The 72,089-nt window shown below is 36.7% G+C and overlaps 1 protein-coding gene and 1 long non-coding RNA gene across 2 annotated transcripts; both read right to left on the bottom strand.

Moving 5' to 3' along the window:
- Positions 1-8,840: 8,840 nt before the first annotated feature.
- LOC132110284 (collagen alpha-6(VI) chain-like) lies at positions 8,841-43,003 on the bottom strand. The gene is made up of 42 exons (XM_059516856.1): positions 42,993-43,003; positions 42,817-42,827; positions 41,966-42,526; positions 41,186-41,755; positions 40,435-41,052; positions 39,763-40,326; positions 39,003-39,566; positions 37,955-38,521; positions 35,995-36,585; positions 34,054-34,397; positions 33,430-33,508; positions 30,329-30,465; positions 29,604-29,696; positions 29,261-29,314; positions 27,484-27,555; positions 26,545-26,571; positions 26,284-26,328; positions 24,838-24,891; positions 24,636-24,698; positions 24,475-24,540; positions 23,627-23,680; positions 22,730-22,765; positions 22,288-22,353; positions 22,090-22,152; positions 21,802-21,864; positions 20,983-21,045; positions 20,835-20,885; positions 20,618-20,653; positions 20,419-20,481; positions 20,165-20,227; positions 19,434-19,469; positions 19,291-19,327; positions 19,082-19,093; positions 18,481-18,977; positions 16,669-16,744; positions 15,141-15,782; positions 14,337-14,427; positions 13,767-14,038; positions 13,407-13,577; positions 10,441-10,479; positions 9,726-10,094; positions 8,841-9,074 (listed from the first exon to the last, which is right to left on the bottom strand). Exons 1-41 carry the CDS (start codon positions 43,001-43,003, stop codon positions 9,898-9,900), a joined length of 7,719 nt encoding a protein of 2,572 aa, XP_059372839.1. The 3' UTR covers positions 8,841-9,074; positions 9,726-9,897.
- Positions 43,004-43,025: 22 nt separating this feature from the next.
- Positions 43,026-55,786, bottom strand: LOC132110435 (uncharacterized). Its single transcript, XR_009424650.1, has 3 exons — positions 55,746-55,786; positions 43,149-43,241; positions 43,026-43,044 (listed from the first exon to the last, which is right to left on the bottom strand). It is a non-coding gene; the product is annotated as an uncharacterized LOC132110435 (long non-coding RNA).
- Between the last annotated feature and the right edge of the window lie 16,303 nt (positions 55,787-72,089).

Genomic DNA, 72,089 nt, shown 5'->3' on the forward strand with positions numbered 1-72,089 from the left:
ATTTCTATAACTCTTGTATAGAAAATGAAATAAGGGATTTTTTTCTGCTGTAGTATATCCTGCCACCTAGGGGAATCAGACAAAATAATCAGCAGGTGCCTAGAGCACACAGAACCTGAATAACAGACTTTCAAAAACAGGACTTTTGGAAAAATTATATCAAAAAGCGCCTATTTTTATGTTTATTATAATATTTTAAAGACATATAGTGTTATTTATGAAGTACCTCAATCTGATTTTGTTAGTTTGAGGGTTTTTTCTGTACATTGACACCAACATTTTACATTTCTTCCACTGTATAAGTGAAGTGTGAACATTTAAAAATTATTTATATATAAATATTACATAAATTAGTCGGGTCAAGTCACTGTTGACCTTCCAGAGTCAGGTCAAGTCACCGTTGACCTTCCAGAGTCAGGTCAAGTCACCACTGACCTTCCAGAGTCAGGGCTAGTCACCGTTGACACTCCAGAGTCAGGGCTAGTCACCTTTGACATTCCAGAGTCAGGGCTAGTCACCTTGGTGATCTTCATGGGCAAAGTCAAGTCACCGGTGTTCTTCATGGGCAAAGGCAAGTCACCATTGATCTTCATGAGCAGAGTCAAGTCACCATTGAACTTCATGAACAAATGCAAGTCACCATTGATCTTCATGAGCAGAGTCAAGTTACCAATGATCTTCATGAGCAGAGTCAAGTCACCATTGATCTTCATGAGCAGAGTCAAGTTACCAATGATCTTCATGAGCAGAGTCAAATCACCATTGATCTTCCTCTTCACGTCTCTGCGGAACTACCAGAGCCTCCCCACATCTCTGCTGAACTACTAGAGCCTTTCCACGTCTCGGCTGAACTACCAGAGCCTCTCCGAGGAACTTCCAGAGACTCGTCACGTCTCAGCTGAACTCTCTGAGCGCTCGACTGATCCTGTCGTGGCCACGGAGGCCACCCTTAACTTGTTCATGTTCTCTGTTTCAGACTTGCCTAACCAGACTTGCTCTCCTGTGTCATCGATCCCACTGTGGTGGTCTTCTGCACTGCCCTGGTGGGCTTCTGTCTCGACCGCACGGATGTGGTGGTCTTCTGCGCCGCCCTGATGGGCTTCTGTCAAAGTCAAAGTCACCTTTATTTATATAGCGCTTTAAACAAAATACATTGCGTCAAAGCAACTGAACAACATTCATTAGGAAAACAGTGTCAATAATGCAAAAATGATTGTTAAAGGCAGTTCATCATTGGATTCAGTTATGTCATCTCTGTTCAGTTAAATAGTGTCTGTGCATTTATTTGCAATCAAGTCAACGATATCGCTGTAGATGAAGTGTCCCCACCTAAGCAAGCCAGAGGCGACAGCGGCAAGGAACCGAAACTCCATCGGTGACAGAATGGAGAAAAAAACCTTGGGAGAAACCAGGCTCAGTTGGGGGGCCAGTTCTCCTCTGACCAGACAAAACCAGTAGTTCAATTCCAGGCTGCAGCAAAGTCAGATTGTGCAGAAGAATCATCTGTTTCCTGTGGTCTTGTCCTGGTGCTCCTCTGAGACAAGGTCTTTACAGGGGATCTGTATCTGGGGCTCTAGTTGTCCTGGTCTCCGCTGTCTTTTAGGGATGTAGAGGTCCTTTCTAGGTGCTGATCCAGCATCTGGTCTGGATACGTACTGGATCTGGGTGACTGCAGTGACCCTCTGATCTGGACACAGACTGGATCTGGTGGCCACGGTGACCTCGGAACAAGAGAGAAACAGACAAATATTAGCGTAGATGCCATTCTTCTAATGATGTAGCAAGTACATAGGGTGTTATGGGAAGTGTTTCCGGTTCCGGTTTACCTAATTAATGCAGCCTAAAAATCCTTTAACGGATTTGGATAATAAAAGCATATTAGTATGTTATGTGTATGCCAGGTTAAAGAGATGGGTCTTTAATCTAGATTTAAACTGCAAGAGTGTGTCAGGATGGGTGGTGGAGGGATGAACTCAAATGCAGACAGTAGTCACAGCAACACAGTTTATTATACAAAAAACAGGAAAACAAAACCCACGAGGGGGCAAAACAAGGGCTAGACAGGCGAAGGAAGACAAAACTAGACTAACACTGCACTTAACTAGACTATGACTAAAACACGATCAAACAATTACTTAGACAAGACTTGACAATCACAACTGGTAGCAACAGTAGACAATCTTAAACAACGTGACAATATTTAAACAATGAACCGACAAAGGGACAGAGAAACACACGAGGTTATAAAGGGAGGCTACTAATGAACACAACAGGTGGAACAGGTAAATCAATGAAGACAAAACTAGGGTAACAAGGGGGGCGGGGCAAGGGAACGAGACAACGCAAGCACATGGCCCAAACAAATGGCCATGTGCTTGCACATAAAACATGGGCCTGTCATGATCCTGCCACAAGACTAGAGAAAAATCAGAGACAAGAAGGCAGAATCATGACAGAGTGTGTCTGCCTCCCGAACAATGTTAGGTAGGTTATTCCAGAGTTTAGGCGCCAAATAGGAAAAGGATCTGCCGCCCGCAGTTGATTTTGATATTCTAGGTATTATCAAATTGCCTGAATTTTGAGAACGTAGCGGACATAGAGGATTACAATGTAAAAGGAGCCCATTCAAATACTGAGGTGCTAAAGCATTCAGGGCTTTTTAAGTAATAAGCAATATTTTAAAATCTATACGATGCTTGATAGGGAGCCAGTTCAGTGTTGACAGGACCGGGCTAATATGGTCATACTTCCTGGTTCTAGTAAGAACTCTTGCTGCTGCATTTTGGACTAGCTGTAGTTTGTTTACTAAGCATGCAGAACAACCACCCAATAAAGCATTACAATAATCTAACCTTGAGGTCATAAATGCATGGATTAACATTTCTGCATTTGACATTGAGAGCATAGGCCGTAATTTAGATATATTTTTGAGATGGAAAAATGCAGTTTTACAAATGCTAGAAACGTGGCTTTCTAAGGAAAGATTGCGATCAAATAGCACACCTAGGTTCCTAACTGATGACGAAGAATTGACAGAGCAACCATCAAGTCTTAGACAGTGTTCTAGGTTATTACAAGCGGAGTTTTTAGGTCCTATAATTAACACCTCTGTTTTTTCAGAATTTAGCAGTAAGAAATAACTCGTCATTTTCAAATTGGTGTGTTTCACCTGGCTGCGAAGAAATATAGAGCTGAGTATCATCAGCATAACAGTGAAAGTTAACACCATGTTTCCTGATGATATCTCCCAAGGGTAACATATAAAGCGTGAAGAATAGTGGCCCTAGTACTGAGCCTTGAGGTACTCCATACTGCACTTGTGATCGATAGGATACATCTTCATTCACTGCTACGAACTGATGGCGGTCATATAAGTACGATTTAAACCATGCTAATGCACTTCCACTGATGCCAACAAAGTGTTCAAGTCTATGCAAAAGAATGTTGTGGTCAATTGTGTCAAACGCAGCACTAAGATCCAATAAAACTAATAGAGAGATACACCCACGATCAGATGATAAGAGCAGATCATTTGTAACTCTAAGGAGAGCAGTCTCAGTACTATGATACGGTCTAAATCCTGACTGGAAATCCTCACATATACCATTTTTCTCTAAGAAGGAATATAATTGTGAGGATACCACCTTTTCTAGTATCTTGGACAGAAAAGGGAGATTCGAGATTGGTCTATAAATAACTAGTTCTTTGGGGTCAAGTTGTGGTTTTTTGATGAGAGGCTTAATAACAGCCAGTTTGAAGGTTTTGGGGACATGTCCTAATGACAATGAGGAATTAATAATAGTCAGAAGAGGATCTATGACTTCTGGAAGCACCTCTTTTATGAGCTTAGATGGTATAGGGTCTAACATACATGTTGTTGGTTTAGATGATTTAACAAGTTTATACAATTCTTCCTCTCCTATAGTAGAGAATGAGTGGAACTGTTCCTCAGGGGGTCTATAGTGCACTGTCTGATGCGATACTGTAGCTGACGGCTGAATGGTTGCAATTTTATCTCTAATAGTATCAATTTTAGAAGTAAAGTAGTTCATAAAGTCATTACTGCTGTGGGAAATGTCAACACTTGTTGAGGCTTTATTTTTCGTTAATTTAGCCACTGTATTGAATAAATACCTGGGGTTATGTTTGTTTTCTTCTAAAAGAGAAGAAAAGTAATCGGATCTAGCAGTTTTTAATGCTTTTCTGTAGGATATGTTACTTTCCCGCCAAGCAATACGAAATACCTCTAGTTTTGTTTTCCTCCAGCTGCGCTCCATTTTTCGGGCTGCTCTCTTTAGGGTGCGAGTATGCTCATTATACCATGGTGTCAAACTGTTTTCCTTAACCTTCCTTCCTTCTGTCTTAACAGCACGGATGTGCTGGTCTTCTGCGCCACCCGGGTGGGCTTCTGTCTCGACTGCATGGATGTGGTGGTCTTCTGCGCCGCCCTGGTGGGCTTCTGTCTCGATCGCACGGATGTGGTGGTCTTCTGCACCACCCTGGTGGGCTTCTGTGTCGACCGCACGGATGTGGTGGTTTTCTGCGCTGCCCTGGTGGGCTTCTGTCTCGACCGCACGGATGTGGAGGTCTTCTGCGCCGCCCTGGTGGGCTTCTGTTTCGACCGCATGGATGCGGTGGTCTTCTGCGCCGCCCTGGTGGGCTTCTGTCTCGACCGCCTGGCTCCAGTTCCACCTTGCTCCTCTCTGGATTCCTGCCCTGTCGGTTCAGCCCTGGGACGCTGAGCTTTGTGTCCGTCCTGGACTTGTGTTTTGTTTTTGTTTTTTTCTTGCTCTTCTTCTCTCTGTTTCCATCTATGGACCTGGCCCTCCGTCCCTCCCCCTGATCCTCCGCCGGTCCACCTCCCTCCTTGGCTCCTTGTTTTTCTTTTTCTCTCTGTTTACCTCTATGGACCTGGCCCTCCATCCCTCCCCCTGATCCTCCTCCGGTCCACCTCCCTCCTGGGCTCCTTGTTCTTGTTTTTCTCTCTGTTTCCCTCTATGGACCAGGCCCTCAATCTCTCCCCCTGGTCCTCCGCCGGTCCACCTCCCTCCTGGGCTCCTTGTTTTTGTTTTTTGCACTTCTTGTCTCTGTTTCCCCATTTTACCTGGCCCTTCCGTCCCTCCCCCTGGTCCTCCGCCGCTCCACCTCACTCCTGGTCTCTGTGTTCCTTGGTCTCTTCTTGGGTTCGGGTGGAGCATCTGGTAGCTGCTCCGTGGAGGAGGGGGTAATGTCACGCTGTCTGGTCTCTGTTTCCCTGAGTCTCCACTAGTGGTCTCACTTCCCCGTAGGCACCTCACCATAGGCACTACAATTCCCACAAAACATTGTCCCTTCATCACAGTAATTGCACTCCTGTTAATTGCACTCAGGTGTCTTCACTTGATAGTCATTACCCTGCCTATATTTACCGGTCCTCTCTGTTTGTCTTCATAGAGTCCTTTCATTCTGTCACCCAGTTTCCTCGCCTTCCGAGTGTCCTCGTCTTCCGAGTTCCTGTTCCTTCCCTGTTTGTTTATTTTTGGATGGATTTATGGTTTTGACCCCTGCTTGTTGGATGCTGATTTGGATTACCCATTAAAACCCACACTGCAATTGGATCTCTCTTCTCCTGTGTTTCCCTGGGTCTCCAATCGTAACACCCCCCCCCCCCTCTCTCACTCTGCACAATGAGTTTCTCTGCATTATGAAATAAGCACTTTCAATAATCTATATTAATTATGCAGCCATCAATTGTATGTCCCAATGATCACAGTCCTACTACTGATGATCTTATAAATCATAAAAGCACATTTTTCTAAGAGTATAGCCAGCATGTTTAGTTTTGCTTACAACTTAAACTTTACTTGAAGGTTTCCTGCTCTGACTCAAAAGCTGAACTGTCCACCCCCTCTTGTTCAACAGCAGGAGCACTAACAGCACTAGTGCTACTGTTGCTTCCTTCGTCACCTTCAAAATAAATAAATAAGCATTGTACACTAGACTACATATTGTAGGCTAGAAATAGAAAATCAATTTTTGGTCAATTTTGGCACTAAAAAAATACTGTATCTTCATACGTAAAACAGTGTGCTATATTGTCATTAAGATGCTCTTTTAAAACATCTACCATTATATACATTTGTAATATATATATCTATTTTTTTTTTTTTTACTTTTTTTAATAGATTTTATCTATTGTAAGTCGCTTTGAATGAAAGCGTCCATCTGCCAAATGATTATGTAAATATTAGGGTGGAACAGTTCAACTTTTCCACAGTTCGGTTTGTTTCACGGTTTTAGAGTCACGGTTTCGGTACCGTTGTATGTCCTATGTTTATGGAAAAACTATACTTTCAAAAAAAAAAAAAATATATATATATATATATATATATATATTATCATATTATTAAGAATATTCTAACTACAAGCAACAGCACAAATAAATACAATAGAGTAAAGATACAAATAAAATAAACTGACTTTCAGGTTTTTTTAGGTAGGTCTTGCATTAGTTTTTAGGTCCAGAAATTAAAGTAATCAAATGTAAAACAGCATTTCATTACAGCATTTTGGACTATAAAATTAAAGATTTTTCTTTATTAAAGTAAAAAAAGCTTTTTAATCAAGAGCAGTGAGTGATTTCTTTGTTGTTGCTGTTCGATTAATATAAAGACTGTCACTTTAAGAGAATGCACTGATACAGTGTTCGTATTATTGAACAAGAGTGAATGATTTGTAGAGGTATTTTTCATCGCTGTTGTTGTAATGTCTGGGAATCCAGAATGCGCATGCATCAACAGAAACATATATTAACTGAACCCTGTTTGTTTTACTTGTTAAACCATTACAGATGCTTTGTCAGATTTAAGTTGAACAGCGGTCACAGCGCGTGCAGAACCGTGTGTGGTGAACCGAACGGTTTGGTTTTTTCAGTAAACCTTCCCATCCCTATGAAATCGCATCATATGATGCGATTTCAAGTTTTCCTCTCTCTTTGGAGTGTTACAAGCTCTCGGTGCATAAAGAAGACCTGTAAAGCTGCAAAGACTAAAGTCTCAAACCCAAAGAGATATTCTTTATAAAAGTTAAGACTTGTCCATGTCCTCCTAAAACACCTAATTTAAACACGCCCCCACATGTCTATGTCATGATGTGGGAAGATTTGCATAATGCGGCCCAAATATTCACGCAAAGAAACAAGGCATAACCTTTGATTCTCGCTGTTGCCACCGGGGCCATGTCGTGTAGCACTGTTTAGTTTTGAAAGCCAAAATACTTTGTTTGGCCTTCCAAAAGAGGACACAGCTAGAAATCAGTGTTAAAGTTGTTTTTACAACACTGTTCCAGAACAGTTAAACCCAAATATTTAGATATTTAGATAGACTGTTTCCTGATCATGAGAAAGAACACTACAATGCCGGCTGTTCTAACTCACAGTCTGTAAGTACGTTTACATATGTAAAGGATTTGCCACTGATGATTCAAACGGGAGTTTTGAGCAGTGTAGAGCAGCGGTTCTCATTCCAGTCCTCGTGCCCCCAGCTCTGCACATTTTGTATGTTTCTCTTATGGCTTCAGACGTGAATGAATGTTCCGAAGAGAAGTAAATTTTAACAGATTTCCCCCAGGCAGTAGGGAGCAATGAACACTGTATAGGGACCATGTCAATGGGAACATAGTCATAAAATAATATACATAATATACAAAATAAATACATAAAATAATATTATTTTAATTTACACAGGAAATCAGCTAAACTTTTTAATTCAGAGTAAAATACAATAAAATCTGGTTTAGAAGCTGTAGCTTTAGACGTGTGAATATATTACACCCACCTACTGTATATATTACCAGAGAGAAACAGATAGAGCGAGTGCCTGTATAGTCTTCTTCTTTTTTTATTGGCTGTTGGCAGAATATCTTATTACTGCATTATCACCACCAACTGAACTGGAGTGTCGTAGAGTGTGTAGCTACCAAACTCTGCTGTAAATAGAGATAAAATATCTGGGGGTCTTTTTTAATCACTAACTCATACTGTGGTATAACTGCTGCTACTATACTCATTTTCATAGATTCTGGATCCTTTGATCTGTAAATATTTGTGTTATATCGCAATATTTCTGGTCAATATATTGATTAACTCTTATTTTTATTGGGTCACAAACCTGTTTCTTCACTTCTTCTATTAAATGAAGGTTTATAGGCACTACAAACATCAAAGGTGGAATTGCTGGCATTTGTATTGTATGACCATATATTAGACTTTTTCCATATTCCCAACATTTTAAATATATTGCCTTAGTTGGATGTTAATTATTGTGCCCCTTCAAGGATGCAGTGCCTTTTCTGTTTTTCATCTCGGCATATAATCGTCTCCATTACAGTGTTTTTGCATACTTAATGTTCCTTACTTTCCCTCACCAGCTTCTTCCATCCATTTCCAATTCCTGTTCACTTCCTGATCCATCATCACTTCCTACCATCTCAACCCAGTCACAGTTCAGTGATGCCAACCGCCTCGTGATCTGCCATATTGAAACACTCAAAACACCAGTTTGTGAACACTGGAGAGCAAGTTGCCTGTGCATCTGCAGTGCACCTGTAGTTATAGGTTTGTATGAATATCTATATCTGCAATAAACTTCAACAGATGATTTTGAGTTTATTTTTGATTTATGAGTTTATAAAACCTGTAATATTGAGTTAATACATATTAAAACACAAACCAACACATTTTTACCTATCAAAGATTATCCCATTTCTTTGTGAATTTAAATTTGGCAAATATTACAACCAGATGCTGTGCAATGTTGTGGCATCTTGGAAACTTTTTACAGTAAATGACGACACATAGACCATTTCAAGATGGCAAATGAAATATTATTTATTGAATAATAATTAATAAACAACAGCCATCATAAAAGTTGATAAGCAATTCAGTCAAAAGGCAGTGCTCTGATACAGCATTAAAGTTATATAAAAATGTAAAATTATGAAAGAGGATGTGTGTCTAGACTGTCTTAATGCAAGCTGAGGAGGATAGCTTGAGTGGCCAAGGACCACAGCTAAAGAGTTACAGAAAATAGCTGAGCCTTGGGGTCAGAAAGCATTAAAAAAAATCTAACAAACAGCACCTATAGCACCACATTGTTTGGGAGGGTTTCAATAATAAAAATCAAGAAACAAAAATGCTCTCATCCAAGTACAATCTCCAGCATATTCACTTGCCAGACATTTATGGATCTTCAAACATGACTGGGTTTTATGGTCAGTTTCAATTAAAAATAAGAATTTTAGCAGTTTAACACCAAAGATGGGTTTGGTACACACAGGGGTGAAAAAGCATACAACAGATTACCAACAGAAAAAAAAAATTCTAAACCTGACTGCCTCTGTTACAAATCTTATAATGGGTCATAGTTAAATCTTTCAATAGGACTAAGATTCAAAAACAAACATCAAAATCTAAACATAAATGGGTCACTGAGCACAAAACGAAGGTTCTGCCATGGCTATCCCAGTTCCCTGACCTGAACCCTATAATAAAGTTCAGTTCAGGGGTGAACTGAAAAGGAGAAGCACTGGAGAGAAGGGTCTTGAGTGATTCTGTATGAAGGAATGGTCTCTGATCTTTTGTCAGATGTTTTCCAAACTCATCCAGCATTATAGAAGAAGACTCAGAGCCAAAAATTAATCATAAAAGGGTATGATTAATTGTGGTTAATGTGTATTTGAGGAAAAACATTTATTTCATAATGAGATTTTCCCTCCATTTTAAATTCTTATTCTCCAATTAAAAGGTAGATCTTTCTAAAATGTTAAAATAAAATATCAAAAGGATTAATGCAGATTTATTTCCACGGGTTACTTTGTTCATATTTTCCAAGGGTGCCAACAATTTTCACCACAACTGTATCACTGTTTAGATGTTTTGAGATTTTTTTTGGCCCTGAGACAGCGAATCTCACAATCCTCCTGGGTGTTGAACCTGTTGCTGTTCCCGTCACAGCCTCCATACCAGAACTGGACACATTCACCACTGCTGACGTTGAAGTACCATTTCACTGAAAAGTTTGAGCAAGTTCCTGCATCAGGTATGAGCTGGCAAACATCTATAAGCAGAAAGAAGATAGAAATAAAGGTTTTAAGTTACACCCAGTGAAAATTAGGCTGATCAGTTTGAAGCCATTTAAAATAGTCACACTTTTGATTAATGCACATTTCACCATGCATATTGTCCTTAGCAATAATTTTATACTTGATTTACATGATTGTTTTAATGTATCAAGGATGCTTCTCATATGTATTTCCATTTTTTTTAAAAAAGCGATGAAATTGATTTAACTCAAAAAATGTGAAAGATTTTATGGTTTGGGTTAGGTTATAGAAACTATAATCAGTTTTAAATAAAAACAGTGGTAGTCTACTGCATATCCGTCAAGTAAATGTATCTTTTACCCTTGAAACTGGAATCATCCTTTTGAAGATTTTCAGATTCTGTGGGAGAAATTTGAATAATCTTAAAACTATGTACAGGTAAATGGCCTACAGTACATAAAGCATCCAATATATGCATTAAAAATTGTGCTTGCTTTGTGCGTTCAGATTAATTAAATTTCCATTTTGTCAAACGGGTATAAAATGGTTATGGAATTGTCTGCAGTAAACAAAGCAGATTTCATTACATCTATTTTGCTAGTCATTCAAGACTAATCCTCATGGCCCTGACAGAGACCTGGATCAAACCAGAGGACACTGTTACTCTTGCATCACTTTACAATAATTTCTCATTTTCCCACACTCCCCGTCTGACTGGAAGAAGTGGAGGTACTGGTCTGCCTATCTCTAATGACTGGAAATGTATTCCTTTACATTCTCTGGGTATTTACAGGTCCTTCACATTCAGTCACTATAACCCACCCTTTTAAAATCCCCCAGGACCACAAGGTAACTTCTTGGATGAATTAGATGTGCTGCTCTCAACTTTTCCTGAGGATGGTACTCCCCCAGTTATGCTTGGAGACTTCAACATCCACCTAGATAAACCTCAGGCAGCAGACTTCCACACTCTGCTTGCCTCTTTTGATCTCAAGAGAGTGTTAACTACGGCTACTCACACCTTATCTGAATGGATGTGTTGGAAGAGGAAACTTGAAATGCACTTTAACATCTATAAAGATAGCCTTCATGCTTTTAATGTGGAACTAGCCACAGCTTGACAGACTTCTCAAACCTTATAAACAGTAACTTAAACAACACTCGTAACTGTTTTTGCTACTGTTGAGAGACTGACAAACCCACCCAAGTCAGATGCCCAGTGAAATGCTCTCTGACAGAAAATGCAATGAGTTTGCTACCTTCTTTTCTGAGAAGAACATCAATATCAGGAAGGCAATTAACACATCCTCAAGTATTGCAGAGGTCAGACAGATTCGGACGCAATATCAAAAACATACTATGTCTATATTTGAAGCAATTGATAGCTAAATTTTGGAAGAAATAGTGCAGCACCTAAAATCGTTAACCTACCATGTTGACACATTTCCCACATTTTTTTTACGAATTTTTGCTGTCAGCAGAGGGATAGCAACAGAAAGATGAATGTAGAAATTTCCCCTATTTTGGATGAGTAACCCGGAAATTTCCCTTATTTTCAATGTTCAATGTTGACTTAAGCTATATAAATTAATATTCAGATGTTATGGTCTCCGTGATCACGCTTTCAAGCAGGAAAGTGGTGGAAAGTTAATCCATTCACATTTTATTTTGCCCATGGCGATTATGTGTTGCGCTATTACACCCCACAATACAGCAACGATTTACCATGGTTGAAATAGATTTTTAATTAATCAAATTAAGACACACGGCTGAGAGGGAGTACGTCTAAACACTGCGCAGTAGCCCGAGTAGCAGTAAAGGAGGCCATCAACATGGCGGCCACGCAAAGTAATGACGTCACAACGCCCAAGCCCTATACTTATTTTGCTGGATCTGTCCGATGCTTTTCACAATTTTAACCACCAGATCATCCTGTAAACACTATTGGCAAAGTTCATCACAGGAACGGGACTGTAGTGATTTGAGTCTTACCTCTCAGATAGGTCCTTCAAAGTATCTTGGAGAGGTGAGGTGTCCAAGTCACAACATCTAACTACTAGGGTGCCTCAGGGCTCAGTTCTTGGACCACTTATCTTCTCTGTCTACATGGCATCGCTAGATTTTGTCATTCAGAAACATAGATGACACTAACCTCTACCTCTCATTCCATCCTGATGATCTGACGACAGCTGCTTGCATCTCAGCTTGTCTAACAGACATTTCTTGCTGGATGAAGGACCATTACCTTCAACTCAACCTTGCCAAGAAAGAACTGCTTGCGGTTCCATCAAACCCATCGTTTCTTCACAATTTCACCATTCAGTTAGGCACATCAACAATAACTTCTTCAAAAACAGCCAGAAACCTTGGAGTTATGATTGATGATCAGCTGACTTTCTCAGACCACATTGCTAAAACTGCCTGGTCCTGCAGATTTGCTTTATTCAACATCAAGAAGATCAGGCCCTTTCTTTCAGAACATGCTTCACAACTCTTTGTTCAAGCTCTTGTTCTGTCCAGGCTGGACTATTGCAATGCTCTCTTGGCAGGTCTTCCAGCCAGTTCTATCAAAACTTTACAATTAATCCAGAACATGGCAGTAAGATACATTTTTAATGAGCCAAAAATAATGCATGTCACACCTTTGTTTATCAATAGGCACTGGCTACCAATAGCTGCTCGCAAAAAATTCAAGGCATTAATATTTGCCTACAGAACCACCACTAATTCTGGACCCCCTTTTGTGTTTATTGTGCCATCCCAAAGAGGCACAAAATCACTTTCACTGAGTTTTAAATTTAATGTTCCTTCCTGGTGGAATGACCTGCCCAACTCAAAATATTCTTAAAAAAAACGTGTCCCTTTTAGACTTACACTCTATTCATTTACTGTTTGTTTTCTTATATTGAATAATAATTCATATTTAATCATTTTCTTATATTTAATTTTTCTAATCTTTTTGTTTTGTATATATATATATTATACAATTAAGAAAAGCACAGAACAAAAGAAAAAAAGACAAAAAAGGCTTGCTCTATATTCTTTTTCTATTCTGTCTGATTAATAGTTATTTATTATATAATAAGAAAAAAACTTGTGTACTGCGTTAAGCTGAGACTTGTTATAGCCCTTGCATATCATTGCTCTTTTGTTGATTTTGATTGCTTCCATTGCCTCATTTGTAAGTTGCTTTGGATAAAGGTGTCTGCTAAATGACTAAATCAATATGTAAAATTAAAATATTAAAGTAAATTATCAGAATTTACATCAATAAAAAATGGATTATGAACAGCCTAAATATCAGTAAGCAAGTTTGGACAGTTTACCTGTAGACACACATTCCTTAAAGCACTCATCCTCAGTCAAGAATCGGTTTTCATTTCCGCCACAACCACCATACCAGAATCGCATGCATTTCTTAGTTTGCTGGCTGTAATACCATCTGGAAATAAACGATCCACACACACGGCCTGAATCTTTCTCAAGGAAGCAGCGTGCTGTTGGAAACAAACAGTACACTCCACTAATTCCCTTCAGCACTGAATACTGAACTCTGTCAGAGAAACAGCTTAAAAGCTTGTGCATTTTTAATGTGAGTGAGGATACAGTACTACGCCAGAGATATGTGCAACTCCAAAAAAGCTTAATCAAGGGTTAAATTGGCCAGTAAGATCTGGATTCACCACCTTTAGTCTTGGAGGGCTCCTTTTTGTCCTTTTTGTGCTCTTCTCTATATTGATCAGTGTCATCATATTGACTGGCTTCAATGAATGTTTCTCTGTTCTGCTCATCTTCATAATAGTTATAAGGTTCTTCTGTTGGGATGGGCTCTTCGGTGGGCTCTTCAGTGAGCTCTTCATAAGGCTCTTCGGTGGGCTCTTCGGTGGGCGCTTCAGTGAGCTCTTCATAAGGCTCTTCGGTGGGCGCTTCAGTGGGCTCTTCGGTGGGCAGAATAGCACTGAAAAACAGTTAGACACATTAATATCATTAAAAAGCACAGAATGTGTCCTGTACAGGCTAATTATTGTTCAATATTGTAGCATCGATTTGTATTTCAATGTGCAAATAAAAACAAAATATGGCTCATGAAGCCCAGGTTTCCCATTTCTGGCACAGTGTTCAAAGACTCTAAACAGTAAAAATTTTAGACTCTAAAACCTTTGGATTAATAAGCCAAATGACTTTGAAAATACAAAATCCATGCACTAACCTTTGTGATTTTATGTCCGAAGATTGTGGTAAGTAAATGACATTACCTCTCTGTGGTTTGTGGTCCAGTTTCAACAGGCCTCACCACAAACCCACGACAATCAGGAGTAGGTATTAATGGCTGGGCTAAGATTCCTTCTGCAAAATAACAGCAGATACACACCAGGATTATTATCGTTAACTGAAATGAAAAATAAGCCACACACCCCCTCAAAAAGTGAAATTGAATAAAACATTAAAGAAACGTACTTTCTACTTTGCTCCTTACATTTCTTATTTTTAAAGTACTAAAATAATAAACTAAAACTGGAAAAAGAAAATTATTACAATTTTAACTAAAATTTAAAAGAATATGTATAACTCAGCATGTATGCAGAAGTGACAAATAATAACTATATCAAAATTACTACAACTAAAAATTAAATAGAAAACAAACAAAAAAATTAAAATATTAATAAAAAATATATTAATTTAATAAATAATATTGTAGGTTAAACACTACTTGCAAATGATGAAAGAGGATGTTAGCAACTGTTAATTTTAAGAAGAAAGCAGATAATGTAGAGAGTTTTGGGGCTATTGTTTGCAGAAAACCTCTTAAAATGTGAAAAACTTTCAGATTAAATGAAAATGAAAAATCTAAGACTGTTAAATCAACTGTAAAATAATGTTTTAAAAAGGCAAAAACACTACCACATGTTTTTTTTTTATTTTAACAAACATTGCGTTGCAAATGATGAAAGAGGTTGTGAGCATCTGTTTATTTTCAGAGGAAAAAGTCTGCAAGTTTCAACACAGATCAGGATCTTTCACAGCGGCCTTATGAAAACACAACCATGAATATTTCTTACTGTGGAGCATATGCAGGAAGGCGTAAGCGAAGCGTGTGCCATAACCTCTGTCATCCAGGAACACCAGGTGCTGCTCCAGAGGAGAACTGGTGAGCTCCTCCATCTGTGTCCAGTCGAATCTCTGTCCCGCCATGAGGATAAACATCACAACATTCTGACACTTACACAGTCTAGACAAATAATCAAGCTGAGCTTTGCTGTGCTTAAAATCTTCACCAAAAACAGCCATGACCATTCGTTTGCTTCGTGGTCTTTCTACTTTAAGGATAACGTTAGTAATCAGCCACTCCAAAGCAAGGTCTGGATGGGATGTCCCACCCACTTGCTTCACTGAACCTTTAATATGCCTCTTCATGATATTGCGATCTTTAAATTTGGTGAAGCTGAACTCCTCGTTGATGTAAGATGAGCCATAAACGGAGCTCTGTTGGTAGACGGACACTCTGGTTTTTCTGTCGGCTCTGCTCGGCTCGCTGCTCACATCGATCTGGTCCAACAGAGACACCAGAAGCTCCTTCATATTTGCATAGTGTTGAGTGTTCACGTTATCAGACCCATCCATCAGCACAGACAGATCCAAATCCATCTGCAGGGGTGAAGGCCGCGGAATTACACCACACACTGGGTCTGGGTTACAACGATCTGGCAAGAGAGAATAAAAACCCTTGGCATGTAATTAAAGACATCCATGAACCAAAACCTACCTACATAAGCCACATCCTAACAGAAATAGAACCGCATTAATGACTGATTTGGAACACTTTAGATATAAGCAGCAACTCTGTGTATCATTCAAAAAGAGCTCCTCATTGACATAAGAAGTTGGCATGCTTCTTTTTCATTGTTTTTCTTCATAAACATGGGTTAGACAGACACGTTTGAGCATGACAATCATATCTTACATCTTTTGCAATTTGACACACAACCAGTGGCGTAGTGAGTCAGTCCTGGGCCCATAAAAAAAAAATAATAATATGACCACTTTGCCACTAAAAAATAAAACTGAACTATTTTAATAGCTGTGTAATGGGGAAGAGAGACAAAAAAAGACACGGCATCCAGTTGGACTTGGGCCGAGAATTCGCATAAGCTGTTTGACATGGACTGGGCCCATGCAGGGCTCTAATCTTTCCCTCGTTTCAATTAAAAGTTCCCACCAGCTCGGCAGGCCCCCAAACTGCCTGGGCCCATATGTATCTGCATACCCTGCATGCCCTAACTCTACACCACTGCACTCAACACCATATTCTAAAACACAGAGCTCAAGATAAAATAAGTTAAAAAAAAAATGCATTTCTAGATCTTGAATGAATGTTCCCTTAGAATTTGAATAAAGTTAGGTATTTTTAGAGGCAGCATAATGCTGTATAGATTTTGGAACAGCTTACACTTTGCATCGGAAGCTTGTCTATGACTATTTAAAATGCTGTCTACGTAGGTTTTGGAACAGAGCCTTTACTTTTATTCCTTTAAATGTTTGGATGCTCAAAGAGATGAACAGAGTCAAATGTGGATGTCTGGAGCTTACCAAAACAAATGATGCACTGTTTAATGCGATTTACTCCTCTGCCATCAACGATAATGTAGCTTCCTGTGTCATCAACCTGAGACAGACATTTGAGGTAGAAATTACCAACATGCAAATGGATGTGCAGAACTTTTCAGGGTTTCTGCAGTATTTTAAAGCTCAAATTTAAGACCTTTTTTAAGACCTGCACAAATACAGAAAATACTATATGAACAAGGTAGGGCAATGTCTGTAGTCACATATTAAACTGTAAAATGACTGTAAAAAACATGATTTGCAGTTCAGATACAAATTTTTACTAAAACAAAAAGTTTCATTAAATGATATGCTTCACATTTCAGCCTTCAAAAGGCTTAACTATTATATTAATTGAAACAATGATTATCTATACATTATCATATGAATTAAATAACATATACATTCATTTTACTGTTTAGATTTTTATAATGAAATATCTTCTTATCATTCCACCAGTTCTCATTTACAGCTCTGTGTGTTTGCAGGGTAAAAACATGGGTTGATTTTCACATTGGTCTGAAAAAAAGCAACCCCAATACTGTGTTCCTGCAATAGCGCAGGATGCAGTTTAGGACTGCATTTCCTCTAGGACCCTTTTTTGAGACACTGTTGTTGCCTTTCAGACTGGTGCCTTCGTTCAGAGTTGCATGAGTTTTCTGCATTTTTATGAAAATGGAAAGGCCTGTTAGAGTTTAAGTTTTTAATGTTTAGATATTTGTTAGAGTTTAAGTTTTTAATGTTTAGATATTTTGAACATTTAGAAAGAGTTCACACAACATAAAATTATGTTTTTTGTTTGTTTTCGTTTTTGTTTTTGTTTTTTTTGGTTACTGTTGTGGTGAAGAGTAGAGCTTGTGCTCAGGTTGTCAACAGCTATCATACACACACATAAATGTTCTATGATTGTTTGATTGTGAAGGGTAGAAATGCTGACAATATAGACTGTGTGAATCGCGTGCTGGCCCTCAAAATGATTTATTTTCTCTTTTTTTATTCTCATATTTATTCTTATGAGAATGCAACAGCCAACACAACACTTGTTCACATGCTACTGTAAATACAATTTTTGTAGCATGCAAGAAATTATCAAGTAAAATGGTTCCTATGACATTACCACAGTTACAACACATGTAGGCTACAGCCTAACCACAAAGTCTATACTTCACCATAATGGTAGCCTCAAAAATCAACATAAACATAAACTCTTTTAAATGTGAAAACTTACTAAACAACAAACTTTAATATGCCTTTCCCTTTAGCAAAAACACATTAAACAGCACTTAATTTCAACATTCTCCTGATCTATCCTTATGCAAAGCATGCTGGGAACTAGAAATCCACTGCCCAGTTTCAGTCAATGTAACATAAATGATTCATGTAGGCCCAACTTAACTTCAACGGTTTGTTAACATTTTACAAATGTAATTTCATTTAATATAATAAAATTTAGTGCAAATGACAACTTAATAAAAAAAAAACTAAAGATTTTGCTGTTTTAGCTTATTTTAAGTAAACTGAGCAAACAACTAAAATGTTTTTTTTTTTTTTTTTTTTGAGTGTAGCTGGATTACGCTTGTTTTATAATTTATGTAATTTGAAATTCTGATGAAATTGAGTTGAATAATGACGCTATTGTCTGTTTTGTGCTACTTTACAGCTTAAATTGTATTTGAAGAACTTTGCAAAATTAACACTGTTATTTTTCTGTTATTACTATGGAGTAATATAAATACATATAAATTAAGCTGACTTGCATTTTTTTGCATATGCAAATCTGATGTTTTTTTTATCTACCTGCAATGCTCGGGTCACATCATCAGCAGGATTTAAGGCGATCACTCCAAGGCCAATGTCTGCAGCCCTGAACTCCAGCATGGCTGTTGCAAGGCTCGAGTCATCCCTCGACGGCCCGTTTGTGAAGAACACAGCCACTTTCCTCATAAGCCTGCCACTTCGGACACGTTTGAAGATGTTCCGAGCCACAAAGCTCATGGCTTGTCCGATGTTTCTGGTTTTTGTGGTTCTCTCTAGAGTGAATGTTCTTACAGCTTCATGAAGGGTCTTCTTCTTATGGTGGTCTGTGAAACGGATCAGGATCCTGGACTCGCTGTTGTAGGCGATCAGAGACACCCGTGCTCCTTGTGGACAATTTGTTTCAGCAATGGAAATGTCTTCCAATAAGGAAAGAGCCGCAGAACGCATCCGCTGGAAAACTTGAGGAGTTACACCCGAAGACATGTCCAAAGCTATCACCAGGTCTGTGGGGTAAACTGGACACTGGGTACCATTACCTGAAAGCATTTTGGAAAGGGACATTTTTTATTTTTTATTTACAATTTAGCAAAAAGTTACTATTAAATAAGGCACTGAAATGTTAAAGTGTAAGGCACTTTACCGGAGCAGCAAGCTGTGGAGACAAAATAAAAGATAAAATGTAGATCCATTTCACATGATTTCAAGGTTTAATATACAGAAAGCTAAATGCCACATATAAGAGATCACGGAGAGAGAAATAAAATAACTTGATGAGACCATGCTAATGACTAAAATCACTAGCAGTCATTCTGCTTGGCATTCTTTGGATGTTAGGTTCTCTGAACTTACGACAGTTTTTGCGTATGTTTTCGACCAGTTCACATTCCTTGACATTCAGAAGCAGAAAAAGACAGAAGGAAAACAATCAAACATTTGGAACAGATGAGTAATTTAATATTATTTAAAGATATTGTATCTTAATATGAACCTACAGGCAACGGACTGATTCCAGGAGGACCTTTTTCACCCTAGAAATACAATAAAATTAAATAAACAATTACAAAAGTACATAAACAAACAAATAAATAAATAAATATGAAGTATCTCAGAAAACCTTATTTGCATTTGCTTAAGCCTCTAGGCCCCTTCAGTTTTTTTTTTCAGGAAAATCTATATAATATATTTTAGATTGTTAGTTAGTATTGCGAGGGGAATTTATGATACTCAAATATCTAGTAACTGTTTTTTTTTTGTCCATTTTTTTTTTTTCAGTTTTGTTATATATTTGCAGCCAAAGACAAAGCCTTCAAATGTAGCCTTTTTTATGAAAACCAATGTAAAATATATATAAAATTATTATCATTTAGAAGGATTTTATGATTCAATGTAACATTTATACATTTATACAACATTTCACATTTTTAGGAGGTATTTTTTCCACAGTAATGGTTGACTGTGAAGGTATCAAGTGTTACTTTTTTAGACACTTTAACATATTCGAATTATGTCCATGACTTTTTTGTGTGTGTGTTCACATAGCTAATCTGACAAAAGTCAGCAAGAGTCTTCCCATTTCAATGAAGCAAAAAAAAAAAAACATTTTAAAACATATTTATTTTGGTCAGTTCTGACCAAAGAGTACCAGAGGGTTAAATTGTCAATGTTTTGTGATGTATTAGAAGTATTTGTTTAATCTGTAAAAAGGTGATGAAAAATGACTGACCCTGTGTCCATCTATCCCATTGTCTCCTGGAGGACCTTCAGTACCCGGACGTCCCGTGTTACCCTGATCAGATCAATACATAATACAACATAACTGCATAACTTCCAAAAAGTATCCTGCGAACATCCAGAACCTTCTCTATAATGTTAAGTTATAGAAAAATATATAATTTAAAAAGACATGATTGTTCTGTTGGACATTATCTTTTAAAAACATTAATAAATAAGCACAAAGTCAATTAAATGAAAGTGTACCGGTTTTCCTCGATAACCTTTATGTCCTTTACTTCCACTGGATCCCTTGGTACCATCCTCACCCTAGAATTATAATCACTGATATTAATAATGTTACATCATGCACTATTAATTTGTAATTATTATTATTACCATTTATAGAATTACATAAAATGCCTAGTGATGAGCTGCAAAAGATGATTAACTAGCTTTAACAGACCTGCAAACCAGGGAGGCCAAAGTATCCATTGTTTCCCTGAAAGCAATTTTATTCTGTTAGTTGAATATCCATAAACATACACAAAAAGAGAAAAAAACTAGTTACCATATTTAGCAGGAAATAATGTTTTGCACTTTGCTCTTTATGTTAATTGCATTATATTTAGAAGTTGCTTTTTAAAATAAGTTATAGCATGTTTCAGATATGGCACAGGTACCTTGTGTCCTTTGAGCCCTGCAGGTCCATACCCGTCTCTTCCATCTTGTCCCTTTTTACATAAAGTCATACTTTAGACTGGAAAGTCTCACTTTTAAATGGGCATTTTATCATTTTCAAGTCAACAATGCACAAATGCATCAACTGACCAGAGGTCCTTTGAATCCCTCTGGTCCCGGTGATCCCTTGAGCCCGGGGTCACCCGGTGGACCCTAAACACAAGCAAGGACAGTGTGAAAAGAGGAGAATTTCTCTACAACATTATACGACTGCAGCACTACTACATAATATAGTGGAGACCAAGCAGGTTTTAAAGGAATAGTTCACCCAAAAATGAAAATTTGCTGAAAATTTACTGACTCTCAGGCCATCTAAGATGTAGATGAGTTTTTTTCTTTATCAGAACAGTTATGAAGAAAGGTATCATTACATGGGTTCACCAATGGACCCTCTGTAGTGAATGGGTGCCATCAGAATGAAAGTCCCAACAGCTGATAAAACAATAATCCACAAGTAATTCACACAACTCCAGTCAATCAGTTAACATCTTGTGAAGTGAAAAGCTTCCTGTTTGTCAGAAACAAATCTATCATTAATATTCAAACTATTCCTTCCATTGCTAAAATAGGAGTCCTCTATCCATAAAATATTTCTTTAAATTATTATGGCCTTCTCTAAATTAGGAGAGAAATATGTGCAGATAAAGAACCATTTACAAGTGTAAACAATCCAAAACACATCTAAACAAATATGACTTGTGGACTATTGTGGTGTTTTTATCAGCTGCTTGGACTCTCTTTCTGACAGCACCCATTCGCTGCAGAGGATGCACTGGTGAGCCAGTAATGTAAAGCTAAATTTCTTCAAATCTGTTCTGATGAAGAAACAAACTCATGCATATTTCACAGAATAAGGAAAAGAGAAATAAGGAAGTAAGAAGAAAACTTCAGTACAACATTCTTCCATACCCTTGGCCCTCTGGGTCCTCGACCTCCTTTTGAACCTTCAGGTCCAGTTTGGCCAAAGGGACCCTATGAAAACACACATGGTTCCTTCAACATACATTGTATTTTTCTTTCTGTGTTTAATATCATATGCTTCATACTCTAAGGGTAAAACATGAACATGCAACTACATGAGGCGCCATGTATATACACGTTTATAGGTGTATTTGCACATGTTTTATTTGTGTATTGACAAGCGAAGTATGATTTAAATCCTACGTGGCACCTCATAGTAATTAACTTAAAGCACACCTGCATTCCAGGTACACCCGGAGGACCTTTGTCTCCTTGAAACCCGTTCGAGCCTGGTTGTCCCTGAACAGACAAAAAAAAAAAAAAAAAAAAAAAAAAGATCAGGGAGGTATAACATCATAAAATCAAACACTAGCATCGGACATCTCTTATCTGTGCATTTCTATTTAAATAAAGGTAAAATGTCGTAGTTCTCACCATTTGTCCAGGATAACCAGGAAGCCCTGGCTGTCCAGCTTCTCCTTTTGCATTTGAAGATAAACCCTAAACAGATACACATGTTTACCATCAGCACATTACAACAGCAGTTTTCATATAACAATAATTACAATAATAATGGAATTTCTATTTACATAGTACATAAGAATTGAAAGGAGAAAAACAGAAAAAATTTGAAAAGAACTGAACAGATTATTTAATATAATACACACCAAATAATAATACTAATTATTATTATTATTATTATTAATTACACAAGAATATAAGAAACAATAGAATATGCTAGAATTAAGAGTAGATTAAAACAGACAATATAAAAAATAAATATATATATATAATAAATTAAATTAAAACACAACCAAGTAGAATAGACCAGAACTGATTAGAACTGAATTCTGTGTGTATTGTCATGCTGCATTACCGGCGCTCCTGGTCGGCCTTTTCTTCCTGGAGCACCCTACCAAAATAAACTGAGAAGTTATCTGAAGGATAAAACATCTTAATACTTATTTCATTCATTTTCTCTTCTGATAAACGACATCCTAATGTCACATCAAAAACAGGCACCATTCAAAAGTTAAGATCTGTAAGATATTTTCATGTTTTAGAAGTCTCTTATGCTCACCACGGCTGTATTCACTTGGTCAGAAATACAGTGAAAAATATTATTATTGCAATATTATATATATTATATATTATTGCAATAATACATCTATTAATCTATTTAAATAAAACGTTATTTTTCATTACTCCACTCCAGTTTCACATGATCCTTCAGAAAACATTACAATATGCTGATTTGGCAAGAAAACGTTTTTATTATTACCACAGCTGGAAATGGTTATGTTGTTTAATGAAAGTGTGCAAACCATGACACAGTGTCGTTTTTCAGGATTCATGGATGAACAGAAAGTTTGAAAAGCAACATTTATTAGTAACAGAAATCTGCAATATTATAAATGTTTTGATCAATTTAATCTGTCCTTTTTGAATAAACATATCAGAAAAAAATTGAACACAGTCTTTTGAATGGTATTAAATATCTACCTGTAACACCTGTGAAATCTAAAAATGCAATATGATGCAAAAAAAAGTGTGAGCAAGATCATTACTGAATAGTACAGAAACTATACACTTTCAGAAAAAAGTACAAAAGTACAAAACTAGGATTTAACTCTAGCATGTATATTTTAGGTACTAATATGTATTTTAGGGGTAAATAAGGTACAAAAATGTGTACCTTTTAGCTTTTGTACCTTACAATACTGCATCTGTGACAGTTATAAGCCACTACAGTACTAGTACAGGTAATACTCACAGGATCACCATTATCTCCAGGTCTGCCTGAGGCTCCAGGAAGGCCCTGGTCACCCTGAACACACAGAACAGAACAGAACAGAACAGTCATAATACACTTTTACTGATACTGTTCACACATCGGATAATCTTAAAAACACGTTGAAAAATGGAGATGAATGGAGATGTCTGTTGTGCATCTGTCAGTTTTGTCAACAAATACAGGCTATACATTTATTTATGTGAATTAATAGTTATGTCTGGTTGAAGTAATTTAGGCTATTGTCTAAGGTGGAACTTTATTATACTGTACCTGCCAGCAAATACACACACACACACACACACACACACAAACACAAGTTATCAAAATAAATACATTTAAAATAATTTGAAAGACACTCAAAACAGAACAATTCTATAGATTGTGTTAAAAAAATGTGATGTGATGGCTGTTGTCAGTGGTTTGTTCATTTACATGTGCCATTTAATCAGATTTGTAAGGTAAATCATTTATAAACTTATGCAAACACAGGAGAATACATCAATATCCTTCTGAACATGCAAGCTGTTCATCGCGACTTTAAAATAAAAGCTAAAACTCTCACTCTGAGTTTACACATTTTGATGTCCATATATTCAAGAGATGACAGCAGCTTTAACATTTCTGTCTTAAAGAAATGGTCCAATATTAAAGTTTAATCGGGCATTTGAATTAAATGTATTTTAGTCAGTATTAAACAAGGATTAGGTCACGCAGCACTGGTAGTGTGCAGACATAATAACGCTGATTTACAGCACATCGTTAGAAACATCATTTCATTCAAACTGAGTTAACATTTTCCAGAAGGAGTATAAAAAAAAGACCCTCACCGGGAGCCCAGTATCTCCCCTCTCGCCTTTTGGACCTCGGAATGTGTTGTCTCTTCCTGGTGCACCCTATTAACACAAACAGAGAATCAAGCATAGACAAATCAAGTTGGTCTGTTTAGATGGCAAAAAATTAGCTACTTTAAAAACAGAGAAATCCTTACAGGATCTCCTCTCACTCCGCTGTGTCCCTTAGGTCCAGGACTGCCTCTGAAACCCTTCATATTCTGAAAAACAGAAATAATACTGTAAGGAAGCCACTGGGTTGTTTTTACATTTTTTCTGTTTATATTTACAATGATACATAAATAGACAGATGTGAGCAAACAAAACAGGCATTTGTAATGTGTGTTATAATGTAGTTACAGCACTGCCCGGGTCTCCTTTAGGTCCTGGAAGCCCATTTAGGCCAGCTTCACCCTGCACGCAACAGAAACAGTACAGTGAATCAATCAAATGTCTCAATAACTCTTTTAGTGAGGACGTGTTGTTCTACTGAGCAGTTTCATACAGTAGGTCAAAAAAAGAAATATAACCAAGGAAAACATGATTTGGTGTGCAAGACGGATAATTTTCCAATAAAATGTTAGATTTGCGCAATATAATTTTAAATGTGTTTAAAGTTTTGTTTCATGCTTATTATTATTTTTTAATGCATTATTAGATTTTGGATATATGCTTGTTATTTTTTGACCTGTGACAGTTGTTTGCTATTCTGAAAACTTTGTTTCCATTTACTTGCATTTTAAAATTTGGGTTTCACACTTATTCTTTTTTTATTTGTCACTGCAATAATTTAGCAGAAAATTTATCCCATACATAACAGGCAAATAAATAAATCAATCAATCAATCAAAAGAGGGAAATTTATACTTTATGGAAGGTATAACTTTATATTTGATACAATTTAGGATTTTAATTCTTTCTTTTTTTTTTTTTATCAGACATCAACAGTTGCATTTTTATGCATTTTGACTTGTGTGGACTATATGTGTATTATGAACTTTCTTGCATCCAAATAAGTATCTATCGCCAATCACCAATGTTGACTTTGCTTGCGCGTTTAATTTCATGCACAAAAACAGAAAATGAGACTCAAACTGATATGCACAGAAAGAAAGCCTGATTTCCATCTAGATAGCAGACCTATTTTTCATTACATTTTAAATACACAGCCATTTGCTCTCTGCATCGAAAACATGGACACGGACATGCTGTTGCACCTCTGATAAATTTTAAGGCTTATTCTGCAGCGATTATATGTGCTTTTTGACTGGTTGTGTCATGAGGCTATAAAAACAGTTATACTCACTAAGTGAATGAATCGCATTTGTGCCACACTCTTATTACAATGCAAAACAAACACTCTCCTCCAATGCATGAACGTTTCTCTCAGATAATGCATGCGATCTCACACAGTCTAAAGTGCCTGTCATTGCATATCAACACATGCTGCTGTGAATGATTAAGCGCAGCATCTATTCAAAGGATAAGAACACTCATTCTCACGAATAAGTTAATAAACACTGAAGCGTCACCAACATAGTATAATCCATTGCCACGTCACAAATTCTGGGTTAACATGATGTGGATGAAAAGCGCAAAAAAAGCTTTAAATGGACATTCTCCAATAGTTACAATTATTGGATGCTAGCATTGTCTTCTATGATGTGAAACACAAATACCTCTGCTAAAATCTCAGAAAAAGTAGTCTGGGGTTTCATGACCCTTTAATATAGTACATTTATTTGCATTTGTGACACTGTGAATGTAAGTGTAGAAAATAGGCAGAGGAGAGAAATAAAGATGTGACCTGTTCTCCATCCACTCCATCCAGCCCATCGTCCCCAGCTTCTCCCTGTCAGACAGAGGTCAAAGGGGTCACACACTTACAATCTCTTTAGGGAAGTAATTAATAACACTTAACAAATAAAACATATACTTGCACTTATGACCCTAAAATTAAAGCACTATCTTTTTCAGTCTAGATTTTTTTCCAAAAAGTAAACTGTTTAAGTGGGAGCAATAATATTACTAACAGCCAGTGAATAGAATAATAAATCTTGTTACTCACTTTATTTCCACCGATGCCTCTCTGGCCCTATTGAAATTAAATTTGAAAACATTTCCTTTACTCAGCACAGCTGTAAAACATAAACTCATCTGTCCTCATATACAGGAACTTTATACGCTGACATAATCCTATCCTAGCCATGCAGTTAGTAATAGACATGCAGGTAGCATATATCAATACCTAAAACAATTAATTCAGTCCCACTTAATGCATAAATGTGTTTCCACCAAATAACAAAATATTAAACCATTTTATTTCTATGTAAAATTCAAGATTCATGGTAACTACTTGAATGTAAAAACAGAAAAAGTACCAGTTTATAGTTCTATTTACAAGTGGTGTATGAAGACTACAGTATTTTACTACTTTGCATACTAAGATAGATCCTGAAATTCCAAGCAGGGGCCTGTTCTTCATACGTGGATTACTCAGTTAGCTGGATTTTATTGTTGATGATTTGACATGATACAGGATTGTAGGTTCCATGGAGCTCATCCTGGAGTTGCTGGCATATATTTTAATAATAATAATAATAAAAATAATAATACATAGTTTACTCATTGAGAGGTTTATTCATGAAGGAGTAATCATCTAAATAGTTTTTTCAATCATACACACATTACATACAGTTCATCTGAGTTCAATGGTGAGCGGCTTTAATGCATCGCAGGAGATGCAGACTCACTTCTCAAATCTCAAAAATCTTTTATAATGCACAATTAATTTAAACACAGTCAATTATGTCATAAGATGGATTGTATGGATTAAGAAAATTTAATTAATGCTGTCAGTAATCAGTCATCGCGATTAAATGATCTGGCATCTGTCAAATCATCTCAGATGTATTAAGCGAGGCACGAAGAACGGACCCAAGACCACTGCACTAATAAAAATGACATCAAGAGATGCATCTCCAATGATAATTATATGTTACATTACCTTCATTCCTCTGTTTCCGCGGCAACCGTTGTGTCCCTTAGATCCATTCGGTCCTGGAGATCCTCTCTCTCCCTGCCAGAAACAAGAAGGGAGAAATACAATGTTCATACTCTCTAAACTGCCTCATATGTAGCTATTAGTTTGTAAAGTTTACAAGCATGAAGTGTACATTTTTGTACATTTTGATTGTTGCTGAAACTTGCAATTTGGATGTATTACAATGTAATAATGTAAAATTACAGTGTATTTAAAGCTAAAAAAAAGGTAAAATATTTGTAAAATCTTTTATATCATTAAGATATTTATATCAATGCATTTTATATTTTTTTCGAAGAGCAATTTTGATTTTTAGCCCCCTTTAACCTACCCCAAACCTACATATTTATAGCGAATATAAAAGATATAAAATGTATTTAACCAAAATATGCATGGAAATGACCAATTTAGTAACAAGATTGCATTAAAATGATTTTTTTTTTTCGCTAATCCCTCTCCTACCTCTAGACCTAACTGTAACTATTGCTTAAAATATGTACAGTATAACATGACAGACAGATAAGTGCAATCACAATAATTTTATTTATTACAAAAATGTCAAAAGCAGAACTAAAAGTAATCCAAATGATGATGCATTGCAGCCGCAGTCCTCTTATTCAGAATACAATAGTTTTGTGCGAAGTGCAGAGCAAAATTTAAATTGTTAATCCCTGAAAACATTATCTAGATTATTATCCCGATCTACTCCATGAAGGCATGCATTGCAAACATAGTAAATATTACATGATAAGTAATTGTTAAACGATAGCAGAAATGTTATTTATTTTAAGGGTAGAACATTTAGAGAACATTTAAAGTGTAGTCTTGTTTAACATTATGTATACTTTGAAATGAGTTGGCAGCAGAAATCACACAGAACAGAACAAAATTTGATCATATTTAATATTAAGCAAATAAGTAAACTTAATTTAATTGAAACTGCAATTGAAAGCATAACGCACATAACGCAAGCATTTACAGGAAAACTGAATACAATATAATAAAATTATAATGCCGCGATTTCAGTATTCATAAGGATTCATTTAGAAGTTTGTAAAGTTGTTCATATGTAAATCATTTACGTTTTAGGTGTCATCAATGCATCGGTATTGTGCGTTTACAGTAGATGTTGTAAATGTGTCAGTATTGTACATTTCAATGTCTGTGCAAACATAAGTAAACTTAATACGTTTTGTAGAACCACATTTTACAGAAAATACATATGAATTCCCATGAGATCAGGTTGCTCTAAAACGTGTATTATTTACGTTTATTGCACTTTATCTATTTGTGTCGGTAGATTTCAATTCCAACACATTTGTTTAAATCCCTTTCCCAAAATGAGTTTTTTTCCACTTCAGTAGCCCTTGCAAACACCAAAATCTCTTTGATTTCTTTTTTTCTGACTTTTGACAGTATTTTCTGATTTATGGAGGGATAAAGAGAAAATCTAATCTGTAAAAGCTTTTGAATCTAATATGTCAACAAAATGAAACAATGAATTTCCAATAATGTTCAAACCAGATGAAAATCCAGTAGACAGATTTCTGTTCTGGAAATGTATGCAGATTAGTTAGATACACACAATCTCATTTGATTATTTAAACATAACTTTTCATTAAACTATTTTTAATTTAATCAATCAACTTGGGAAGTACGGTGACATCTATTAGTTCTTTTTTTACCGTATTAATCTGTGATGTCTTGCCTTCAGTACATGTTGGCTGACAGTTTCACTTACCATACTACCTTCATCTCCTGGAAATCCAGGATGGCCCTTCTGACCATCAAAGCCCTAAATAATAAAAGAAAAACAGGGATGTTGACACATAAAATCTGACTTTCTTTAAGGCATCATAGCCATGTTCCTGACGCGAAGGCCATTAAAAATCATATTGCCTTTTAAGATATCTCATTTTAGTTAAATTCTAAAGCAGCAATGTAAGTAAAATTGACATAACGACATAATGCTTCAAGCTTAGTGAGAAAATAATCCATCCAAGGGAAACAAAGCAAGAAAAAATATATATACTGTGAATCCACAACATTTATTATCTACATTATAAGAATTGAGGGGCTTTGACCTTTTCTCCCGAGCTTCCAGGGGGTCCTCGTGGTCCAGGTACACCAGTGCATGAACAAGGCACATCACAGCATTCCCTCAGCGCTACTGTTTCCTGAGGGGAGAGAAAAGCATACAATGAGTGAAACTGTTTGTATTTTGTTGTTGAAGTCACAAGCCAGGCATCCAGTCAAATGTTAGGGTACTTTACTAACAAATGTATCTGTCACTTGGTAGTAGCTTAAGAAAATTACAGTGAAAACTATAAACACATATACAAAAGTTACAATCAAGAATTATTTAAATATTTGTCCAGTTGCAATAGTTTGTGTTGAACACAATGTGTTTTGTGTGGTGATTTAAAGCCTACTAAGAGCATCTGGAAATCAAAGATGTTAATAAAAATATTTTTTTTCTGTGCAATGTAAAATGGGGGCCAGGAAGGAAGGCCACAGAGCAGAATTAATCCAAAATAGTAGAAGAGCTCATTTATTTAATAAGAAAATAAAAAAATAAAGCTGACAACACGATTGTATCTAAAGAAGTTCAAGGGAAGTAGCTATGAAAAGCCTTCATTTAAAATACACAAAATAATATTTTAGGCTCAATATAAGATTTCTTTCAGAACAACTGCTATTGAGTAAAATAAATTAATACAGTAAATAGATAAGCCATGCAAGAACTGCAAAATGCTTCTTTAATTTATCTTGAGTGAAATGCACCTTTAAGCATTGTTTTGATACTTACAATCTGTTTCATAAGAGCGTTGCCTAAATTTAGCATGTTGATGGTCAGTGGCTGCGATGGGCCGACACTTCTGCCAAATTCCAGCTCGTGAAAGTCTACTGTTCCCTCCAAAGACACAATCAGTAGTGCACTGACCCCTAGTTTACACATCAGAAATGAGCACACATGGGTTTAGTACAGAGTGAATGCAGTAAAAATGGTTCAGTTGCCTTAAAAATTTTTGCAGAAGAAAAGACTCACAAAAAAGGCCTGGCACAGGCATTCATGGGGGCTACTTACACAGGACTGCTAATTAAAGCTGCTTTCCATAATTTATTTTGGTTAGAAATTATCCAAAATCAATGACTGTGCAAGTTCATAATGAATCAGTGTTCAATCTTCTTACCTTAGCCCAATTAGCAATGGTAAGCTTGTAATAATGTTTTCTAATTTGAATGGTTCGGGTCATTCGTCTTTGCATTATTGCATCACGTCTGTAAACATAAATAAACAGTCCCAGCCAGTAGGCTATATTGCATGTGTAGATGCTTATAGTCAGGGCCTAAAACTAACTTTTTGCCACATCTGTCTGCGCTTGAGTTCATCCCTGCACCGCCGTGACAATTATATATGCACAAACTATATAGATTCATCTTTATTCAAGATATAAAAGTGAATCAGTGACTATAAAAGTCCAAGGATTTCTATTTTTCTTTTGTTCTTTGATTTACATCAGTGACAGACTTCAGCAGGTTTCACTTTAAAATAAGCGCTGTCTCTTTAAAACCTGATGCATATGACGTGGATCTCACTGCTCTGACCTTTTCAGTCCGTTTGTATCCTATTAATTAATTCGGTCTTGTCGCTTCTGATAGAACAGCTAATCACAATGATCTTGTCTTCAGATAATATTATTTTATTCGCTCATGTCAGAAACAGCAAATCTCTTTAAAAACTGGTTGTTGTTTTCACTTCATTGCATTACTCTAATTCGTAAAAGTTGTATCCGCTAACTGGTGACTGACACTGTTACATTACTCGCCAATGCTGATTTTTACTCACATTTGGTGCTTGGCTAATGTTCAATTTAGGCACTGTTTACAGCATTCTTACAGCAGCTAGAATAATTAAACAATGCATGATTTTAATGAAACACATGTAAGTGACTGAAATTAGATTATATTCCAGTTTTATAAAAAGTGAAGTGAGTGAAGTGACATTCAGCCAAGTATGGTGACCCATACTCAGAATTTGTGCTCTGCATTTAACCCATCCGAAGTGCACACACACAGAGCAGTGAACACACACACACACACACACACTGTGAGCACACACCCGGAGCAGTGGGCAGCCATTTATGCTGCGGCGCCCGGGGAGCAGTTGGGGGTTCGATGCCTTGCTCAAGGGTACCTAAGTCGTGGTATTGAAGGTGGAGAGAGAACTGTACATGCACTCCCCCCAACCACAATTCCTGCCAGCCCGGGACTCGAACTCACAACCTTTCGATTGGGAGTCCGACTCTCTAACCATTAGGCCACGATTTCCCTAAATATGTGCATTCGATTACAGATACGTGGGATTACACTGTACTTACAAACTATTTGTATTTCAAAGAGTTCTAAGGAACATTACATTGTTTTTTTTTTAAGGTTAATATAAACATTTTTTTCAATGGCATTTGAGTGGTATGAAAATTAGATTAGACTACAAAAACATAAATCTACAGATAATGCTACACACTACATTTACCTTCTTATTTTGTTCACACTTCCAAGACATAGTATCTGTAATGCTGAAGCACAGTGAATATCCACAGTTGTGCAGTGACTGACAGACCACACATAGACCTCAAAACTTTAGATTCATCCACGCTGAGGAGGTGTACCGAAGCACAACCCACGAAAAGGAGATAATTCCGCAAATAACTGCAATTGCAGGTTTCAAACTAAGATTGTCACAAAGAGGCAAAATTTATGGAATGCAGCTTTAGGATAAAAGGTAGTGTTTCCAAATCAAACAAAACAAGCCAATATACAGTTATATCCTTTTACAAAATGTATTAAAGTTCTGCAAACACACAAGGAACCTGTAGCGCAGGGTTGGATGGACCAATCTTGAAATATTTTGCAACTTCTCTGACATTTATGGTTCAGCGATAAATGCTGGGTTCGAATTATAATTGGAGGTAGGTAGTTCAGAGCTCCAGGTTGGAATTTTCAATTGGAAAGCTTACGCAAGTTGAAGTTTCTTCTTGGGAACTCAGTCCGCCTTGCTCAACTCCAAGTTGACAATTCAAGATAGCTGCTCCTTACATAAAAAGTAAGTGAAAGCTATAGGTATTACAATACTTATAAAGCTTCTGTTGTATTCCCATGTCATTATTGAGTCATACGTACACTAATTACCACCCAACCTCTATCAGTGAACATGTTATGATGCTATGATATATGCGAGTGTGTGTAGTTACAAAATGCTAACACTGCTAACGCTAACATGAGTGAACTCCATTACATTCTTTCTGACTTGAACACGGTCCATTTGGCCGTGACATCATTCCCTGCTATGACTTCCGAGGTAAATCTAATGCAGCGAAAGTGTGGACTTTAAACACGCAAGTATCTGAAAAACATTATTCATGTTATGCCATATGATATTGTACCTATAGATATCTATGGTTGCAGCAGCATTGTTGTGCCTGCTATTCACTTTAATAGTGTTGTTAAAGATAATGCTACTTTGTACTTAATATCACATTACTTTTAATTTCACAGTCCTGGAAATATGACAGAAAATTTACACACCATTGCTGATCTGCGGCAAAACAAATCAATTGTGCATTTAAATATATGGAATAGTGATTTAAAGTGTGACCTGGATGCACCAGCAAGTGGTTGGATATTTTTCTAATAAAATTTTAACTTTTTTATGTTTAATCTTTTGTTATAACTCAGAGAGCTTACATTTTACATATATGCAGTGAGGTGATATATGCATTTTCAAACATTTCAATGTGAGCGTACATCATTTGGAAACCACTTGAAAGCATTAGAGTAGACAAAACGAAAAACAGAGTTTTCAAATAAATCCAGATTCATGTGGACACAGCCAAAGACATCACTTACCACTTTGCCTAAGTTCCTCTGATCTCTCCTTTAAATGCTCAATTTCATCATCCAGCCCGTCTGTGAAGATTATCAAAACCTAGACACATGATTAAATGTCAGGGGATTGTAAACACTGTTTTCAAAGTACCATCAACTAAATAAGCAATAAATATTTAATGGCATCTAGGTGCCCGATATGAACCTAAGTGACCAAAGAAAAATAAAAAGTACACCAATGAGCTGAATCTGATTTCCAAAACATGTTTAGTTGGACTCTTCCATCTATTGTCATTTACAGCCTGTTGTAGATCCTGCTGCATACTAGGAAATTAACATTTTTGAAATTCATATTTTTTCTAACACTGCTCTTACTGATACAATTTAATTTTAAAGCATAATTTTGGGTGAAATATCATGCCAAACTTCAAGTGCATAGTATTTCATTGTTCATGAAAATGATAGTTTAACATTTCTTATGAAAGTATAGAAGTATGGAAGTAAAACATTTTTTACAATTAAATTCATTTGAAAATAACATCAGCAGGGGTGCTCGTTTATTTAAGGGAACATTAACATGAAGAATATAATATATAGTTGACACTCACTTTGATGGTTAATTTTATATCTCGAAAACACTCCCACCTTTGCCTTGGCTTTGGATGAGGCTAACATTTCTCTGAAGGAATCTAACAGAAGCTTGTTGAAGTCCAGCTGTGCCGTAGGTCGCCATGACATCACTTTCTTCACCAAATCTTCTCTGTACTTCTCAAAGCCATAATTTTCCAGAACACTCCCATCTGTCCCAGATACAAGCCTATAGCCAAATCTAGTTGTAATCTTGTCCTTTACGATGCAGCACAGATCACCAATCATGGAGATATGATGGATGGCTGCAGAAATCAACTGTTCCACCTGAGGTCTGAACAGAGGTTGTGTGCTTGTTCGTCTGGACACGTCAAACCCAAAGGCAATGTCAATATCACAATCTGGTCAAACAAAACAAAACAATGGTTCACAATCTTCAAGAAAGGGTATAGACAAAATAATATACATCTATAAGGATATTCTGGATTATTTTCAAAAGGAATTGCAAATTGTATTTTCAGTTGCATTTTCCATATGTGGATGCAATAATTGTGATATAATCCAAACGCAACTGCCAAATTTCAAATAGAAAATCAATGTATTATTATAAGTGCATTACCGTCACCTACCTCTCAAGTGGACCACTGATGCTATCTACAATCTCAGTTAGGAGAGTCAATGGTCCATTTGAGAGATAATAATGCACTTATAAGTCTGCGATCTGCCATAAAGCAAGTAGAAGAAGAAGATGATACCTAAGGTGCCAGCTGCTGTGAAGCACGTTCACAAGGGTTCTAACAGTTCGGGCATTGCGTGAATCAGAGGTAAAAAAAAAATAAATAAATAAATAAAATAAAAAACAATATAAATACTATTACGTTTTTTAAACTGACCGATCGTTTTGTTTTTTTAGACATCAATGAATCGTCATGAGCCACAGGGTTTAATTTGGATTTGTCTGTCATAGGCAGAGCATGTGTGTAAGGCTTAGCCTTCCCCTGGTCATGGGGACTTCAGCTTAAATCTATTACGTCTGCTGCTAACAAAGTGAGAATGAATTTACAGTGTCCATTGTGGCATCAAATTAAGACCTGATCATGTTGCACCATATGTCATTTTAGGCATTTTTAAAGTGTTGTACATTTTAACCAATCACATATATAAGGAGACCTGGTTTTCACTGTCTGTTCATTCAAACACACCTATCAGATTGGCAGCTGCCTTTAGCGATGCCTTATTCTATTGTTCAAAGCGTTCGGCACAATTATCTGTAAGTAATTTCATTTCCCAATACAAACACGGCCCTTAGTATATTGAAAGGTCTCTGTGTAAGGCATCTGAAATTCAAATGCAAAAAGAATTGCAATTCCATTTGAGTTTTGGCAGTTTACATGCAGGACACACAGAGAGTGAAAAAGCAGACGTGGTAAATAATATTGCTATTTAATTAGGACAGGTTCATAACTTGTGAGACATTGGAAATAAAGTTGCAAATGGACTTGGCTTTTTCGATTTAAAATTTGCTAGTCACTGCGTGTTTGTGAAAACGCAAACAGTAATTTTGCGATTGCATCAGAAATAATGTGCCCATATATTAAAATATTATTTGCAAACCATTTAGAAAACAGTCTGGAATATCCTTCCATATACATCATTATCATTATTGCAAATGCATACATATGTACACTCCTCAGTATACTGCCATGTTAGATGAGTTTCCCAAAATCACTTAAGAATTTTCTGCCATCCACAGGTGATTTAAAAAAGGTTATTAATTTTGTATCTTTTCAGGGCATATATATATATATATATATATATATATATATATATATATATATATATATATATATATCAGTAAATAGAAGCCTTTCTTAAAAACATAAAGCAAAAGACACACGCTGCAATAAAACATGTCAAATAAATCATAGCTATAATCAAAGAAATTGTTAAAATCAGTTAATCAGTTACCATCTAAATCTATAAAATCTAGTCACTTACCAGGTGTGGGAATATCGGGTATGTCTCTGTCTTCACAGAGGAAATGTAACACTCTCCTTATGTTCATCTTCAGTGAAAGGCCTTCATAGGTATCTATAAGGACCGTATTCCCTCCAGATATTCTAGACAGCAAAGGTTTATTTGCATCTTTGCCTATTCCAATGGCAGTTATGTATATGCTATTGTTTCTGAGATACTCTACTGTAGTCCAATCTTCCGTTTCTCTATTATCCCCATCTGTGATCAGCAGGAGATTCTTAGGGACTCCTTCATCTATTCTGGATCCATTCTCTTTTGTGAAGTAGTATCGAATATTTCTCAGGGCGTCCCAAGTACTTGTGCCCTGTACTCGCTGAACAATATATTTTATAGCTTCCTTCACTTCTACAAAACTATTGTATGTGTTCAGGTAAAAGTGGTGCATGAATATATCGCTGAACTGGGCAACACCCACTCGCCATTTGACTTGAGCAATATCCAGCTCTCTCACAATGCCAATCATGTATCTTTTGATAGCATCCCACTGATACGTTTTAATACTCTCTGATCCATCAATTAAAAAAACAAGGTCTAATTGTTTCTTCTCACAAACTAGAAAGAGAAACAAACAAACAAAAAACCATTAGGACTACATTAATGGACAGTTCTTTAAAGCTACAGTGAATCTGTACACTTCCACATTGATGGGTTAAATTTATACAATAACAGAGCTTGACATTAATGCTTGTCTGGGACAAGTGGATTTTTTTTGAAGGGGCATGTGAAAGATAATTTTACATGCCCGACTGGACAATTAACCTGATCAATACATCTAAATAGGGAAGGACTGCAAGTTCAGCGAGAATGACTCAAGTTTTATTACATTTGGTGTAAATGGTGATTGATAATGGATAATGTATTGATACTGTCTTAACATATTAAGTGAAATTATTGATAAAATAGTAAGAATTTGATATGAAAGATGACACATGCGTTTAATACATTTAGGCAAAAATGGCCTTAGGCAACACATGACTGAAAATCAATTTAAATATATTTAAGTAAGCAGTAACTAGACATATAAAACTATTTCCCTAAAACAAAATTGTGGCCATTGAAAATGATGATTGGCTTGTACTTTTGGAAAACCAATAGCCACAGGTGAGCAAAAACATAAATGTCAAGCCCTGTATACATGAAATATTTGTATTATTGCAGTTAAAAATGTGGTTTTTAACTGGTGTGAGGTGGTAGGGGTGCTTGACACGTCAAACACTAGAAAGGGGTGCAAGCTGCAAAAAGTTTGGGAAACACTGGTCTAAGACACTTACAAGATGCGACCTGACCACATAAGCAATCCACACCTGGCCAAGCAATCATGGATAAAGCAACCATGAGACACAAACATTAAGCATCATATGGGGACGAATTTTGAAGTGAATTGTGTTGCCATATATCATGGGAAGTGTAGATCGGATTTATATCTGTATTTATGTGAAGTATAATTGGACATCAATCTGATTAATCAAGATGCAAACTGACCGAGCAGAAACAGTCCCTTAAAGTCAACTTACTCTTTTGAAAACGTAGTTACTTACAAAATGCAGTGGTCAACATACTTGTAAATGTATATTATTCCTTTGATACGATTATCAGAAGATACATTCACATAAAACTTTTAGGTTCAGAAAAAGTGTATGACATGAAGGTCTGGTTTCACAGACAGGGCTTAGATTATGCCAGGACTAGGCCATAGTCCAGTTAGGACATTTAAGTAGTTTTAATAAATGTGCCGTAGATAAAAACACTACTGTTGTGCAGACAGAGACAGAACAATGGAACTGACATGTTTTAAGCTTTTTCCAAGCTTAAAACCAAGTTACTTTCAGCTAAAACTGATCAGACATGCATTTCAGCTGGGTGGGGGGTGGGGGGGTCTGTATGGAAATAAGGGGTGTATGGTGATAAGAATAAGATTTACTTGGTTCGCAGATCTCTTGGGCGACCTGTGTTTGTAGTCCACACAGATCCTTGTAGTTGTTCGCATAGTGCATTGTTCCTTCATATCCCACTGTCTGATTTAGCTGTGTCTTATCAGCTTCTTTGATACCAATAGCAAAAAAGGTGACATTTGACGCTGCCAGGGTAACAAGCCAATTTCCCAGACTATCAATGTCATTAGCCTTGCCATCTGTAATCAGAAATAGCGCTTGGGGAACATTCTCTTCCCGTCGTCCACCATGTTTTTTATCAAAGTAGTTGAGTGTATACATCAGGGCTCGGGCTGTGTTTCTGCTTCCTCCTGAAGCTTTGAGGTTTGAGATAACCCTCAGAATATCAGTTTGACTGTAGTACTGATTTAGTGTGAACTCCAACTGCGGGTTGTCAGAGTAGGTGATGGCCCCAAATCGTACCCGCTTTTCTCCAACTGCAGATTTTCTCACAATATATTTAATTAGGTTCATAATTTCTTGAAAACCATCTTTATTGAAGCTTCCAGAGGCATCAACAAGGAAGATTATGTCAATAATGGTTTTCATCTTGCATTCTGGAAAGATATATAATGTTAATCTTAGAATTCATATGGAAAAGTCACTTTAGCAGGAGACAAACACACTTTAGCTAATATTTGAAGTGGTTTTTACTGTAATACAATTATATTTACAACTGTATTGAAGAATTACAAGTCTTTAGTGGATGTTCACATTACAAATGTGCAATCCTTCTGCAAAACAGACATGAACGATACAAGTCTACATGCTACACTGGTCAGATTCAGATAGTCTCAGGGGACTTTGGAAATGGAACAGATTTTGAGTGCAAGATGTGTTATCATTACTTTTGTTCCATTTAAATGGAGAAGAAAGACTATTATAAATGTTTTCACTTTTAGGAGTACACTTGCATGTAGATGCCCTCAAAGATAACAGACATTGACTAAAAACATTTTTTTTCAGGGTATTTAACATCAAGTTACAGAAGTGACATGATGTGATCTTTTCTAAAAATCTCAGATTTGGTTTACGTACCTGTGTTGCAGATCGTAGGACGGATGGCATTACTTAACTCTCTTGAGGAAACAAATGTTTCTTCAAAGAATGCTCCTTCTTCGGATCCATTATGGGATCCAGCAATGTCAAGAATCTGAGATCTGTTTGCATGTTTCATACCAATGGCAATAATGTTGGTGAAACTGTCTCTCAAGACTTTAGCAGGCTCGGCTACATCATCCCTACTCTCTCCATCTGTAAGAACTATCAAGAACTTTAAAGCACCGCAGCGTCCTCCTTTAGAAATGTCAAAAAAATTTAATACATCTGTAAGTGCTTTTCCAGTGTTTGTTTCTCCATTCATCTTTTTAATATTCCTAATTTCCTTTGATAATGCATCTTTATTATCAAATGTATTTAAGGAAAACTCCTCCTTTGTGTTTGTGCCATACTGAACAACCGCAACACGCTCCTTGAATGGTCCAGTTGCAAACTTATCTATCACAAGCTTCATTATCTCCTTCATATTTTCAAAGTCCTCAGCATGGACGCTTTCTGATCCATCAAGCAGGAAGACAACATCTGCAAAAAGACCTTCACAACCTGAAAATAAGAAATTCATAAAGTGATCACTCCTCCTGTGAAAGGAATCTTGAAACAAATTCTATTTAGGCCAAGAGAAAAAAAATGTATCTGCACGCACTGTACTATTTTATCACCCATTCAATTAAAACATTTTGCAAAGCAAGTAACAGTGCAAAAATACACAATAAACATATGCCATAATTTAATTTCTCACCGCATATTTCTGTAATCATCCCTTTCTTGATTTCATCAAGTAAATAATAGTTTTTGACATAAAATGTTCTTTGTGGGCTGCCAGATATTAATTCCAGCTCTGGCACAGATGCATTTTTCACACCAATAGCATAAATGATGACATTATGTTCTGTTCTCAGCAGATTAGCAGGTACTTCTACAGGCTCGTCTGTCCCTATTGACTCGCCATCCGTGATGACAATCAGGAGCTTTCGGACCTCTTCCCCATGTGTTCGTGCTGCTTCTCCGAAAAGTGGGATCATTTCTCTCAATCCCAGATCAGTCCTGGTGCCCCCTCCCTTATGTATGAGGGATGTCACTGCATTTTCGATATCAGCTTTTGTGTTATATTCATGTACTCGAAAAACTGTTGTTGCGCGGCTTGCAAATGTCACCAACCCAAAGCGCACATGGTTTTGTCCAATCTCAAATGCTTCAAGCAATTGCTTAGTAAAGGCCTTCATATCAGCAAACTCAGTATTTTGAATACTTCCTGAATCATCCAAAAGAAAGTATATGTCGGCTTTGGTTGCTTGCTTACAACCTGCATTGGAGTGAAATGAGATTTTGAAAAGTACACAGATTATTATTTTTTTTCATAATTACTGTGCTCTTAGTCATTTGAGAAAATGAGTAAAAACATCTTACCAACCTTCTAATGCAAAGCGCTGTGATCCTGTAGGTATGAAGGAATCTGTGATTTGATTGGAAAGTGTTCTGATTAAAATATTTGAAATTGAATTTAGTTTATCAAAGTCTTTCACATTGAAAACAAACTTTTTATATGGATAGGATGCAATCGCTCTCAAGTCCTCCTCCTCTGTGTCTTTGATACCAAGCGCAAATACAGTGACGCCAGATCGCCGCAATGCTGCTGCAGCCCTGGCCACCTCATCTGATGACTTTCCATCAGTGATCACAACAGCAACCTGCTGAACATTCTGATCTTTTCTGCTGCCTCTTTTTTGGGTGAACACTTTCTCTTTGGCAAACTTGAGAGCAGCTCCAGTGTATGTTTTAACACGACCAAATGGCATGGTGCTGATGTAGCGCAGGATGTCAGTCTTATTATCAAAGGTGTCGAAGTAGACATCCGCTCGAGGGACGTCACTATAGAGAACCACAGCTATTTTTATTTTTCCCTCACCCACATCGAGACCTCCGATGGTGTTCTTGAGAAAGTTGCGCACGAGTTGGAATTTTTCAGATCTGATATTTTCGCACTGATCAACAATAAAAGCAATATCTGCCACCCTGTCAAACATCCACTCTGTCAAAAAAAAAAACACGAGAATTTTAGAACTTTTAGATTATATACTACATAATAGTTTTTCAAGATTAAACCTAGCAAATCAAACGTTTACGGGTTTTATGGAAGATTTGAAGATCATGCATGCACTCACCATTTGTGACAGCAGCATTTTCCCATTTGTCAATGGCAGACGTAATTTGTTGTAGTACTTGTTGGATGTTACCTACTAATTTGTAGCTGTGTGTTTGACTAGAGATGTCCTTCATTTCATTTGCATCAGCTTTGCTCAAGCCAACAGCAAAAACAGTCACTGCATCTTCTTTGATTGTGCGGGATGCTTGGATTACACCATCGGCGGATTCTCCAGCTGAAATGACTAACAGAAACTGCTTAAAGCCTTCAGAGACTCGGCTTCCAGTGGCAGTACTGAAGAAATTTTTACGAGCATATTCAATTGCATTGCCAATTCTACGCTCCCCTGTAGGCCTCAGTGTCAGGCTGCGAATAGATGACAAAATCTCATTCCTGGTCTTATCGGTATTTAGCAAGAACTCCTCTTTGACATTTTCGCTGAACTGAGCCAGGCCGACACGATTAGTATTCTTTCCCACATTGAGCTGCTGGATCAGTCTTTGAAGAAAATTCCTTATTATTTGCTGCTCTTGTCTAGATGCTGAACTATCAACCAATATGAAGAGATCAGCAAATGTTGGCTCAAGAGCTGAAGAGAATGAAAATCAATGAATAAAATGATTTGCATTTAAGCAATAAATCAATAAACTGTATCATACTTGAGCACAGAAAACAGCAGATAGGAGTTCACTGTGTGATGGGAGTGGGACTCAAAGCTAGTACATTTAAGAAAAGTTTTTGTTTTGCTACTCTCATAGTATAGATACAAATAGAAACCATACCAAATAAAATGTGTTACCTTTTGACTGGAGCGTCACAGTTGAGCACACCTTGTTGCGTAGACTTTCTTTTAGACCTTGCAGTTCTTGATAACTGTCGATACTGAATAAGAACTCTTCATGTGGGATATTAGAAATGGTACGCAGTTTTTCCATGTTGCCCTTTACCACCCTGATGACAAAGATGGAAACTCCTAGGACTCTTAATCTCCGGGAAGGTTCCTCCACATCATCATTTAATTCCCCATCTGTGATGACTATGGCAATGCCAGGAACTTTCTCTCTGGCCTGTCTAAAGTAACTCTTACGGATGAAAGTCAGAGCCTGACCAGTGTTGGTGCCTCCTATACGGTAGATGAGTTCATTCAACTTTTGGTGCAAGTCTCTCTTATCTGAATAGTCACCGAGCAGGAACTCTTGGTATGGTCTGTCACTGTACTGAGCAAGTCCCACTCTCACCTTGTCGGGTCCAAGGTCAAAACTGTCCACAAAAAAATGGAGGAACTTCCTCACTTCGCTCTGTTCGATGCCTTCAGATAAGTCAACAAGGAGCACAATGTCTGCTTGAATTTCGGTGCAGCCTAAACCAAATGGAAGAATTTTTGTTATAACTTTGACAACTTGATTCTGCTCTTAGTTCTTACGTTTGCACAAATAACAAAAATAACACAAAGATTATTTTAAGGGTGTAATCAGTATTTGCTGCAAATGTGCCACTGTTTCTATGTTGCCTTAACCTGAGACTTCAAAATAATTTTAAATGTCAGCCTGTTCTGACTCAACCTCCGCTGTCTTTTCTATGTAATCAGAATTAATTTATATATATATATATATATATATATATATATCCCAATTTACATTGACAGAATACTCTGAGACTTGCTTGGAATGTTTTTGATTTGATACAAATATTCAAACTATATAACCTTCAGACTTCAAACTAACACTCAAAATGTTTTTAACACCCAAGCAAAGGCTTTGTCACACTAATATTAAACGGATCAAAAAAATACTGAAGTTTTTAGAATTTAAGTAGTTTGTTGCTACTGATTTCTCATCAGGTTCTCTCACTCAAAAAATTCTGTGTTCTGTGTACAGACTGAGAGAAGAAAACCAGAGACTTTTAAATTAATCAACAACTTGACCAAATGAAATATACAGAAATTGTGCTGAATAATCTAATCAAGTAAAATCTGTCCCTACCAATGTTTTGGCCATTGCTGACAAGAAAACATAATGACAGAACAAGGAAACCAAGTAATCTCCACTCCTTCTCCATGCTCGAGTTCCCTGTTCCTGAAAAAAAGCAACCAATGAGTTTAAAAGTTTCTGCACAGCTTATTTCACAAAATAGAATTGCAAATATAGCATGCATTTAAAAAAAATATTACACCCTTTCAAGAAAGATATACACGTAGAAAGAGACTGAGATCTTCCCATTTTCCCATTTCCTGTTTTGTATGGAAAACGGAATGCTTGTCAGGTTGAGATGTGAGAGCTATTGTTTTTGTGTGTTACTATTCAACAACAACTTATTTTTACCACACAAAGGCCTTGTCCAAAATTGTACACTTTGTGTTTACTTGTGTAAACAATGGCCATGTGGTAAGCAAAACCACAAGGAAGAATCAGATCAAACTTAATGAAATGCACTCTAGTACAGCATGCATGCATCAACATTTGCCGAAATTACATTTCAGCCCTACAGATTTGTTAAACAAATTCAGCAATTAGCAAAACGTAGATGGCAAAGGCTCCGTATCTATACATATATTTAATACATCTTTAGACAAAAATATGTAATGTATGCATGTCCTTGTTATAAGATGACATAAAACACATCCACTGCAGTCTGATTGTTTACCTTGGATGGCACTGAGAGGGTTCTCCTCTAAAAGGCTAATGTTTGTGGCACAGCACCTTGTAACTTTGATCTAGAAATGGAGCAGTTGTAGGGTTGTTCAGGTAACGCTGTAGTAAGTATGTATCAAAAGGGATCAATGGTTGAACTGCCATCCAGCCATGTGTCATCCACAGCTCATTGATGTCAGAGAGAAGCGGAGACTATTGAGCATTGTTCACACTGACCGCAGGGCCACAGTGTGACAAATCTCCAGCAACTACTATAACAGTGGTGACCAGGGCAATGTCACTGCACACAGATCATCAGAGCCTTGTGCATGTGGGCCTCCATAGCCAACCACCCAAAGTCGCCATGTCAACTGCACACCATCACCAACAAGCATTAAATGAAATGTGGATGATTGGAAGAAAGAGGCTTGACAAATAAAGATTCCAGGTGGAATCAATTGCCAACAGAGGCTACGGCACATGGATGCATTGTATTTTGCCCCCGCCCCAAAACATATGATTCGACTATCAGCCGAATATCGGCAAGATTCAAAAATTCCGATTCGACTATGAAAATAATTAGTCGGGGACATCCCTATAAAGCAGCCTATAATATATATTGTTATATAAAGTATAATATAATTTAATAATTGTTATTATATCCGAGTTTAAGGGTAAGTTGTGGCCAGGTGGTTAGAGAGTTTGACTCCTAATCCTAGGGTTGTGGGTTGAGCAAGGCACCAAACCCCCAACTGCTCCCCCGTCCCAGCTGCAGGATAAATGGCTGCCCACTGCTTTGGATGTGTGTTCAATGTTTATGTGTGTTCACTGCTGTGTGTGTGCACTGGGTTACATGCAGAGCACGAATTCTGAGTATGGGTTACCATACTTGGCTGAATGTCACGTCACTTTATTCACTTTATCTGGAATGCAGCATAAGGTTAACATTTCTATAAGGTGACATTTAAGCACTTGAGAAATTGATTGCAACTCTTAAGTAGCACTTAAAGCACGGCTACGTGCGATTGCATTAAAGGGGTTTCAAGTTTCCCTTCTCTTTGGAGTGTTACAAGGTGATTGTGCATAGATAAGATTCCTGAAGATGCAAAGATGCAAAGTCTAAAAACCAGAGATTTATCACTTTATCAAAGTTAAGACTTTGCCACGGCTCACTAAAAAGGCTCATTTTAAACACGCCCCCACACGTCTACATCAAGATGTAGGAATATTTGCATAATGCTGCCCAAATGTTCCCGCAAAGAAAGAAGACGTGGTTTCAGTAACCGCAGTTAGTGTTGAAGCAGTCATGTCACAGAGACGCTGTGTGTATCTAGGCGAAAGCAAAAGCACTCTATTTGGCCTTCCAAAAGTACAGTAAATGCATTTAGGAATCTTAAGATTACAGTACTTACAACAGAACTGCAACGCATTTGATGGACAACCGTTTCGTGAACCTAGGAGAGGTCATTCTGACTTTGCTACGACAATGTGGCGCTTCTTAATCAGCTACTGTAAGTATATGCTATTGACTGTTCAAATGCAGAGTTTTTCACAGTGTGTGTGTGTGTGTGTGTGTGTGTGTGTGTGTGTGTGTGTGTGTGTGTGTGTGTGTGTGTGTGTGTGTGTGTGTGTGTGTGTGTGAGAGAGAGAGATAGAGAGAGAGGGTCACACAGTGGAGTCAGCTGTCTTAACCATCTGTGGCTTGTGTTCTGCAAACACATACGAGCTTCAGCACTGTGTCTGTCGTGTGACTCTGTTCTTCTTTCAGGCTTGAACTGATGGTAAAAATAAGGACATTATTTCTTATAGTCTGTATAGTCTTTACATTTATTTTGAAAGATGAAGCTCGTGATTATGGAAAGGATCGTTTGAGAGAGGCGGGACATAGAGGACCTACAATAATGTACAGTATTTGAAAAATAATAAACAGTAAAGCATGTCAGCATATTCTGTTAGACCAAATACACAAAATTATGTTCTTTAAAAAAGCATCATATGACGCATGTGAGGAAACGCACGTGAAATAATAACAAACGATCGTAAAATGACGTTGTTGTTGTTGTTGCTTTTTAGTAATTTAATTTAAATGTGTATTTCTATTTTTTTACTGCCCTTTTTAAATAATTAATTTATAAATTAATTAAAAATAAATAAAGAAAACGAGTCAGAAAGTGCACTTGAATCCAGTTAAAGGTGTAATCTGCTGATTGTCCTGCAGGTGACCGCATAAATCTGTCTTCTTACGATGCACTTAGGGCTTTGAGATTACTCCAGAGCACTCATAGATCTACAATGACTTTCAAGTGCTACTTGCGTTACATGCTTTTGGGAAACAGACCGTGATATTAAGATCATTTTTCTTCTTAGGTTTACGAAGCTTTTGGGAAACTCAGCCCAGATCTGTTCCACCAAGATCAAATACATTAACATTGTCATATCCATTACCATACTAAAATGTTCAGAGAGATTTCATGATTGAAATGTATTTTCTTAAAGATCACTAATATAATTCATGGAAAGATGGCAAAATTTAAACATATACTTAAAAAAATGTATGCCAATATTTTCTGTAAAATAAGTAAATAAGCCCATTTTGTTTAAATTAAGGATTATAGAAATGAGTACACCCTAGATTTAGTTTTAGATTTAGAAAATAATAATATTCTAGTACTTAGTATGTACTCCAGAAGTACACTGCTCTGATGCTTCTTGGCACTGAGTGTTCATGTTCACAAGTTCATGACAAATTTTCACATCTGTCCTGTTTAACTCCTGGACGACCTCCTTAAATGCTCTGATTTTTAATGAGGAGTTTTGCTTAGCTCAGCTCAACAGAATCCCCCACAGCTGCTCAAGAGCATTAAGATTGGGTGAAATAAATGTCCACTGAAGGATTTTAACCTTGGGAGAATGAATGTCTTTAATGTCATGCTAAAAGAAATTGCCCAATAATGCAGGGAATGAGGGGAGGGTAGCATCTTCTGTTTCAAGTTTTTGTATTACATCACACAGTAGTGTGTGAATACATGCAAGCGTTGACAAAGCACAACTCCCTCACACCTTCAGCACTTATTCATCCCTAAAAGCTTTACTACCACTGAATGTCACTGTGGCTACCAATAACTTCTCACTGTACTCCTCTAGCAACATTTCTGATGCTTTTGAATCCGAAATGATTGGCTTGGTCTCCTGAGACCAGAGTATGGATTCACAGAAGTCTCTATTTTGTAAATATGAGCCTTGGAAGAGGTTAAATCAGTTTATCAGTCCCTCCAGGATTTCATATAACTTTTTTCTGTTATTTGTGGGCTAAAATTACTGATTTTGCTACTGCTTTTCTCAAAATTTGCAGTGATATTGGTGGCATTTCTTATTTTTTTGCGGTGAAAATTGCCATAGACAAAATTCTTCTTACACTGTTATAACTTTTCTGACTTCAAGAAACATTATAGGGCTCCAGACTAATGTTTGAGGAAAATCAGCACTAGTGCCATTAAGTTTTACAGTGGGAGGCACCAGCATCTGACAGTAAAGCACCCAAATCGCACATTTACATCTCGGAGATTTTTATTTGATGTCTGCATTTACATATGCAAGATGTACATTTAGCCACATGCTCATCATTTCTGCCACAAGTTGTTCCAATAGTTTTAATGTTAAATCCATGGTGAATGGTGGAGATTTGTCTTTATGATGTGAACGCAAGACTGTTAATTCAATTTTTTGGAACTGAGAAAGAACCTTTCTTTGAAAATTTGTGAGCTTTTGTGAAAATTGCGGAGTTTATTTGGTTTATTTTGCTTTGCTATAGTAAGTAATTCTAGTGGTGACAACAAGCATGCATGTAGCTAAACTCGAGTGTTGATCTGAATGTGAGAACTTGTCACAGCTAATAATTTTCTCTATTGTTACACTCACAGCTCTTATGTGAAGAGCTGAATCTTTCAATTTGCACACACAATGATCAAAACACTCGTCATTGTGACTTGCCAAGAAAGAAAGATGTTTTTTTAGTTTTTTTCATGTATCAGTTATATGTAAAACACTGCAAACTATTTTCACTGAATATCCTTGGCTTTGACAGGATTTTAAAACTGCATTCATCTTGTCATTCAGGTATTATATGGTACACAAATAATACAACATATTTCATATTTATTTCCCACTGCATATCGCTGTACCAGAGTTGTGACTAACTCTGTTGTTTTTATTATTTTAATGTTGTGTAAAAAGAATTTAAACTTCTTCATTGGGTTAAATTCCTAATTTGCTTGTCAGTTAGGAACCTTTTTATATGCAACATTTAAAAAATCTAACTTATAAAAATCTAGTGTTTGATACTGTCTAGATGTACATTAAAGAGCAAAACCCAAAAAATAAGCAGTTATTACCAGCAAAACTGTTTTGAACAACTATAGTAGAGCTAAATACATGTAGGCTATTTACTAAACATCTAGACCATCTAGTGGTTAAACAATGGCATTACATATGAATATTATCTTTCTGGCGACCGAATGTCTCTAATTTGTCTCTTTGCACTGGAATTTAAATACATTTTCTCTATTTTAACCCTAAATACTACACTCACTATAATATAAATAATAAGCATATTAGAAAATGTTATATTTTGAATGGTAATTCATGGACCATAATTATTGCCCATATTATTTAGTACCAAAATCTATTCAAATTAACTAAACAGAAATGAGCTAAAATGTGGAAAAGTTATTTTATTGGTTAAAAGTCACATTTGACTGCCAAGGAGTATGAGAACATAATGCTGTTTCATTCCCCAAAATAAAATGCTATCGTAAAGCGTCAGCTTATCCATGCACAATCAATGCACTTTATGTCCTAATGATTAGAAATAGCTGCAAATAAAGTGAAACTGCTGTCTGTCCTGATTAATCCCATTCAAACATATTGACAGCGCAATTTGTTTAGAACTATTGATAGCTCCATGAAGCACGTGACCGCGTGGCGGTGAGATCAAAGCATGTCACACCTGTTTCTCAGCTGTTGTGGTACAGCGAGTTTACTGTATACATGGATATAGACAGGAAAGATGTTGCATTATTTGTCTACCAGATAATACCTGAATAACAAGATGAATGCAGTGTCTCAAAATCCTGTAAAGGCTAAGGATATTAAGTAAAATAGTATGAAGTGTTTTACAAATAACTGATACATATGCATAAAACACAAATTTCTTTCTTGGCAAGTCATGATGGCTTGCGTTGTCCACTGGCCTGGCATCGACCAATAAAATGTCTTCATTCGCAGGAAAGCCTTGCCTCCGGCTCTGCTCTCTCACATCTAAGTGCGCAAGTGAGTTTTGCAACAGGAATACCGCAAAAGGAGTAGCAAAAGTCAGAGAGCTAGGATTTGAACTTGTAATGTCAGATCTGAGAGGTTGTAAGTGCCGACTTGTATGGAGCTTTTCTTGTGCCAATAAAAATTAACGTAGCTTTTCAAGAAACTAATGAAAATATAAATTGAAACTAAAAAAAATATCTCTAAAACTAAAAAAAGAATAAATCGCAGGCAAGTTTTTTGACTTCGTTTTTAATACACTGCATGTTTTGCTAACTATTTCTCATATTTCAATCGCTGATCTGAACTTACAAATGCGCTTCCAGAGTTTTCATTTACGCTTCTGAAGTTTTCGTTTACGCTCCCTGAGTTTTCGTTCGCCGTTCTGACACATTTCTCTCGTGGGGGCGGGGCTAGTAGCAGTGTGTTCTCATTGGTTACTGAGCTTTTGATTGATGGGTTCGTGACCTGGAAGTGAAGACGTCAGTGGTGTGTTTATGTGTGGATGTGAGCGTCTGTAATCGCAGCTTTCTATTTCATTTTAGTGATATTAAGTTTATATCTGTATTTATTTGCTGCTACACTATATTGTTGAGATGATTTCTTATAGAAGGAATAGCACAGACGAATGATATTTATCATTAGTCATTGTCGCTATATCGATCAGGAGGATACTGGATAACGTTAACCTACTTGTGGTAAGTCTGATTTTTTTTTATACTATACTAATACTATTTATATTACAGTACTGGCTTTTTTCAGGTAGAGAGGCATTTTAGAGCTCAGTGAGAGCCCATAACATTATACAGCTGTCAGCTGAGCTGTGTTGTCTTGATTTAACTGTTAGCCCAATCATTACATGACTTGTTTATCTATATTCGGTTACAGTCTTCGATTAGATCATATTTCCTTCGATTAGATCATATTTCCTTCGATTAGATCATATTTCCCCCCAGCCACCCCAAACAACATTGAGCTAGGGTACTGTACAGTAGCCTATCTGTAGTGTATCAGTCAATTACTAATGCCAAAGGACCATAGTGCTGTCTGCCTGATTCAACTTAGGCAATGTAAAGCCTTTTTTACCATGCCAATAAAGCTATTTAAACCTGAATTTCTCAATTGCTGATTAATTTGCAATGCAAAGTTTTTGAAAGAGGAGAGACACGACTTGACCACAGACCACCTCTCTGTTCGTAATATGTAAACACTCAATTATTTTGAAGTATCGCCCTGGTTGCAATATTTATTCGGATTACCTTTGTGTGATAAAGATGACTGATAAAGCTATTATATGTATCTAGTATGAGTAACAAATAGCTTTTTCTGTGTCCATATTTGACTAATAATAATGAAAAAAGTGCACTTCAAATGAACATTTCTGAGACAAATGTTAAATCTTTAATAGTCTTTAATAATAAATATATGTCCAAATTAAAAACTTTATACATGCAAGTAATTAAGACATTACAGCAACTAGGGAATGCACAGCCATATGTTTATATATAGGGCTATTCAGCCATCTACTGGTTACACAACAGTAGTGACGTGAAAATGAAAGTGACATTCAGCCAAGTATGGTGACCCATACTCAGAATTTGTGCTCTGCATTTAACCCATCCGAAATGCACACACACAGAGCAGTGAACACACACACACACTGTGAGCACACACCCGGAGCAGTGGGCAGCCATTTATGCTGCGGCGCCCGGGGAGCAGTTGGGGGTTCGATGCCTTGCTCAAGGGCACCTAAGTCGTGGTATTGAAGGTGGAGAGAGAACTGTACATGCACTCCCCCCACCCACAATTCCTGCCGGCCCGGGACTCGCACTCACAACCTTTCGATTGGGAGTCCGACTCTCTAACCATTAGGCCACGACTTCCCTTGATGATAAATGCTGCTTGACTCAGAGGTAAATATTTAGTACTGTAAAATCCCTTAAATATAAATATAATAAATATTTTAAGTCTGCAACTTGTTACTGTATGGGGATTTCAAAGCAGTTTGTATTGTTAGATTATAATACATTTCCTCTCTCTTTTTCCAGGGAGTGGAGCAACTTTGCCGAATGAGCCTGATGCTGACACAGAGGATGGAGTGATAGTACCAGAGATCCACTGTCCCTATAAGACAATAATCTTACTTTGTTCAGACACACCACCTTTGAATGACTGGGATCTTGATCTTCAGACACCTGATTTATTTTAATATAACCTCTAGATTAAAACAAACATAGTTCACAAGTACACAAGAGGTTTCACTTTATTCTTATTAAACTATGCTGATCTTGGATTAGCATACCAATAGCATATGAATGTTGAGGGGATAGTTCACCCAAAAATACAATTCTCTCTTATTTTACTTACCCTCATGCTGTCCCAGATGCATTTTACTTTCTTTCTACAGATAAACACGAATTAAGATTGTAAGGAAAGTAATCCATCTCTGCGAGTCCTAGAGATGCTTTAAAAACCACACACAGTGAGCGTGACAGTAATCCATGCAACCTCAGTGGATGAATCAATTCCTTCTGAAGTCAAACAATATATACTAATAATGTGACTGTTTTAACTATTAAAAATCACTTCCAACCCACTGTCTTGCATACATGGGTTACAATCCACTTGTATTGTGGACTCACAGCGATGGATTATTTCCTTAAATATCTTTGTCTATGTTTATGTCAAGAAGAAAGTCATATATATCTGGGTTGGCATAAATGTGAGTAAATGATGAGAGAATCCTATTTTTTTGGGTGGACTATCCTTGTACTGCTTGTGTCCAGTCACTGCTTTGTTACTTGTACTGCAACAGGAACTGCTCAAAGAATCATTGCATTTAAAATGTATATGAATTTTTAAAATGTATTCTGTATTTGTAATTGTGCATTTTGTATAGTAATGTATATCATGAGAATACTGTGCATTACATGTATATTATGCAGTTAATGTTTTGTGGATTCTGGTCTTTCCTGTAACAACATAATTGCATCCAAGACCTTCACTTGTGTTACTTGTGTATATGCTTTAGTGACAGTAAAGAATGTACATTTATTTGAATTCATATTTTCAATTACATTTATTTAACTGGTTGTATAGGTCACGATTGAAACGGTTGATGATTGTTAAAATCTATTTACAATTTTAAATGTTAGAAGATAGTGTTAATTAAATAAAATAACTAAATACAATTATCAATTTTTTAAAAATGGCAACAAGAACATTCTTTCCCTTTGAGGCCTGTATCTGACAGCAGGCCACGATTGTAATTTTCATATAGTTAAAATTACTCTTATTTAAGTGATCATTAATTTTGATGGTGTAAACGTATATCATGCTAACAATGAGTAGTGTGATGGCCATGGTTGCCAACTTTGATTACCTGGTTGAGGTTTGACTTTCTTGACGGCTGAATATATCCCACACGTTTGCTAGTAGTATTCTCTTTAAATTTTAACAGCTGAACCTAATCACAGCCTAACATGCACAATAATCATCAGGAATAAACAAATATTCCCCCGAAAACATTGGACACTACAATATTTTAAGTATTATATACAGACAGTACTTTAATGTGCAATTACACCTGAATAGACTGAATAGATCTCTTGTGCTCCTAAAAATCTTCTGCCAACTAAGTAGTAGCAGCATGTAAATACAGATAAAATTAAAAAATGAAACAGAAAGCTGCGATTACAGACGCTCACATCCACACATAAACACACCACTGACGTCTTCACTTCCAGGTCACGAACCCATCAATCAAAAGCTCAGTAACCAATGAGAACACACTGCTACTAGCCCCGCCCACACGAGAGAAATGTGTCAGAACGGCGAACGAAAACTCAGGGAGCGTAAACGAAAACTTCAGAAGCGTAAATTAAAACTCTGGAAGCGCATTTGTAAGTTCAGATCAGTGATTGAAATATGTGAAATAGTTAGCAAAACATTCAGTGTATTAAAAACGAAGTCAAAAAATTTGCCTGCGATTTATTCTTTTTCAGTTTTAGAGATAATTTATTTAGTTTCAATTTATATTTTCATTAGTTTCTTGAAAAGCTACGTTCATTTTTATTGGCACAAGAATAGCTCCATAGACTTGGCACTGAACTGAAGTAAAGTGCAAAAGTAAATATGTCTTAACCATTTGTGCCTGTCATTTTCTTTATGTGAATGTCTTTCTACACATTTGTAACTAATTTTCCAATTTAAAACAGGTGTTTTGATAATTGTCAGTGTGTGAAAATTCAGCTTAAATTTTAACTTACAAATACAAATGTTAATATGACAAGTTATCACATTCAGATCAACAAGCTCTCGAGTTTTGCTACTGTTTTACCTTCATACTGTACTTCTGCAGGGTGCGTCATACTCCGTGAGATAAATTGTCATTCTTTTCATAGCTTTTGTCAGCTCTTAGACACGCATGTTATTTATCCTGCTCTTATTCTAGCAAATTTCACCCATCACTAAATGTAAACTTAAAGAGAAGACCTGATTGTTTATGAAGCCTTATCACAAGTAATTTTTTTTTTATGTCGATGCCAATTCTGCTATATTTTCACACTTAAAACAACGATATGGTATTCCTCTTGTCCCATTGTCCTCTTTTATGCTAAGTAACACTGCTGCCAGCATTAAGTTTGAGTTTGATTCAGTGGACTATATAACACTTTTATTTGCCAGGAAATGACTTGTCTTTAAAATTTTTGGTTCAATACATTTACTTATACATTTTTTAGTAACTTTCAGAAGGATGTAGTCATATTTGCAACAAAATATTCCAAAAGAATTCCAAAAGGAAATGAGAATCCCTATATCCTCCCCCCTTCGAAAGGCATAGCCCTTGAAGTTTGTTCTTTGGCATTGCTCTCTCATAAAAGCGTTTGTCATTATATAAACTCCCTTGGCGAAGGGAATGACTGACCAAGTGTTACCTTGACAATTCTGCGCCTGCAACATGCCTGCATTCAGCACTTATTATTTTTTTATTCGAATATTGTCAATTTATGTCTTATTTACTTTTAAACTTTTTTCAAAATAAACTTGCTTGCACTACCTTCTTACATCATATCAATGACGAAACATATTTTATCTTACATTAAAATAGATCAATTTAATTAGCCTATTTTATATACTTTGTATGTGAACTCGAAATCAACCCCAACTTTGCTTTTAAAAGCATCGCAAGATTTCCTAACTGCAGATGATCACAAACGGATATTTGTGTGAAATGACCATCGCGTGTTCCTTCGCTAACGGACTTCGTGAAGGGATTCAGTTGTTCATTTTCGTTTGGAGCCTCCCTACAAATGGCGTTCCCTTCTCGAAGTGCCCTTCTAGGGCGCAAAAAAACGTTTGTAATTCACCCCATATTTCCAAAGAACCCTAACATGTCTTCTACGTAAAGAGCAATTGCTGAATTGGTTGAGTTTAAGAGGGGTTGTACTCATTTATGCTGTGCACCGTATATAGGCTACGTGTATGTGTGTGTGTGTGTGTGTGTGTGTGTGTGTGTACTGGTACGAGTCTCGGTTCACTGGGTAAATTCCAAATGGAAGTGATCGCCCCTATCCCCTTGGAATGGGGACTTTGGGGTAAGCAGGGCACGTGCGTGCCATTATGTAGTCGTTTAGAATGCACTTGGCAGAGGGAGCAAGGTAGTTTTCTCTATTATATAAGCGCGTTCGATTTGAAGCAGCGCTGCACAGAATGATCACTGTATGACATCAAAGTACCGCGAGTGCGGTAAGAGAGCATACGGATCCAACGCATTCGAATCGCTCTCGCGGTACTTTGATGTCATACAGTGATCATTCTGTGCAGCGCTGCTTCAAATCGAATGCGCCTATTATCTTCAGCTGGCATGTTCACGTGACACCGCAGCAGTTTCCGTCAGCAGATAGCGCTGTTTTAATGTCATAAATGTATTTTTATTGTTGTTAGCATAACTGTTGCAAATAAACATACATTTTATATTTTAAAAAGTTTTCTTAAATATGCTATAATATATATATATATATATATATATATATATATATATATATATATATATATATATATATATATATATATATATATATATATAACTTTTTTAAATGTAAGATGTATATTTTTTTATGCCTGTGTCCATAAGCGAAGACACCGTGCTTCGTTGTCAAGGGAACATACCAGCTGAAGTTAATGATGCTCCCTCTGAAATTGAAATTACCTTGCTCCCTCTGGCAAGTGCATTCCAAATTATATTTTGCACCATTATGACAATCCAAACTCAAAGCGGAGCCTGAACATCCATTAACTAAATACCATGACAGTCCTATTTAAATAAAATGACATATATGAATCTAGAAACATGGACTTGAATAAAATGTGTGAATAAAATCTATGCTTAAGATTGCTTTAATTATTTTTGTTTATAAAAACACACCTGGAAAAGCCAATCATCTTTTCTGAGAATTATCTCTTATAAACATAAAGGCATCTCTTCAAGCAAATGTTTTATTTAAAAAAAAAAAAAAAAAAAACACTACACATAATAATATCATCATGCTTTTGCATGGAGTATACTCCAATTGCCTCAGTGCAAACAGCTCTGAATGATCTAAATATAGGAAGAGAGTAAAGAGGTGAACTTACACAGAGTCCAGGAACGGATGAGATGAATTTAAACCGAAGACACTGAATGAGAAACTAAAAACCAGAAACAGAAAAAGGCACTTGAATTAATTATGTGAATAAAATCTATGCTTAAGATTGCTTTAATAGTTTTTGTATATAAAACACACCTGGAAAAGCCAGTCACCTTTTCTGGAAAGTATTACTTAAAAATATAGGCATCTCTGCAAGCTAATGGTACATTTATTTTCTTAAAATTTCAGATTAAAAACACAATACATTATAATATTATCATGCTTTTGCATGGTTTATACTCCAGTTACCTCAATGCAAACAGCTCTGAAAACTGAAATCTAAATATAGAAATAAAGTAAAGAGGTGAACTTACACAGAGCCCAGGCACGAATGAGATGAGTCTAAGCCGAAGACTCTGAATGAGAAACTGAACATCTGAAACAGTACACAAAAACCTATCAAGCCCCTCCTCAACATCGTAATTTCCTTTTAAGGAGAAGCTTTTTTTATTAGTATTTTGTACTAAACATGTACATACAGACCCACACATGGATTATATATTTTTAATTTGTTTAGCTTCACATTACAAAGCTTGAATTAAATGTGTTCATATTCCACTTCTGGATTATTGGAGATGTTTACAGCTTTGTGTTTGTTGTTTCCCTAATGTCATTTCAAACATTGTTTTTTTTTTTTTTTTTCCTCTCTCTCTCTCTCTCTCTCTCTCTCTCTCTCTCTCTCTCTCTCTCTCTCTCTCTCTCTCTCTCTCTCTCTCTCTCTCTCTCTCTCTCTCTCTCTCTCTCTCTCTCTTTGTTCTAAATTTGCAGATCTACTGAACTCATTTGATAGCTGTAAGTCACAGACTGCCTTTAAGTCGCTATTCACTGAAAATGTATTGCCATTCATACTGGCTCTCTGCAACTGGTTTAGACACATTTGAGAACAAAAGGTAATTGCCCTCAATGACCTCAAACTTGGTGTTGATAATAATAAAAACCATTAAGAACTGAGCATCAGTAATAACTGAGCAGCAAATTGGCATATTTTAATGATTTCCAAAGGATCATGTTGCACTGAAGACTGGAGTAATGATGTAGAACACAGAAATAAATAACATTTTGAAATATATTAAAATAGAAAAGTTATTTTAAACTGTAATATTTCACAATATTCCGTTTTTTTACTGTATTTTTGATCAAGTAAGTGCAGCTTTGGTGAGAATGAGTGACTTCTTGCAAATCCTTAAAAGGGGTCATATGATGTTGCTAAAATGAACATTAATTTGTGTATTTGTTGTAATGAAATGTATTTATGCGGTTTAAGGTAAAAAACATTAGAAAAATGTTATTTTCCACATACTGTACTTTATTGTTTCTCCTCTATGCCCCACCTTCCGAAACGTGTTGATTTTTAAAAGCTCATCGTTCTGAAAAGCGATGTGTGCTCTGATTGGCCAGCTATCCAGTGCGTTGTGATTAGCTGAATATCTCAAGCGTTGCATATCCTGCCACTTAAATACAAAATCCTGTCTGCATTTGTGATCAGAGAAATGACAAACAACAAGCTCTACTCTACACTGCTCAAAACTCACATTGAATCATCAGTGGCAAATCCTTTACTTATGTAAACATACTTTCAAACTGTGATTTAGAACAGTCGGCATTGTAGTTCACTCTCCCAGGATCAGGAAACAGTAAAATTACATAAAATAAAATGTGCTGCACACATCTGAATATTTGGGTTGAACTGTTCTGGAACAGTTTTGTAAATATAACTTAAAGGGGTCATATGATGCAATGTCAAGTTTTCCTTTCTATTTGGAGTGTTACAAGGTGATTGTGCATAGATAAGAAGTTGAAGTTGCAAGACTAAAGTCTCAAAGCCAAAGAGATATTCCTTATCAAAGTTAAGACTCCGCCACACTCTTCTAAAAATGGCTCATTCAAACATGCTCCACATCGACATCACTGCGTGGAAATATTTGTGTAATGCCGCCTAAATGGTCATGCAGTTGAAGCAGTTATGTCAGGGAGATGCTGTGTGTATCTAGACAACAGCAAAAGTACTTTATTTGGCCTTCAGAAAGTAGATGCATTTAGGAATCTTTAAGATTACTTACAACAGAACTGCAATGCATTTTATGGATGACCGTTTTGTGAATCTAGGAGAAGAGGTCATTCTGACTTTGCTACGACAATCTGGTGCTTCTGAATCAGCTACTGTAAGTATGTTTTGTTATTAGTTTAAGAATTTTCTATTGAATATTCAAATGAGGAGTTTTGCGTTTTGTGTGAGTGAGAGAGTCACATCACAGTCTTAACCATGGCCTGTGTACTGCAAACACAAACAAGCTTCATCACTGTGTCTGTCACATAACTCTGTTCCCCTTTCAGGCTTGAACTAATGGTAAAACTAAGGAAATTACTACTGTCTTTACATATATTTTGAAAGATGAAGCTGACGATTATGGAAAGGGGCGTTACATTTCCGTAGAGTGCATGCGGTGTTCAGCCAATCACAATGCACTGGGTCAGCTGGTCAGCTGCTTGACGGAAGGAGGGACTTTGTAGAAAACAATGCGTTTGAGAGAGGCGGGGCCGACAATAATGTACAGTATTTTAAAAATAATGTGTTTTTTGAACATTAAAGCAAGCCAATATTTTGTAACACCAAATACACAAAATAATTAACTTTAAAAAAGCATCATATGACCCGTTTAACCACAAATTTTTAGTCGTGTCCTATTTTGAACGGCCAAACAAAGTATTTGCACTTTCGCAAGTAAACACAAAGTGTCTTCACAACATGGCGGCAGCAGTGGCAGCAACAATAAAGTTGATAACTCAAGCCATCTGCAAATAGCATTTCTGTAACTGTATCTGGAACAGATACTTTTTTTATTTGTAAAGTGATGCTGAATCCACACTGACTACACCATTAAAGCGATCATGAACAGAGAAATAAAAATTCCCTTGATCTTTTGACATATAAAATATCATAGTACTATAAAAACATCCTGTAAGTTTTACAGCTCAAAACTCTCTCGTAAAAATAGATTTTAAAGTGACGTGTGCCAAAGTATGGTGACCCATACACAGAATTTGTGCTCTGCATTTAACCCATCTAAGTGCGTGCACACACACCGTGAACACACACCCGGAGGAGTGAGCAGCTATATTGCTGCAGCACCCAGGGAGCAGTTGGGGGTTCAGTGCCTTGCTCAAGGGTCTCACTTCAATCGTGGTATTGTGGGTGGAAGAGAGCCCTGTTAATTTGCTCCGCCCACCTACAAATTCCTGCCGGACCTGAAACTCGAACCCGAAACCTTCGAATCACAAGTCCAACTCTTTAACCATTAGGCCATAAAATAAACAAGAGCAACAAAACAGTACTTCATCAAACAAGGCAGAGTCAACATGGTATATATTAAGGTGAGCTAAACTGGTTAAATTACACACATCTGGAAATGATGAGGCATGATAGTCATGATAGTCAAAGTTTAATGAGAATTGTAGTCCAAAACAAGAGGCAATCATCTGGGAAGAGTGCCCTCTGGTGGCTGTCATGGGCACACAGGTTAACGTCTGTGACAGACAGATTGTTGAATGTGCCATTTTATGACTTAATAGTGTGACTTAACCTCACCTCCGCAGAAGATTAACGCCATCTTCAACATTATCTCAGGTTCATATGTCCTGCTTGGATGTGTACAGTGTTGGTTCAGTTATCAAAAAAGCTTGGCAAATTTTTTTCATTATACATTATGCTTTTATACAATATTATTTATATTGTTATTTCTTAAGGGGTGGGTCACCAATTAAATTCTGAAAGGGTCGATTCAATATTTGAGTTTAAGGAGATTTTTGTTTAGTTTTGTAAAGAAAAGCCAGTTGTGAACCACTGTTTCTGACACATATTCTACAATCTTGAACGATTTCATAAACCAGAGGAATCTCAATAGGCATTTTATTACTTGACATGTTGTGTTTCATATAAGAAGTAAATGAATAGTTGACCCAAAAATGAAAATTTGGCTGAATTTACATAGCAGATTTACATAGACAGGGCCAACATGTAAACTTACCACAGTTCATTGTATTTTATTTTCTGTGTGTTGTTTAGGGGCATTCTGAATGGGAATCAAATACAGCAGATGTTATAATAGACAGACATGTTAAAAAAGCAAATAATAGAGTAGGAGTTTGCATGGACAAAAAATAAATGTAAATTTGCTGTCATTTCGTACTTCTATCTACCATTGTTCTTATGAAATGATGCAGTTTCACGATTAAAAACTCATCAAGGACTGATTAAAAATCACAATTGCTTCATCTGATAAAAGAGCTTAATTTGAGAGAGATTAGAAGTTCCTATATAAACAAAAAACATTCAATATGGTACTCCAATTTCACCTCTTTTGCCCGTTCACACATACAGTATTGTGTCGCTCTTTTCCAAAGAAATTTCTCAGGAAGTTCCAGGCACACAAACTGAGCTACTTGATAGCTTACAGCTGTTAAACTCTCTACTCTCTTTTCCAAAAAAAATCACAAATTTATTGAGTTAGGATGGTCCAGTGGCCAATATATTTTTTTTTAAACAAGTAAAACTAACATTCTTGCACTGCAGCTCCCAGTGGGACATACTCCCCCACATTTTGGATATTTACTTTTCAACCTAATGCTTTATTTTGTCTCATCACAAAAGTTTCTCACATACCCGTGTCGTCGTATTGTGAGGCTGTCAGCTGTCATGCTTTCTAGTAAAATAAAGAAGGCCTTTGAAGGGGCAGTATATAATATTGACAGCTAATGAATAAAATGGGTACCGTATTTGAAATTCTAAATAATGGAGAGAGTTGTTTCTCCCGCCGGCTCTTCCTCAGATGCTCACATATGTTGCTAGATTGAAAACAGGTAACAGGAATAAGCACAATTGACAATGAAAGGTGACAAGACTTACGACTGTAATTTGATTTGATTTGTCTGTGTTTTAATACATTTCTGGACATGAAACCATTTAGATGGATGCCAAAGCTTTTTAGGTCATGTAGAATTTGCAATCTATGTCCCATATTGTTTGCTGTACTCCATGGCTTCCCGCCAACTGGCAACCTGGGGTTTTAAAATACTTTTGGGTAAATTGGCAGCGGAGGAATCACATAAAACCCCCAAAAACAACATATGTTTAAAATTATGGTCACTGAGAAGTTCTGAAGAAATTTCTCTGGAAGTTTCAGACTAAATGAGACTGATTTCCTCAGTTCAACAAAGCTGAGATGCCTGCTTATCATGTGTTCTTCAGTCTTTTCTCTTTTCCAAAGAAGTTTAGAGTCAATGTATTCCAGATGCCAGAATTAGACTTTCCTGCTCAGCTGCAGAACATGCAAGTCGATGGTTAGTTCCAGTGCTGTTTTTTAATGTGTAATAAGGAGAGATCATCAGTGGATTAACAGGGCATTGAGTTTTCTCAGTACACACAGATACAGGTGCATCTCAATAAATTAGAATGTTGTGAAAAAGTTAATTTATTTCAGTAATTCAACTCAAATTGTGAAACTCGTGTATTAAATAAATTCAATGCATACAAGTCTTTGGTTCTTTTAATTGTGATGATTTTGGCTCACATTAAAAAAAAAACACCAATTCACTATCGCAACAACTTAGAATATGGTGACATGGCAATCAGCTATGCAACTCAAAACACCTGCAAAGGTTTCACCCCTTGCTGCAGACTGTAGTGCATTGACGTCACGTACCTATGTCAGGTATGTGTGTACCGTGCATGCGAAAAGTGACATAAGGTATGTCTATAACACGCATGCAAAGGAGCATGGTGACAGCACATGCATTTGTAATTTGCATTGCACGATGACGTTAGTTGTTTGCGTCGTGCATGACGTGACACGTCGTTAAAACGCATGCGCATACTTAACAGAATAGTACTCTAATAAAATGTTAAAGTAATAAAGAACATTAAGATGGAAAAAAAGAAGGGAAAATTTTAACCATGTTTCATCTGAGGTAAAATTATATGGAGTTTACAATTTACAATATATTAACATTCTGTTGCACTTTACTTCACTGTGTATGCTGTAATATTACACTTTAATGGCACCTCATATATTTCTTATTAAGCTAGTCATCATTACAACATATAAAGAACAGTTGTCGGCTCTAGTGGTGTAGATAGTAAAATGTGTGTTGTTCACAATTTGATGGGATCGACCCGGCTTTGAATCTGCTTTTTGACTACGTTTTTGCTCCCTTTTCAAATCTCAAATCACACCAGAAAAGAATTTATTTTCAATCAAAATTAAGGAAATAAGGGCTTTATTGTCCCAAAAAGGTAGCATCGATTTAACAATTTGAATTAAAATTATAATTTACATACTGTTTTATGATGTACTACAATACTGAGCTGCAGATAATTGCCACTATTTGCAATAAGAAGTATAAAAAGCAGAAAATTCTGCTATTTTAACAGTGTAAATAGAATATATAGCTATTTGCACTTGCAAATAGCCACTGCCTTTCTTATTTAAATTTTTCCTCTGCCATGGGTCGTTTATTTATTTATTAACTCTAATTTTGGCCATTTTTCTTTTGCTTTGGCAATTCTGCTTCTGAGATATTTAAGCCAATAAAGTAGTTTCAAGTTCAACTGACTACATTCAGGATATTTTAAGTGTCTGCTTCCCATTTTATGCATGGTACCTCCAAAGAAACTAAACTGATAACAGTGATATTTTCTTATTATTTAAAAGAGCAAAACAAAAATATATTTTTACTGTATATACAACTATAGATAAAGACTATTGACATTACACAGGAAAAAAAAAAATCTACTCGTTCTGCAATTCATCTCCATCACTGATAAAACAATCAGCTGAGCAGTAGCCATTCAGATTTTTTGAATGAATAAAAAACACATGCAGGACTCCCCTCCAGCCATTCCCCACATACCCAGGTGAGCAGTCTTTAAAGGGTAACTAAACCCCTGGGTGACTCCACCCACTGGCAATATTTGAAAAATGCTGAAAAGTGGGCAGAGCACAGCGGAGATAGAGGGGATGAACCGAGGGCGGGGCTGAGCGGGTGGGGCATGAACGTGAGACCCGCAGTGACAGATTGATTGACAGCTGCTGTCAGAGTCGCTACAATTGAGAGTGACTGTAGTGACGCAAGTAGCTTTTCAACAGAGCGTTCATTTGAAGTAGAGGACTTTTCTCCTTCACCTGAAGTGGAAGATGTCGAGGTGTCTGTGGCCTGAGCCATATCAATTCGAGCCGCTGGTTCAAACTGCGGTCTTAACTCCCGCACCGCATCGCTTTTCAGCGCGAGCTGTGTGGAGAAGCCCATTTCCACCTCCTTTGCATTGGAGAAGCAATCCAGAGTAAAATGCAGTTTGCACACTCCAGCTCCAAGCGGGAACTCGCGGTCTTCCAGGCCAAGTGCATACAACCACTGGCGCCTAATTTTAAAGTCTGCTGGAAAACTATGCAGTCCAGCAGTGCTGTCGCAACACTACACCTACGTACCATCCTGACCACTGTACTAAATTCAGATAAATCTACGCTAACTTGAAGCTATCCTATCCTAACTGATGCAATACTATGCTACTAACTAACTATGCTTCTAACAATACTAACATTACACTAACAACTATGCTAATTAACTACATAAGCTACACAAAATAATCTAAATAACTAAATAATTGCTGTGCTAAATAGATGCTATAATAGTCTATCCTGGTCGTTTTCAATACTCGCAATTCCAACTCACTGACTCACTACAGTGATTTTGACGGAAAAAGATGCTTTTATACTGCCAAGGGCGTGGTAGCTCGTACCAAGGGGCGTGGTGAGCTGGAAACTGCTTACGTCACCTGCCACTGCTTACGTCACTTACCACCGCAACATCCAATAGGAAAAATCAACTGCAGTAGCCACCGTTCAACCTGAAGAGGGCAGCACTCAGACGTTTTACACCATATATTGTAGAATTAAAACACTTTATATACCAATGTCAAAAAAGTTACTCGAATCAATGAACAGCACTAATAAAGCCCCATTCTTACAGATCATTAACTAAAAAAAGTTGGTTTAGTGTTTAGTTACTGTTTTTTGTCTGTAATGTACCTAGATATTTAATTTATAACCAGCATTAACTTAAAGTAAATTAATAAAGTTGGTCAAGTCAAAATTTAGGTTAGATTGAGAAAGCATAGCCTGAAATTTTGAAGTTTTTTCAATTGATCAGAGAAAAACACAGATAGTTGAGAGGAGACAGAGAGATGAAAAGAGAATGACACACATACTTTTTATAGTACTTAAAACATGTTAAGGAGTTAAAGAACTATTTAGCCACATGAAATGGGCCTCTTCTCTGAATGACAATGTCCCTAAAATGTCATATTAAGTCACATGAAGGTAAATTTAATAGGTAACACTTTACAATAAGGTATCATTGGTAAACACTAGTTACTGTATTAATTAACATGAACTAACAATGAACAATACATTTGTTTAGGGGTGCATGATATATATCGGCTGATTAATGCACATCTCATCAGTAAAGCCGGTTCTCTAATCAGCGGTAAATTCCATCAGGTTTGTGATTTCACAGAGAAGCTGTTACTACACAGAGCCATTGTTAACTGACAAGTTGCGCAAATCAATGGTGATAATGAACGTGGATTTGCGCAGGTTGTCAGTTAACAACGGCTCCGCTCACAGTTGTCATGAAGGGCAAAATTAGCTATATTAGACCAAAACCACTTTTTGAACCAGGCTGTAAACATATTTTTTTTCTGCTGTAAAGTTGGGCATTTTAACATGGGGAGTCTATGGAGACTGACTCCCTTTGGGAGCCAGCCTCTAGCAGCCAGTTTGAATTGCAATTTTAGTCACTTCTGTGGGATTACCTTTATGCCAATTAAAATGAATGTAATTTTTCAAGAAACTTGTGAAAATATAAATTGAAACTAAATAAAATGTCTTTGCAAATGCTGAAAAAAAACTAATGCTTGCAAAATATTTGACTTTGTTTTTAATACACTGCATTTTTTGCTGTTTTCTCCTCTTTCCAGAGTTTTCATTTACACTTCTTAAGTTTTGTTCACAATTGTGGCACAAATCTCTTGTGGGGGCTGGGCTAGCAACGGCGTGTTCTCATTGGCTACTGAGTTTTTGATTGAAGTGAAGGCAGGGAACTACACTAACCTTTTCCACTGGTGGCACTTGCACTACTAACTTTTTCAGTTACAGGCGCAAAACATGATTTGGTCGTACAAATTTTTTAAAGTAAGCCGCTCTGGATAATAATGAACAATAATGAAACTGTATTGCATACAGATGTGCTTTTTATTTTACTTGGCATCTTTTAAACCACATACCTTCTTGTTTTATTTCTTACAGTACACACAGTGCATTGCTCTGTCTTGGTACCTTAACCCAGGGCCATAGCTGGGGTTAGAGGGGCCCTGGTGCAGATTGTACAGTGGGCCCTGTTTGAAATGGTTTAATTTTGTTCTATTTATTTATTTGTGCTATTTACACAATGTTTAATTAAGTTTGTTTTTGTTAATTTAAAATAGCACTGCATAGTCTTCACTGTAAAATTAAATACACAGTCAAACCAAAATGTATTCAGACAACATTTCTCACATTATCACAGTTTATTTGCTATAGTTAATAAATTGGTAATAAAATATGACAATAACTCAGAGTTAAACTGTGTCAAAACAAATTCCTCTTGATAATGTCAGATAGCTTTGATAGAAAGATATGTAATGGAATCAACCAAAACTTCAGACAACTGTCTGTATGACAATATTTACACAAATATCAATACTTTGTTGAACAGTTACCAAGCAAGCAATGCTTAATTTTGTTCAGTCTGTCTGAATAGGTTGCGTTAGCAATTAAAGAAAGAAACACTTAAGCAAAACATGGTCAGGTCCCTAATTTATTATTTTTTTTTTTATCAATTTCACTGGTAGTCTACAGTATGAAGAATTTTTGAATTTTTTGAAGTATAATATTTCTAAAAAAAAAGAGATGTCGGGGATTCAATGCCTTGCTCAAGGACACATGTCATGGTATTGAAGGTGGAGAGAGCACTGTACATGCACTCCCCCCACCGACAATTCCTGCCGGCCCGAGACTCGGAACTCACAACCCTTCGATTGCGAGTCCGCCTCTCTAACCATTAGGCCACGACTTCCCCCTTTCACAGCTATACTCACTTATATTAATGAACTAGTGTCCTGAACCCACTAGTAAAACAATATAATCAATTATATCCAGTGTTGGGCAGTAAAGCGTTATTAGTAACGCGTTACTGTAACGCAGTTCCATTTGACAGTAACTAATACTGTAACGCATTACTTTTTAAATAAATTAACTCTGTTACCGTTACCATATGGTGCATTGTCCGTTACTTTTTTTTAAATTCATTAATTTTGACTGAAGTGTAGCCTAACCTGTTTGCAGCAGCGACGCATTGTAGGATTGGTGGATGCCAATCACTGTAAACACGAAGACGCACTGTGGGCGTGTTTCCGTTTATTAAAGTATGTGCGGCAGTCATGGCGAGTCAAGGCGAGAACAACACGAGTTTCTCAAAGTGGAAATATGCTCATTATTTCACTTTAGTTGAGCATAAAGACAAAAACATTTTATGTTTTATGTAATGTAAGCTGTGTCTTTCTGGTTTGAATGTCCTATCCTAGCCCACGAATTTCCAATCCGTGCGCTCGGATTTTGTAAACCGTACCCTCGGTTTTTGAATCTGTACCCGCGAATTCATAATCTGCGCGCACACTTTCACAATCCGTTCCCATGGATTTGTAAACTGTAGCCTACTCACGGATTCATGCAGCAAGCTCCTGTGTGTTAACATACAGTTTTAATGAATATTATTATGTGGAATGGGTCTACAGCAAAGTGTCTTAAGTGATTCTCTGTATGTTTTTCTCATACAGGGGAAACATTGTTGAAAAGATGCAGCCTGTCTCCACTGTGGAGTCGCCAGCTTTCAGTCAGCTCCTTAGCATGATAACACAGATTACATTTTTAAACAGCATTAATATATCTATCTATCTATCTATCTATCTATCTATCTATCTCTATATATATATATATATATATATATATATATATATATATATATACATATGTATATGTATGTTTTTATCAAAATTGATTCTGAATAATTCAGATTGCTTTCATTTATTTATTTCAAAATGTTTTGTGTTATGTTGTCCACTGTTGATAGTTTTCATACTTCAGCTGTGAAAGGAACATTTTTAAGGGCTCAACACAACAGCTTTTATGATGCAGAAGCCACTTTAGTTTTTGATTCTGAATATTATTCAGGTGTTTTGTTATTTATTTCAGAAATCCTTGTGATATACAATATTCAGTTTGTGCTGGTCTGACTTAATCAAAATAGTGTTTAAAAATTACTTTCTGTTTTACTTTTTGTTTTTAGCGGGATTGCGAATCATTTGAGTCAGTTTGGGGATCGCGAATCATTTGAGTCAGTTTGGGAGTTCGGAGTGTGAGTCACACACTTGATCTTGTTTTATCATATGGCTTGCCTGTTCTTAATCTAGAGATATGTGACGCAGTGTTTTCTGACCATATGCCTGTTTTATTTGAGAATAAATATTATTCTGGCAAATTGTCACAAGCCTCGTGTTTTGTTTAACACCATTGACTCACTTTTAAATGCCCCGCAGAATGCTTGTATGGAAGCATCCCCTGTTATGTGTGAAAACTTCCTTTGCTTTTTTATTGATAAGGTCACTTCTATTAGGTCTCAAATTGTCCCTTCAGCTTCAGACCCTTCAATCTCTGTCCCCTGCTCGGCTGTCTTTGATCATTTTGAGCTGGTGACTTTTTCCTTTTTAGAGGAGGTTGTTGGTCATTTGAAGCCCTCAGGTTCTCCATATGATGCTGTCCCCCCTCGACTATTTAAGGTTTTCCCCATTGTAGGATCATCTGTTGTAGCAGTTATAAATAGTAGTCTGACCTCGGGTGTGGTCCCTGAAATTTTAAAACATGCAGTAGTTCAACCTCTGATTAAAAAACCTGCTCTAGATCCGTCAGTTCTTGCTAATTTCAGGCCTATTTCCAAATTGCCTTTCCTTTCAAAAATCTTGGAGAAGATTGTGTACAGTCAACTATTGGCCTTTTTGGAAGAACATAATAAACTAGAGGTTTTCCAGTCCGGTTTTAAGACCTTGCACAGCACCGAAACTGCTCTTTTAAGAGTTTTTAATGATATCTTTTTAGCTACTGACTCTGGTGACTGTGTTATCATTGTGCTTTTAGATCTAACTGCTGCATTTGACACAGTGGATCATGAAATATTGATTTCTGTTTAAGGCAGTGGGTTGGCATCAGTGGCATAGCACTGGATTGGTTTAGGTCATACTTAGCAGATCGAACTTTTTGTGTTAGCTTAGGTGACTCTGTATCCTCCTCTGCTCCTCTCTTGTGTGGGGTCCCACAGGGCTCAGTCCTCGGCCCTCTACTTTTCTCTCTGTATTTGCTTCCACTTGGTTCCATACTTAGAAAGTATGGCATTTCATTCCACTGTTATGCAGATGACAGTCAGATTTATGTACCTCTTAAAAAGAAAAATTATAACTCTGTTGGACAACTACTCAATTGTCTCGACGACATAAAGGCCTGGATGGCTCTAAACTTTTAAAATTTTAATGATAAAAAAACAGAAGTGATGGTTTTTGGAGGCACCACTGGGACCCCACCTGTAGATCTGGGCTCCTTAGGACCCTATATTAAACCTACTATCACAAACCTAGGAGTTAAAGTGGACCCTGAGCTTAAATTTGACAGTCAGATCAAAGCTGTTGTCAAATCAAGCTTCTTTCATTTAAGGCAGCTGGCCAAAATAAAGCCAATTCTGTCAAGACAACATTTTGAAACTGTTATCCACGCCTTTGTAACTACACGGCTGGACTACTGTAATTCTCTATATGCGGGGGTTAATGGGTCCTCCATCACCCGCCTCCAGATGATACAAAATGCAGCAGCATGTCTTTTAACGGGCACACGTAAACATGAGCACATTTCCCCTATTTTAGCTTCATTACACTGGCTGCCAATTCAATTTAGGATCCATTTTAAAATTCTGTTATTTGCTTTTAAATCACTAAATGGTCTTGCTCCGCCATACCTCTCTGAGCTTCTACACTCTTATAAACCCGTCCGCTCTCTCAGATCAGATGATCAGCTGCTCCTGACAGTGTCTAAAACTAAGCGTAAGCTCAGAGGGCACCGTGCCTTTGCTGTGTCTGCCCCTAAACTATGGAATGATCTGCCTTTGCATGTTAAGCAGGCCTCTTCTTTATCTGTTTTTAAAACCCTTCTTAAAACCCATCTTTTCTCTTTGGCTTTTGACACCTAGTAAGAAGTCGACTTTATTTACTTGATTCAATTTGTTACTTTGAATGCTTTTATTGTGTGGTTATAAATGGTACTTATGTTTATTTTATCTATTTTATTTTTATTTATTTATTTATTTTTCTGTACAGCACTTTGGTCAACTTTGGTTTTTGTAAAGTGCTTAACAAATAAAGTTGGTATGGTATGGTATGGTATTTGAGTCAGTTCGGGATTTCGGAAGCGGGTTCGCGAATCATTTGAGTTAGCTTGGGAGTTCGGAGCAGGTTCGCGAATCATTTGAATCAGTTCGGGACTTTAAAGCGGGTTCGCGAGTCATTTGAGTCAGTTTGTGGTTCGCGAATCATTTCAGTCATTTCGGGAGTTCGGAGAGGGTTCGCGAATCATTTGAGTCAGCTTGGGAGTTCGGAGCATGAATCATTTGAGTCAGTTCGGGAGTTCGGAGTGGGTTCGCGAATCATTTGAGTCAGTTATGGGTTCGCGAATCATTTGAGTCAGTTTGGGGATCGCGAATCATTTGAGTCAATTTGGGAGTTTGGAGCGGCTTCGCGGATCATTTGAATCAGTTCAAGAGTTCGGAGCGGGTTCGCGAATCATTTGAATCAGTTCGAGAGCTCGGAGCGGGTTCGCGAATCATTTGAGTCAGTTTGGTAGTTCGGAGCGGGATCGCGAATCGTTTGAATCAGTTCGGGAGTTCGTAGCGGGTTCGCGAATCACTTTAGTCAGTTCGGGAGTTCGGAGCGGGAACGCGAATCATTTGAATCAGTTCGGGAGTTCGTAGCGGGTTCGCGAATCATTTGAGTCAGTTCGGGAGTTCGGAGCGGGTTTGCGAATCATTTGAGTCGGTTCGGGAGTTCAAAGCACTGATCTATAATATAGAACTGGATTGCTCATGACGTCATGAAAGTGAAGCCGCTGCGCTGCCATATTGGTAATCCCCAGAGTGCGTAAACGTTCTATTGAATTAATAGGAAATTGTATGATTTTAAATAGAAAACATCACCTAACAAGTAAGCGTTTATAAATCTGAAGTATTTCTGTACATTACTACAATGCAAACACCTTAGGCTTTTAAACAGTTATTTTTTTTAAATGTCGTGAATTTCAGTATGTTAACTGAATGTTAATTACAGTAGTGAGCATCATGAACACGATAAACATCAGACCGACACGACCTCAACATATATAACAAACTACAAACTGCTCATTCTGAAATCTGAATTTATTCAAAGAAATAACTGACTATATACAGTACAGATTTAAATACATAAACTTTATAAAGCTTTATTTGCAAGATAGTATTTTTCATGTATACAGCAATATTACCAACATAATTGTATTATTCATTGTATTACATTCAAATCAATTTCTGATTCTAATACGTTCATGTTTAATAATTCCTGAATAATTATGTTCATAAAGAAATAAGCAATTTTTTTTTGTATGATCAGTTACCTCTGTCATCAGTGCGCAGCAGACACACCCACCTGAATGGTTTAAATGTATCGCTTATCCTGCTGCAAAAGACCATAAACACTCCAGATAACATCTGAAGTAAACATTAATTTACATACACGAAACATAAAAACGAGTCCCGTTTGAATGATTTGCTTCAAATCGAGTTATTTAATGACAGCGGTTTGAATGTAACTTAATGGTGCTCTCTGCTGGTAGGGATTAGTAAAATGGCAGATCGAACACTTCCGGTGGCTTCACTGTCTGTTGGCAGTTTAGAACGCGATGAGCAATCCAGTCATATATATAGATCAGTGGTTCAGGCAGTACCTGTGCGGGCAGTAACGCGGTATTAGTAATTTTGTAAACCGTACCCTCGGTTTTTTAATCTGTACCCACAAATTCATAATCTGCGCGCACACTTTCGCAATCCGTTCCCATGGATTTGTAAAGTGTAGCCTACTCTATATACGTATGTACATGTATGTATGTATGTTTCTCGAAATTGATTCTGAATAATTCAGATTGCTTTCATTTATTTATTTCAAAATGTTCTGTGTTATGTTGTCCATTGTTGATAGTTTTCATACTATCACGAAAATTTTTAAGGGCTCAACACAACAGCTTTTATGATGCAGAAGCCACTTTAGTTTTTGATTCTGAATATATTATTCAGGTGTTTTGTTATTTATTTCAGAAATACTTGTGATATACAATATTCAGTTTGTGCTGGTCTGCCTCAATCAAAATAGTGTTTAAAAATTACTTTCTGTTTTACTTTGTGTTTGTATAGACCGTAACACATAAAAGCGCATTAATGGAAACATTAAAGAAAGTTCTTTAAAAAAGTAACTAAAAAGTTACTTTTAACAGTAATGCATTACTTTTTGGTGTAAGTAATCAAAGTAATTGAGTTACTTTTTGAATTAAGTAACTAGTAACTGTAACTAGTTACTATTTCTTAGTAACTAGCACAACACTGATTATATCTGATTTTTGGATTGACTGTGGATAAATTCTTGTTAAAACTACAAAATAATTCAATCAAGAGCAGTGAGTGATTTACTTTAATTTTCTTGGATTAATATTAAAGACATTGACAGCAGAGCTAGTAAATTAGGCGCGGTCACTTTAAGAGACAATGCATCAATTATAATGGTACACATCCAATTTCTTTCTCAACTCTTTACTTTCACTTAAGACATAACCACAGCCTTTTTCGAACACACTTTCCAAGACGGGTATTTTGACATATTTTGTATGTATTTGTTGTCGGTACAAAAGAAAGAAGACTTTGAGACGCGTCTCTGCGTGCGCCCTGAACATAATGACTGTAAAAAGAAATGCATTAATAGGGGTGGGGATGGGGGGTTACACCCATCTAATAGTTAAACAACGGTATAACAGATGATAAATGGTACATAATTTTGAGGTATTTTATATATTGTGTATTTATTTGT

The sequence above is a fragment of the Carassius carassius genome, chromosome 30 (assembly GCF_963082965.1).
Source record: "Carassius carassius chromosome 30, fCarCar2.1, whole genome shotgun sequence".
In the NCBI taxonomy this organism is placed as follows: domain Eukaryota; kingdom Metazoa; phylum Chordata; class Actinopteri; order Cypriniformes; family Cyprinidae; genus Carassius; species Carassius carassius.

Bases quoted from the DNA above. Each gene is read 5' to 3' on its own strand.
- LOC132110284 (XM_059516856.1), bottom strand. The intron at 20,482-20,617 runs GTCTGTTAAAGC...TTATAATTCTAG, and splicing joins TTGGCCTCCCTGGTTTGCAG to GGTGAGGATGGTACCAAGGG. The intron at 15,783-16,668 runs GTAAGCTCCAGA...CTCTCTTGCCAG, and splicing joins ACAGTGCATCATTTGTTTTG to ATCGTTGTAACCCAGACCCA.